We start from the raw sequence: 72,089 nt of genomic DNA on the forward strand, positions 1-72,089 counted from the left end.
GCGGATCCTCAGCCGATGTCTAGAATTGATGAAATTATTGACCAGATAGGGAAACCTAAATATATATCTCGTCTTGATCTACGTTCGGGGTTTTGGCAGGTGGGAATGGCTCCTGAGGATGTTGAGAAGACGGCCTTTGTGACTAGAGAAGGGAAGTTTGAATTTTTAGCAATGCCTTTTGGTCTCACGGGGGCTCCGGGGACGTTTTAGAGGTTAATGAATAAGGTACTGAGGTATGCCCGTAGGTATGGGGTTGCAGTATATTTGGACGATATCGTCATAGCTTCACAGACTTGGGAGGAGCATATGCGGGCACTGCGTTATGTTTTCTCGCAACTTCGTCTTGCGGGTTTGACTTTGCGGTTGGACAAATGTAGTTCCGCCCAGTCTGAAACTGTCTTACTTGGGTATAAAGTTAATTCTGAGGGGGTACGGTTGGATCCTGCGAAGATTGAGGCTATTAAGGAGTTTCCCCGGCCTAAAAAGTTGAGCCAGGTTCAGCGGTTTCTCGGTATGTGTGGGTGGCATTATCGTTTTATCCCTCAGTTTGCGGCGCTGACGGGTCCTTTGAATGGGTTAAAGGGAAAGAAACGGCGTTGGAAGTGGGAGAAGGAGCATGAGGAAGCTTTCCTTGGGTTAAAAACGCAGCTTGCGGAAGCTGCCATGTTGCGAACCCCCGATCCTGAGGGTAAAATTTTTGTGACGAGGGACGCTAGCGGCCAGGGCATTGGGGGAATCTTGTCGCAGATTCAAAATGGGGTAGAGGTGCCTTTGGGTTATGTCAGTCGGTTATTACGGGGGGCTGAGTTAAATTATAGTACGCCCGAACAGGAGAGTTTGGCTGTGGTCTATACGGTGGAAAAGTTTCGGCATTATCTGGAGGGGCGGGAATTAACGGTGATCTCTGATCATCAGGGACTGTGTTGGCTCCTTCGGTTGAAAGACAAGAAGAGTCGGTTGATGCGATGGGCCCTTCGGCTACAGGAATTTTTACCGTTCGACATATGCCATCGAAAGGGGAAGGAGAATGTGGTGGCGGATGCTTTGTCTCGTTGTCCTCTGGGTTCCGGTGAGGGGGTCAATATTGTCGATGGTGTGGATCAGCACGGGGATCCTGAGGTGGGCTGTATTAATTCCATGATTTGTAATGAAGTCAACACTGGGGGGATTGTGAGTCAGGTTTCCTTGGATGAGATAAGGGAGGCTCAGAAGCGGGATCCTTTTTGGGTGGAAGTTCGCGATCGGCTGGAACGTGGGCTGGAACCTGATGAAAGGGCCTACGAGGTGAGGGGAGATTCTTTATGGAAGAATGTTTGCCGACTCCTGAGGATTAAGCCTAAGTTGACTGCGCCGTATCATCCTCAGTCAAATCTTACGGAGCGGGTCAACAGGGGTTTGGGGGAGATGATTAGTATTTATGTGGGGGATTGCCATACTAAATGGGATGAGAATCTGCCTTTGAATCAGTTGGCCATCAATAGTGCTGTCCATCACTCGACGGGGTGTTCTCCATTTTATCTACACCACGGTCACGAACCGACTTTGCCTTGGGACAATCGGGGGGGGGGGGATCTTCCTGAGGTGACGGAGGAGGACATTGTTGCTTATGAGCGGGGGCCTTTACGGGACTTGCAGTGCGCTCTGGATCGGGCCATCGATATTAATTTGGTGGCTAGTGAGAAACAGAAGTCGTATTATGATAAAGGATATAAGGATGGGTCTCTGGAGGTGGGGATGCTGGTTTGGAGGGTAAATCACCGGATCTCGAGGGCTGCGGATCGGATATGTCGGAAGTTTTCTCCTCGTTGGTTGGGGCCGTTCCGAGTGGACAAGCGGTTGACTCACCTCTCTTATGTTTTGACGGACGTGCTCACTGGCGAATCGGCAGGTACTTGGCATATTAATCAATTGAAATTGTATTTATCGGGCTGGGACTTGGATGCGGTGGCTGATGTGGAGGAGGTGGTTGATTTGAGTGGGACATCGGTGGGGTCGGATGGTATACTATCACCGGACCGCTCGCAAACGGAATTGGTTTCAGAGGGGGTGGCTGCCGAGGGAGGTCCTTCGGAGGGTTTTGGTGGCGTATTGTTGGACTGTTCTCCGGTGTTAACGACTCCGGGTGTTGTCTCGGTTGGTTCGGGGGTGGTATCCCTAGTTCCGGGATCTTTGGTTCAAGTTGATGGGGATGAGTGTGAACGGGGTTCTGGGGATGTGTTGACTTTGCCGGGTCGTTATGGGTGGAATCGGTTGTTGGTTGCTCGGAAGGAGAGTCCTCGGCAGGATATTTATTATATTACCCCAGGACCGGTTCGGGAAAAGTTGCGATCGAGTCCTCAGGTTGCGACGTATCTGCGGGATCATCCTAGGCAGGGTCGGGTGTTGAGTTTGGATAACTTCACTTTTTCGTCTCGGCCGGTTGGAGGTCCTCCGTTTGAGACTGTTTGGGAGGCCTTGTGGTGATTCGGTTGGTTTGTTTTCTTGGTCTGGGTGGGGTTTTTTGCCTCTGGTGTGTTTTTCTCCCCTTTTTGGGGCGGGGGAAGATGTAACGGGGAGCTATTACGGGAAGCCTCGGTGGGTTTTGTTTACGTTTACAGTACGTCCTGGAGTGGAGAGGTGGCGCCACCGGTCTGGTGGCGGGCGGCTTATTTGGGGTTCAACGGTCAGCGGCGGTGGGCTCTTTTGGATATATAAAGAACGTGCTGGAGAGACCGAGGTCATTATGAAACTAGAGACCGATCAACGATCATTTTCATCTATTTAATTTCCTGAGTTTACTCTGTACGCGTATTAATCGGCTGGCTAAATAAAGAGTTTTTAAAATATAATCCTTTGGTGAATGAAGTGTTTAATTCGGTTGAACTAACAGAACTCATCGGTCAAACCTTGACCCCACGTACCCCTACACCCCATCAATAAGTCCTTGGTGAAGCGTAGCTCTGTATGGATGGTACCAATATATGCGTTAAATTTTACAAAGACGGTTTTTTCTGCAACGTAAATCGGTACTTGTGGTCGCGCAACTTCTTCGAGGGTATGCGGCAAAATATTCAAGAACCTATAAAAATAGGTTGACCCAATCCATGAAACCTAGGTTCTACATTACCAAATTGTTGAAAGTCACTGACAGCGTGTTTAACTGTATTTAGGGATGTCGCACACTCTTCTTGGATTTCGACCACCTACTCGCAACTAAAATAATGATTGAAATTTTAGATGAGTAAGCTATGATTTCGTAATAAAGTGCGCGACTATCGATTTCCAGGATCAAACAAGTTTATTTTGACTTGCCCAACTTTTCAATATTTCAAGTCACGTTTTTCAGTGAAAAATAAGTGTTTTTCCATCGAACCTCAAGTGTTCGTAGGTTTCAGATGATGCTTTACAAATTCTCAATTTACAAAGTTGATCTAGCACCTGGTGGTGAACAAATTATTTTTCTAAAAGTGTGAAAATATTTTCAGAAAACGAGGAAATTTCACCAATCATAAAATTTCCAATTTTAAGTAAAAAATCACTTGTCCGAACAAAAATAAACACCCTCTATACACGTATAACATTATTTTATAAAATATTATACAATAATGTAATAAAATGAATAATAACGTATTTAAAATTTCTAGAGCCACGTGTAACCGATCAAATTGAAGCGCTATTGATATGCAAAACCTAAGCATTCACGAAGAATTTTTAGAAATGTCCATTCATCAAAAGATGATGTAAGTGTGGAATACTGGACTGTGAATATTGAGAGAAGGCTTATGAAATGGTGAAGCAGCGGCGCGAGACCGATGACGTTATTGCAGACAGACCACCACATTCAGGGACCGGATTATAAATTTCCTTTCACGTTTCAGCGATATAATGTAATTACGCGATAGATATGCGTGAGTGAGAATAGCATTCGGGCATTTTCGTATAATTCAAGTGGCATTTCGCGTGGTCATAATGTAGGCAACGCCTCCAAGTAAGTGAAAACGGAACTTCCCTATCGCATATTTCAAATTCCATTTTGATTAACAATTCTTCAACGTACTAGCGTTGTATTTTTTGAGTATCATTCACGCGTATCAGCTTTATCTGACACACATTCGTACACACAGGGTGAGTGGGACCATTAAGTCCCTGCTAGAGACTTCCAAAGCCCACGCTATCGAGGCGATACTAAGGGATAGGGACCACTCAGTCCCTGATAGACACGTCTAAAGCCCACGCTATCGGGGCGATGCTAAGAAATAGGGACCACTCAGTCCCTGCTAGAGATGTCTAAAGTCCACGCCATCGGGGCGATACTAAGAGATAGGGACCATTCAGTCCATGCTAGAGATGTCTAAAGTCCACGCCATCGGGGTGATACTAAGAGATAGGGACCATTCAGTCCCTGCTAGACACGTCTAAAGCCCACGCTCGGGGCGATGCTAAGAAATACACTCTTTAAAAATCGGGTGCTTTATAACACCTTTTTCTTCGCCACAAATATGACACCTTCCAGATAATTAATGTACACCCTTTCGGGATACCAAGTTCCCCTTTTTGAAACGAAAATACTCCTGTTTGCAACAGAAACTACGTCTTGAAATGTATGCCATTGCACCCTTTGGCGGTAGAAACTACACCTTTAAAATTATACAATTACAATGTATACCTTTTGGCGGCAGAAAATACACCTATAAAGGGTCATTTTGTACCTTTAAGCATTAAATCATGCCTTTAAAGGTGGCAATACGCGTATTAAAGAGTAAAATCAAACCCGTGAAGGAGTTCAAAAACCCCTTTAAAGAGTTAGGGAAAACCTTTATATAATAAATTTACACTTTTAAAGGTGTAAATTGGACCTGGTAAGAGTTACATATCGCCTTTAGAGGTTTAAATACGCCATGTTAAAGTGTACAATAACACTTTAAAAAGTGTAGAAGCGCATTTTCAAAGATAAAAATTGCACCTGATCTAAAGAAGTGTAATTAGGTTCTTTTAAAAAGTAAAATTACACTTTTAAAGGTGTAAATGCTCACTTTAAATCAGTGAAATTGCACTTGGTAAGAGATAAATAACACCTACAGAGGTGTAAATACACCTATTTAAAGAGTAAAATCACACTTTCAATGGTGTAAATGCACACTTTAAAACAGTTTAGTTGCACCTGGTAAGACTTTAATCACACCTTTAGATGTATAAATATACCCATTTAAGGATTAAAATCACAGTTTTAAAGGTGCAAATATGCCCCTTACAGAGTAAAAGCACACCTTTAATAAACTAATTAACCTATAAATCGGTTTATATGACCTTTTAAAAGGTACATTGCACCTAATAGCTCACTAACAATTGTAATGGTTTTATTATGCCATATTAAAATGTTCAATAACACGTCCTTTGTTGGTTTAAACAAGTTGGCAAGCCAAAATATACCTCTCCTCGGAAGAATTGTCCCTAGTCGTATTAATTTCTCGAGATGACCCTTAAAGATATATCTCCGCAATTCAGAGTTATTTGCTAAAAATGTTATCCCAGTTCTATTACGCCCGCTATAAAATTTTAATTATAATTAAATTAATTGAGACGAAACGACCAATTTTAATTTATTCAGAATATCAGAAGTTAAGTAGTTACAACAGTGAGTCAGACGTACTATAACAATGCACAATTGAATTGAACCCTTTTTACAGTACAAGTTTATCAGTTGAATATAATACGAAGCAAATTTTAATGAAAGAAATATCTACAGAGGGTATTTGTATTTTTCTCGCTTACGAAATACTATAGCCACACCTTTAACGCTCATTTTATTTCAACACTTGCCCTTGATGAAGATACCGTAGAATAGCCATTTTCGACATCTGGTAGTGGACGACTCTTAGACTTTCAGTTGACGTTGTGACACATACCGCACGAAAAAGACCAATGCCATCCAATTTCCAATATCATATATTGACTCGCAAACCCAGGAAACCAATGACTGTATTAGGAATCGTAGATATCCAAATATTCACACCAAATGAATGAACAAGAAGCAAAAACCTTACCATCAACAAAGCACAAAGAGCCACTTGACTAAACGCAACCTCGATTATCAATAAAAGTTAAATGAACGCCTTCGCTGTATTGCAACTATATTTAAAACGATTATAAAACCCGTAAATAAATAACAAAAAACTAACAAAGTGGATCACCCTTTAACCCTCTTATCTCTGCTGACTGCGCTAAAACAAGATAAAAAATTTAGACTTTAACAATATTAAGTCTTCATAATTTAATTCTATTCGTAAAAAAACCACATTCGGCCTTCATAATTTCATTCGTAAAAAAACTAGATTAGGCCTTCATAATTTCATTCGTAAAAAAAACCAGATTAGGCCTTCATAATTTTATTCGTAAAAAAATTCAAGACTTTATTAACTATTATGCTTAAGATGAGTCTCTTATTTGCAATATAGCTAAGGAGTGTTCGTTGGTTCTGTGGTAGAGCGCTCAACTGCCTAACCGAACGGCCTGGGTTCAAAACCTGGGTGGCGCATTTGTTTTTAATCAATAGAGAAATCGCTAAATTAGAATTTTTTCGATGCCATAATTTAAATCTTACACGAAATCTTGTTCTATATCAATTAAATCAGGAGCTGGAAAAAACACACCCATGACAACCGGCGCGACGGTAGGCGTTAACGAAAAAAAAACCAACCAACCTAACTCAACGCAATCGCAAATTTTTCCGTTTACGCTTACCGTCACACGGTGGTTTTGCCAACCTTTAAACTGCTAAAACAGTTATTCGACTGCGTACGCAGTGAACCAAGAAACTGCGTACGCAGTGATTACCCTTTGCCCCGAAAATGCGAACGCGTTCGCAGGCCTGACAAACAGACCCACAGACATGGTGGTTGTATAACCCCTCCTAGGGTACAAAGTCCCCTCGGAGAGGTAAAAACACCCTTGAAAGATTGATAAAGGAATTGTGATTCTAATAAATACTATGTTACCAATAGAAACAGTGAAAATACAAAAAGGTAGTGTAGTTGAATACAAATTGATATTTATTTTTAAATTAATATATATTTTTTCATTTCACATGGTATCAATTAAACTAATTCGAAGAAGTTGTTTTTCAATGAAGAAATTGTTAAAGTTTACAGCACGGCAAAGTGATCGCGACAGTTTTAAAACAATGTTCAGCATGACTAAAGCAATACAACACCGAACCGGCTACACCTAAGAAGTAAATAAAACTGCGACAAAGAACAATAATGCCAGGGTGTTTTATACCGAAAACGAAACGTGTAAAAAAGTATTCTTATCTGTAAAAAACAGAATGACGGAGAGATAAAATATGTATAAAAAACTTATTGATAGATTAAGCACGAAAAAATATCTTTATCGTATTTTATTTAACTAATCACCCTCGATGAAGATCTTACTAGAGGCGTAATGGCTGATCATCTCGGACCAGCTCTGTTCTATAGAATTCACGCATGTTGATACGCTTTTCGTAATGGGGGAATTTGGGGTTGTGGATCATTTCATTGGCCCAGGCGTTGTAGATATTCAAACAAGAACTCAAAAATTGACACTAAAGCCCAGGTTGGACTGAAACTTTCGACGTGACGTCTAGATAGTTTTATGTGCAGTTATTCAATTTTTGATTGTCATTTAATCCATTTTGGACAGAAACGTTAGCTTTCTAGGAAAACCCTTCTTGGGATTAACTACACATATCCATGTAAAATAGTAACCAATTAGTCAATTACACAATGTTTTAGTTAATAAAGAAATATTAAAAATCCCTAGTTAACGATGTGTTTAAATGTGTAGTATTGCTCTACAAATGGGCGTTTTAACACGTTTAAAGGTGTGATTTAACTCTTAAAAAGGCGTATTAACACTTTTAAGGGTGTTTTTTAACTCTAACAAAAGGGCCTATTAACACCTTTAAAGGTGCTGTTTAACTCTTAAAAAAGGCGTATTAACACTTTTAAACTTGTGATTTTACTGTAACAAAAGGGCTTATTTACACTCTTAAAGGTGTGATTTAACTCTTTAAAAGGCGTATTAACACTTTGGCAAATCGGTGTTAATTTGGAAATGGAGAGGTGTAAATTAAGATCTTAAAAGGTGTTAATTAGAACATAAACGGTGTAACGTAATCTTTTATGGGTGTCACTTCGATCCTCGAAAGGGTGTTTATAACAGTATAAAAAGAGTAACTTCACCTTCCTAAAAGGTGCTTTTAATACCATTTATGTTTCAATATTCGTAGTATAGGGTGTAGAGGTAATCCTTTACAAGGGGGGCTTTTAAAGGTGTCCCTAAACACCTTTTTTGTAAGATAAAACATCTTTATTATATTCTCTTTTAACACCTTACTTTTGCCCTAAAGGGTGTAGTGTACTACAGCGGCTAGCAGCCATTTTTGACTGGCTTTTCAACTGCAAATTTAACAGAATTATTTTCACAAAATACCTTAACACTTATCTTCACTTATAGTCACAGTTTTATATTCTAAATTTGGAACTATAGCCCCGCCACATGTTTCCCACTTTTTAGTTCCACCATACCAACGTACTTATTAAGGGGAACTTAATGGTGCAAAAATTATTAGCCACAAATAATTAATTTGAAAGATATACTAATTTTAAAGATGTACGAACCGAACGGTTCGAGGCGTAGAATTCACTCCGCGGCGAAGAGAGCTCGCCGTCGCGCCGTTTTTGCCCTTTCGGAAATCGGCCTTTCTTTATTTGTTAGGAGTGGTAATGGCACCAGTTGAACCACAATATTAGCGAAATATGCTGCTGCAGTAGACGTGGGGTCTAAGGATTAAAATGACGGTGCCCGAAACAAAAAAGAAACATTTCACAAAACGGATTCTATTTCCGCTAACCATGCCCGATTCCGGGTCTTCGGAAGATTCTACGGCTATTTTTAACAAAGAATAGGTACGTTTGGTTTTTGTTTATTTTTTAAGGTGTATTATTTGTCAAGGATTACAGTAATACAAAATGTTTTGGCTATTTTTAACAATAGGTAATTTTGTATTTTTTTTTAATTATTTTTGGTTTATGATTTGTCAAGGATTACAATAATGCAAAAAGTTTTAACCGCAATTTATTATTTAGAAAGATATGATAAATATAAAATTGTTACTTGCCAGAAATTTTGGGTAAAGTGTAGAATAGCTGCCCCCCGCCCGATTTTTTTATACATATTTTTTTGGTTAGAGGGCAAGATTATTTTAATGTTAAATAATGTTTTGCCGGAAATGAATATTTACAAAGATATGAATTTTTAAACATTGGCCTTTTGCAGTGAATTTTCCCTAGGACGATTCTTTAAATTCCTAGATTTTAATGGGTTTTGGATAACGTGACGAAAAATAAAAATGTGGAAATGCAAAACATTACTAACATACTTTTTTATTTTAGGTATTTTCGCCGTATTTCAACGCATTTTAGGGGTTTTGGCGGGGAAAGTAGGTTAGGTTATTTATATTATTAGGTTTGTTGGATTAATATCGGGTTGACGTTCGTTGATGCGTCAGGCTTGGTGCTGTCCTCTAGGTTGCGTTATAGATGGCCCATAGCTTTTTTTAGTATGGGGGTGGGGAGGTGCTGCGCGCCCCCAGCGCTCGAGTGAAGTGAGTGCGTGGCGCCGTCAGTCGCCAATACTTAGAATACATTCGACGTTGTATAGGTCAACATCACACAGAAGACATATAATATGACATAGTATGGTTAAAAAAGCCTAAAATGCGTTGAAATACGGGAAGAATTCCCAACCCTTAAAAGTTAGTACTGTTTTGCTTTTCAGCCTTTTTCTTTTTCGTCATCAGTCCTACGTTATCCAAAAAGTATTAAATCTAGGAATTTAAAGAATCGTCCACGTCATCAGTCCTACCTCATCCAATACGAGTGCGCGGCGCCGTCAGCCGCCAAGTTATAGTCTTTGGGCATTTTTTAATTAACTTTTTAAATAATGCTTTGCGGGGAATAATTTTCGCATCATTGGAATATCCTTAAAAAGTACTTTCAGGGGGGTCGAGAAACGGGAACAAAGGGGGTGGCGGGGCTATTGTTCCAATTTACTACTCTTTTTAATTCAATACATAGTTTTCACTGAAGGGGGTAACGTCCTTTCCCCCTCGAATTCATCCCCTGTGCTTCTCCCCGTACAGTACTGCCAGTAATTTGTGAGCGTGCTTTAGCAGTCGACGGTCTGACTCGCCATTGAAATTTCAATACAAGTCCTAGGCTTAGCTTCATAGATAGTTTAAAAATGAGTTCTATTAAATCAAAAGAATTTTATAAGGGCTATTTTGAGTGTTTAGGGAAAGAAGATAGAATATTATATAAAAAAAAGTATTTAAAATTTGTTGGATTTGATCCATATGAAGAAAATGTAGACAATTATACATCTGATGCTTCACAATGGCCTAAGGTGCAATTTCCTGATATCTCAATGTGGTAAAGGAGTGTTGAAATGCAAGAATCTTGAGAATGTCGACTCTGTGAATGAACTGGTAAGTTGCACGTTTAAAATATTTATTATTGTATTGCCAAAAACTTTACTATAATTTTATGACATATTGGGTCATATTGAAACTATGGGCAGTGGTTAAGTATATATTGTATTTTCTAAAGTTATAAGACTATTAGTTACTTATTTCTTATAAATATAAAATTTCGTCGTGACATTGGATCTGTTTTTTGTACATCAGTGGCGTAGATCATTGTTTGATTTTTAGGACGTAGAATTTAAATATATTTTCAACATTTGTTAAGAAATTGCCTATTAATGGAGAAGAAGGAACTTCACCTAAAAAGGTTATCAAATCTGGAGGGAAAAAAAGAGCACCAAGTGGAAAAGAGAAGAAAAAGACCACAAAGAAAACTAAATTTTCTACTAATGATTCCGATCTGACCAATTCAAATTCCACGATCCAAAATAAAATTGAAAATTATAAAGATCATTTAAAGGTATAAATAATTTTTCTCATAAATAATAATTTTTTTTGGGTCTAGGCCATTTAAGTGCGGTCACTTTCGGTGCCGGATTGTTCGGTGCGGTCATTTCGGTGCATAGGCTGTTTCGGTGTGTAGGTTGTTTTGGTGCCGGCTATTTCGGTGTGTAGGTTATTTGTGTTTAGGTCGTTTCGGTGCAAATTTTAAGTATATAAAATATAATATTTAATGATTTAACACTAAGAAATACAATATGTGAAATATATAATAATAAAATAACAAAGCTAAAAATGAAAATTATGCGCCACACCTTCTAAATATTTCATTGCATCGTTCTTGCCGTAGTTTTTGGTAAGATTGTGAAGTACATCCATCTTTAACAACCTACACACCGAAAGAACCCCTCCGAAATGACCGCACCGAAACAGCCGGCACTGAAATTGCCGGATCTCATTTTTTATAAAGAATTTTTATTTTTGAAGGCACTGACTGAAACAATGGATCGGAAAGAATTATAAGAATGGTGCTTTCGTTTAGCCGAAAGAATTCCGGAAGCAGAGACATTGCTCAATAATCTAAGAGTACAAACTGGTCCACCCGCTTCGTCTTTAGGGGCACCGAGCTCGACTGGAGGGTGATCATGCCCGTCCGGAGGTCAAACAAGCTCTTCCACAGACGCACCGAGATCGTCCAGGGGAAAAACAAGCGCGCCTGGTTCTCCTAATGATACGCCTCCAACAACAACGAAATTTGTGTGTATTTGCGGTAATTGCAGACCTATGCCAACTCAGGACGAAAATGTTTGCTGCATGCATTTTGATTGCATTACATTAGGGCCTCTATTTGCGTTGGAATGCTTATTACCCGCACTCTTGGTTTTGACCATGAGACTACGCCACGAAGGGGGAATAGTTCGTGGGCTCCATAACTTAGTAAATAAAAATTATCGTCACGCTGCCTACCGAAATATTACACTGTGGCAATATGGGTTTTTAGGGGAAGGTCGAAGGCTAGCTATACCGTCATGTTGCGTATTAAAAATTAGGAACGAATTTCCCGAAGCTAATGGAGATTACGTTGGATTTGTACCTGGTAGATTACCTTTCTAAATTTTATTGTGTTTTTATGGAAAATCTTTAATGTAGGTTTTATATGAGAGTGGATAAATAAAGCGATTTGTTTTGGTTGACTCAGGTATTTTATTAAAAATTAGAAGCGCTATCTATTAACAAGTTTTATCTTTTAAAACAAAACGAGAATTGTGCTTTTGGATCATTTCTTCCAAGGGTGGGGGGTTATTCATTCCCCTAGACCTATGTATTCTTCTAGGGTCATCTCTTTGTTTTGGAATCTTCTGTAAATGGTTTCCCTAGTTATTAAAAAAAAATTGTAAATTCATTTGCAAAGCCGTACCCTCCTATTTATAATTGAAACCTTGAATTCTATTCTTTTCTTAAGAATGAGAGACTTCAATTCGTGTACGTAAGGATAATTTTTGTTTTCATAAACTTTCGATACCCGCGTGTCTCTGCTTTTTCGATTGTACGAACATCTATATCTGCAATTAATAATTGAATTAAAAACAAGTTGGCAAGTCAAAATATACCTCTCCTCGGAAGAGTTTTTAATTTTCAGTGAAGCGTAACTGTATCCGTGGTTCTGCGGTAGAACGCTCACCTGTCGTGTAAGAGGGCTCGGGTTCGAATCCCGGCCGATTAAAAAATTATACTACACCCAATGACCAAAAGAGGGCGATTTGGAAAAACCTTTTCCCTGATTCTAAGAAACTGGGGACGCAGTGATTACCCTTTGCCCCGAAAATGCGAACGCGTTCGCAGGCCAGACAGACAGACACGGTGGTTGTATAACCCCTCCTAGGGTACAAAGTCCCCTCGGAGAGATAAAAATTGATATCCATAAAACTTTTTTGTTTTTACTGTAGCTTTTTAGATTTTGTGACTGCCTGCTTCAGTCCAACGTGAGAGTTATGGTCGATAGCGGCAATCAAAGTTCGTAGTTTCTGTCCTACCCACCTAAAATTAAATCAGACAAAATTATGTAGCTTGCCCGGAAGTTTATTTTATTTATGATACTTACGTGAAAGCAAATCGTTTCGGTAGATAACTTAAAAGTAAGCTGTTGAAAACTTCTATGAATCCAGTGTGCCTGAATTTCAAATAATATTTAAGCCGTTTGAAAAGATACGGACTTTTCACGACGCTCTCGAGGGCTTTGTAAGCTTGCGAGCCCTCTTCCAACCAGGGTTTATTCCGTTCCTCCTCGGGTAAGGGCATTTCGTGTGGACAGCAAAGTCCAATATCAAATAGATCAGTTGACCATTCGTGTTCATTGACTATGTGTCTTAGACACGACATCCAAGTCCACTAAAATTTATTCAAAAACATTTTTAGAATAGGGGAACGTGGAGTTGATCGTTTGAATACTTACTGCCATTTTATTAATATCTCCTTCACACATCAGAGAAGAATACCAAAAGTGGTTTTTAATTGACGGGGCCCACAAGGCGAGAGACTCGCAACCCTTCTTACTCGATTCCTATTAACACAAATATCAAGGTTGAAAACAATAACGAAGTAAAAATATGCACGCATTTACTGAACCTGGATCAATTTACTATGTATATTTTTCCCACCGTGCCAGGTATCCAATGAGAGTTCCGCGTTTGGAAATACCCTTTCTTTCTTGTCTAAAAAATAATAATTTCAATGCATTGGAATTTCGTCGCGAATTTTGGTTAAAAATACACGTACTCATCTCGGCAACTATTTGACAATGAGCGTCAGTGACAACTTCAATAATCGTGATATTATTCCGTGCGGCCAGTTTATTTATTTCCTCGGCAGCCTTCTTGAATCCAACAAATTCCATAGCGGAGGTTTTCCCATTCGTTTCCCTTACGTCAACAGTGACTATTGACAATATCTTCTTCGTATTTATTTCGCAAAAAAGGTACGTTTCCGTCATAGCCGTATGACCCGGTGAGTCACATCTACCATCGCCAGCTATTACTATTTCTTGGTCACGAAGCTCTTCGAACGTTTTTCTTTGCATTTCGTACCAATAATCGCTTACGGCTGGATAAATATACCTTACTTGGTAACGGTAAAATGTGTGGCTTGAAAATAGTTCAATTTTAGCGTGTCGAAATAAGTTTTGTATTTTGGTGAAGAGACCACCTGACAAAATAATTGAACTCGCAATCACGAGATTTCCGGCGTAAAGATGATTTACGCGTGGTTGGCTTTCCCATATTCCCTGTTAACAATTTGAAACGTGACTATATGATAACAAAGATAGATTGGAAACTTTGTCTTTGCCCTTGTGTGGCATCAGAAGTTTATAAGATATTTCTACGAGATAAGCGTTGGTCTCTCAATAGCGCTAATGGTTATCCCTGGATACACGTGCTTTCGCACAAGGGCGTGCCAAAGTTTTATATATATAAAACTTCGGTGTAGGTTCATTTTGAATATTACAGGTTGACGAAACACGCGACAACGTAAGAGTCCGTCCCTGGAAAATACATTACCCCCGTGGTAGGCACGCCCCTGCGTTCGCTGCCTCTTGCTGGTTTTCCAAATTACATTCCGTACGAAAACATTGAAATAATACTTACTATTCAAACTAATAAAATTCGTTTTTATGTACAAAATAAATATTTCCTACGTAGAGATATATTATATACTTCTGGTCGTTTGTATATCTTCAAAGCAAACCTTAGTATGATTTTTATTCTTGGATGAACAACTCCAAGAAAAAATTATAGCAGTTCCTTCGAGTCGGGAAGAATAATCTAATAAAAGACCACAATGGCAGTTAGATCCATAAGCCTTCTCTACCAAATGTGTCAGGTGTGACCGATAAACTAAAAGAATTTGATCATTTAAGATCTCGTCCGATGATTTTTCTTTTTTGTGCTTTAAATATATAATATATATATAAAATAAAAACTATATAAAAAGTGATCACTTTATAATTTACTTTTGGGGTAGCCTGCTCAGTGATAAGAGAAGGGCAAGGAGATGGTATACCACCAGCTGGGCTGAAAAAATCTGGCGGCACTGCCTATATGTGAATAGCAAATTTAATAAATTTTCAGGGGTATAAAATAAAATAAAATAATTGATTGCACCTTTAGTGTGTTCTTGGGAGTATAAGGGTGTTCTACGTCTTGAGTAAGGGAAAGTATGGTTTCGGGTGTTTCTTCCCTTAAATTAAATCCGTAAAATAGTATGAAGAAAATTAAAAGGCATGTAGAAAGGTATCAAGCAATATCTTACCCATTACAGGCGTCCAAAATAACACGGGGTTTATATGACCTACGTTTTTGAAGAAAGCATATATATCTTTATAAGTTATCACTTTGAAACTATATACATTTTACCTAATTAAATTAGAATCGAATGGCGTGGAATGAGTCGGGCCATAATTATTGGTTCGACGAGTTTTTATTGGCGTTGTATCATTATCTTTTTCAACAAATTTCCTTACTCTTTTCCGAATAGACGTAAGAGGGCTTTTAAATGGGCTTACTAAAATGAAATTTGAATAAGAATTGCAATTTTTATCATTCAACTGCTAATATTTGGCAGAACTTGGATATAAAAGTAATTAGTCAGTTAAAGTTTCCATAAAAATGCTTTTAACCTGAAGAATAGAAAAATTACAAACATTTTAAAAGTGCATCGGAATATATGAAACCAGAAGTTGATAATATGTCTTCGAGAGAAGTGTTATCTCCGCATATTGTTTTTCGCTCAATAATTGTACCTGAGGAGGCTTTCGCCAGTTTAAAAAAAATTCGTTTAAAATAATATGCGATATGGCGCGTGACGCATTACGTCATAATTAATTAATGTCATTATTTATTAATTAATTTAATTAATGGACAGACAAAATGTGTTAAATATCGGTAAACATCGATATAAATAGTATTTTTTTTGTTTTACATTGTCAGGTGGAGTAATAAAGGCGTACATTTTGAGCCACGGTGCAGTGCACACGTCCGCGGTTTTGGTGGGAAATTCAGATCATATTAAAACTATCTAAAGAGTCGAGCTTGCGAAATTTCATGCATCATTTTTATGTGCTAGATTAATGCTTATCTCGTAGATATATTATAAACTAAAACCATTTTTATATTTCAATGATGATAGATTCCTTAAATATTACATTCGTTATGACTTATTATTAAAACCAATACTAACATGCAGAACTGCACGGCGATCCATCTATTTCTGTTTGCGTTTCTATGCCTAAATAAATAATAAATTGTTAGAAAACGATGTTTTATCGAATTATTAAATTATTTAATACTTTTTTTAATCTTAAAACGTGTATTTCCCGAATAACTTCGGGATCCCATTAATTTAATTTTGGTTTCCTCTAATTCGTCCCTATAATAATTTTCACTCATATTAACAAAATTTCCGAATTAAAAAAAAACACAAAAGGAGAATAAATTAAACTAAATATTACCATTTTGTGAACAAAAAAATTGCAAAATCGTCATTTTTTAACCCTAATTTGTTTCCTTCTTCTGTCCATCGTTTGAAGGTTAAATCATTTAGATAAACTGTGTGCCTCTTAGACATTACTGTATATTAAACCTCGAAGTACTCGAACTTCCACAACCGAACCCTGGCTGGTTAATTACGCCGGTTTCCGCGAAAATATGCTTGTAGACAAATTCTCAGGTGTTCTCTTCCCCTTCCCGGACCGCCAACCGAGTTTTTCAACGCTGAGAAATCCCCGTTACCCCTTATCTTGAAAATCACCTGTTATTGTACGTGACCTATAGCTTCCTCGATCTTACAAAGAATGAAAGCCTCTTTAGCTTTGAATGTAGTACCAGGTAATATTCGACTGTCAAAATCACCTTTGTGTATAAACTGAGTTTCCTAAATAGTAGTAAAACCAGTGAAAACCTCCCGTCAAAAAGGATGACTTTCCCCTTTATACCAAGAATAAGGTAGACAAAAAGGTGTATGTCCTGATAGTCGGTGTTATTATTCCGAGTCGCATTACTATACGTATGGCGACATCTAGTGTTGGCGAAAGAACTACAACCTTCATATATGGTTGCGATACATTCTTTAAGGCGAAATCGCGGTCCGCCATTTTATTTTGGAATTTTGTAACAGGGCTGCTAGCTCAGGAACTTCCCAGCCAATGAAAGCAGACTTATGTCAGAAATGAGTCTATAAAGGAAAGCAATTGGTATACTCTTATTTACTGTTGACAATAAGAATAATGCCGCTAGCCTCCCTAATGCTGAATCTTGGGCATGAAAAACCTTGAAAATAATTGTCTTTTTTTCAAAAAGTGAACAAAAAATAGGAAAGCATGTTCGGCCCATAAATAACTCTGGCCAGAGCTAATACGTGTTTCTAGCGAATAACATTAGCGAGATAAGGAAATGAATACTTCTATTGTAAGATATACATTTTACACTTCTGCTTGAACGCTATCATCTACTTTTCTAAAATTTTCAGTTCCGTCATAACGGTTGAAACTATTGAACCGAATCATCATTGGTTCAAATGATTACGAGACATCGTGTTTCGGACACCGGATATGAACGGTTTGTTAACTCGTGTCATAAACTGACCGAAGATGGCAGTAGCCATGCCAATTTAAATTTACTCCTTTCGAGAAGCGAGGGGAGCCACTCAACAACCCCCCTTTCTTCTCGAAGAAAAAACCAGTTCTAGAATTCACACGGGAGAGAGCGAACATCCCTCTCTATCCAAAGTTTGTATTTTCTTAATTCGTAAAATAAAGTTCTCGTTAGTTTTACCTTGCAAAGTTAATCGATTTCGCGCACACAATAAAATTTCAGTCTAAATAATTGCTCTCCCAAAACGAGTTAAAACCGTGGTGCCCAAAACCCGGGATATAGAGGACAATCCTAATAAAGTGCGGTTATCAACGAGATAAAGACAATGACGAATGACGAAAGACAGTCATCGAGTGGATTAGGCAAAAGGGGTGGCAAGAATCCACCGACAAAAGAAGATATTTTGAAACCAAATAGAGGAAAACCTCAACGAGACTGTTTTGGACAAGGCCAAATTGGAGGACAACCTCTGGGAACTAAACAGTAAGGAGGACCAATTAGAAAAAAATTGATAGTGAGTTTGAAACAGAAGCCGAAGACTTCGAAGTACTAGATGCCTGGATTACGAATTCGGATGATTATTCAAATAACATTAGAAGAGCTAAAGATAAGCCAACAAAGGCCATAAAGACGTTAGAAAGTGTTCAAGCTAAAGCGGGAGGAATTGGAGCCGTACCACAAAATGGCGGCGTAGCGGTTCAAGCTAGCAGTTCTAGAACGAGCGGGTACCTAACAGCAGTATCGACGACAACGCACGCCGGTGTTACAACGAACACAGTCACCGCGGCGACAAGCGCCATTTTCTCAACGGGACCGATAACAATGATGCCAGCAACCCCCCCTACTCTTAGCGGGACCGGTTTTCAAGGAGCGCCACAAAGCTCTACAATAACGATCGCGTCGCTTCTTCAATGGCTTCAAACTTTCTTGACCCAACAGGGGGCCCAAAGCGTCCCCCCCCCCATCATACTACGCAGAGCAGCGGAACTCCCGCGAACGTATACGGGAACAGCGCGCCTCCACTAGGGGACAAGTGTCAAGCTCTCTCCTCCCACAATACCCAATCAGCAGTGGTATCGGTGCGCAAAGCCACAACGCCGGATATTTAAATTCACAGCTGCAATTACCAAGTTTTCCGAGCATTAAATTACCGGAATATAAAATCCAGAAATTTTTGAGCGACAATATCCAGTGGACAGATTTCTGGTCTATATTTGAAGTAGCGGTGGACAAGCAGCCTATGGAAAATAAACTTGAATTACTTTATTTGAGATCCTATTTAGAAGGTCCGCCGTCAAACGCTATAGCTAGTCTTGAACTTACCGACGCTAATTACGCGGTAGCCATTCACATTCACATTCTGAAGCAAAGGTTCGGGAGAAACGAAGATTTAATCGGCCTTCACGTAAAGAATTTGAAGCTCTTAAATAATTGCTCTCCCAAAACGAGTTAAAACAACTCGACGAGGATACGTGGATTTGTCACAATACAGATAATATTGGGGAAGCGATTTCATTATTTATATATTTTTAATATAAAAATAATATACAGTAGATAACTAATAATAAGTATTGTAATATTTCAATATTACTTAATTATTATTATTTTAATAATTAATATCAAGAACTAATTTACGCCTCTAAGAACTTTGAGCCGTAGCTTTGGCGTGTGCTAGCATCCTCGACGACTTTATACATGAACCGTCGTCTGCTTCCTTATTGGTTCCGCCCCCAAAACGAGTATAGCGCGCCATCTCGTTAATAAAATTAAAATTAAATTATTCGGAAAGAAATGGCGCGTGAAATGGAAGATTCGACTTGTCAGGAACTTGACTTAACTCCCAGTTTAGTGGAATTAATCATTAAAAATGAAATTCAGCGTTGTGGTTTTGAAGATTTAGGTGCTTATTTGTTTTTAAATGATAGTACGACAGATAGTTTTTCTCTCGTAATTGTTAGAAATGGCCAGTGCTATTTTCCTCGGGTTCCAGAACCAAGGCATAACGCGTCTGGGATTAGAAATCAAGGTAATAAATCTTCACATTAATTTCGTTACCAGAGTAAACCAGGCAAAATACATATCATCTCACTTTACTTTCTTTTAGATTCATTTGCAAGACAGCTAGTTTTAAGGGAGCACAACTACTGTGATCTTTCATTTGGAGAACCAGACCGAAGTGTAGAGCGGGGTGAACAAAATATAATTTTGAACCCCTTTCGAATTGTGATTTGCGGCTCTAGCCTACGGGCAAGTTTTCAAGTATTTGGTGTAGAAAAGGCTTTCATCCCATGTACAATTGAGTGGAACAATGTTGCGTTTCAAGTTTCAGAAGAACTTCTTTCACTTTTAAATTATGTCTCTGCTAAAGGAAACTATCGGTTGTGTGAAGGCATTTCACCTGATGAAATGTACTTTAATTCTGAACAAAATATTAACAGCACAACCCTAGTTACTAAAACATCTCCTTATTTGAGATATGAATCCCAAAGTTGTTCGTTTGTAGAGTCCAATCAACTAAAAACCACCACAAAATGCAAAGAGTGCCAGAATTGGATTAATAATCGACGAAGCTACTTGAAACGGAAGGCAGTGATTGACTCTGCACCATGTAAGAAACCAAAAGTGGACGTTTCGTCCAAAATAACACTTGCTAACCTCACACCCCGAAGTTACAAAAAAAGGTTGTCAAATGTGAGAAATCAAAGAAATTGGCTGAAAATGAGAAATAAACAGCTCGAAGCGAAGTTGAATGACCAAAAAGTCCCACTTAATACAGCGCAAAATGCTGAACTGACTGAAATTATTCAAACCATTGATAAGAACTTTAGCAATGAACTAAATGAAGCTATTGATGTGTGTAATAACCCAACAGTTTCTAAGCGATTAAGAAGTGTTTGGGCTGAAGATCGAAATAAAATACACAGGGATCAAGCTAGCCAATTTTTTAAAGATCAGCAAAAAAATGGTGAGTGAAATATTTTCAAAACAAATAGTAGATAGGTAAAATATCCTTCATTTCATTATAATTTTATATAGAAACTGGAAAAAGTGGCAACGTGTGGTCAATGATAACATATCGTCTCGCTCTAGCAGTGTACCTCAGAAGCCCTTCCGCTTATCGAGCATTAAAAGGTTTCCATATTTTGCAACTTCCCTGCGAAGATTCCCTTAAAGACTTAACAAGGGCTAGACTCCAAAGACCTGGAATAAGATACGACTACTTAGAAGACCAAAAACACCGCTATGAAGAAATTCAAGTTGAACAAGTCAAGAAAGGCCTCCTAAAACCACTAGGCGAAGGTATTCTCATTTTTGATGAAGTACATTGCATATCAAAAGTGGTTTGGAATTCTAAGAGTAATGAATTAACTGGATTGGCCTTACGTCCTGAAGAATGTAGATCTCTTGTTGACATGTATAACATGGTAGAAAATGAAAACCCGGCTCCTTCTGATTATATATTGCAGTTTCTTTGGCGGGATATTTCCTACAAATTTGATGTTATAGGGCCTTATTACCCATCAAATGGACCAATAAAATACACAACTCTGTACCCGATCGTCCTTGATATTTTGGATTCATTCCATAGCTATGGTTTTAAGACCAGAGCTTTGGTTTGTGATGGAGCCAGCTCTAATTTGACTTTGATCAAGTTCACACTAAAATTGCAAGGATCCTTCGGATACACTCAAAATGAAGATGGACGCAGGAACCATAGTATAACGGCCTCTTTCAAACATCCTTGCTGGCCCTTGCATAAATTGGCTTGGGTCATATGTCCTTCACACGAACTTAAAAGCATGGTAGCTGCACTCTATTCGTCTCGACCTCTTGGAGCAAAGGCTTTTACATTATGTGGAGTAGAATTTGGTTGGAATGCTATCAAGCAAGTATACGATGAAGATTTAAAAAGGTCTAGCAATGGGGACGCGAAGAGAGTGCGTAACCTGTACAAAAGTTACGTTGAAAGGGATAGCTGGACCCGGCTTAATGTTTTACCCTCAAAAATCATGCAACAAGAAGAAATGCTAGTCGCCATCTATGAAGTAGCAAACCCAGCAACTGGAGAAATTCTTCCGCATCGAGAGGAACTGTTGCTGTCTAGAGAATATTTGCTCAATTGCTCTAAAATATTTGAAGAGGGGATTCTACAACGTGTGAGGCTGGATTCCCCAAACCACCCTGTTTTAACTAATATGGAAGAGGGATTTGCTTTTTTCAACACTTGGCTAGATGATGTTTTGGATTCGTTTCCGGACATTAAAACGACTTCACCCCATCAAAAGGCTTTTCTCTCGTGGCAAACTTGGGACCTGCTTCGGGTAATGGTATTTGGTTTCAAGGAATTTGTCGTAGATTATTTAAAAGAGTGTCCAGGCTACTGTATTATTCCGGGGAGGATAAATGGAAGTGCCATAGAAAGCCTATTTGGACAGTTCAGAGATTCAACCTCCGGAAAGCTATCAGGTACCAACTACAGCTACGCTGCAAGAAATGCTATAATGAAAATTGATGTTCATGGACAAAAGTTCACTCACGACGATTATCGGGGGTGCCATATTGCCATCGCAGATTCCCAGCTTAAGAGAGTTAAAAAAAAACCTATAACCCTTTAAAAAAGGAAATTTAAAAAAAAATTGGTTCCTAAATTTTTTTATGAAACAGTTTCTATATTTTTAAAATGATTGGAACACAATTTTATTTAAAAATTGTTAAAACGTTTTGATTTTAATTGAATTAAACTAAGTTTAAAACTTAAATTGAGTTTCACTTTTTACCACAAAATTTGACTACACCTGGATAATACAAAATATTGCATTGAAAACATTGCATTTCCTGGATACATATATCACAATAAAATTCAATTATCACAGTTACAATTTAGTCAAGAAAAGTTAACTTTTTAGGAAACATTAAACTTAACCCTTTAGAAGTTGAAGGTGGTAAAATGTGGTTTCTACTTCGTACTTTTTTGGCTGTCAAATTTGGAGTTTTGGAGCAGCTTTTTACCTCTATATTACACTTTGGGCCTTTTACTATTTTTTTCTTGGCTTGTAATATTGGGCTTAAATTTATAACATTTGAGCTAGGATTAACTTTTTGAGATTCATTATTTCTGGTAGTTTTCGAATTTTTAATATTTGAACAAGATTTCACTACTTTGGTTTTAGGTTTGGACTTAACGTTATTATGACTAGTTTTAGGATTTAAAATAGCTTTTGTGGTAATGTTTAGGTTTTGAGGTTTCAACTTCTTGATAGGAGCAGCTCTTAGTTTTGTTTTAGCAATCAGTCCCAGTTTGTCTCGCAGCAGAAATCCTCCCTTTGGAACTTTTTCAGAATATGATGCAAATAGGAAATCGTTGAATCTTGCATTCACCATTTTTGATATGAGCATTTGGTAGAATGATAAGCAGTAAGGATTTCCATGACTTAAATCTTTAGCTATGTTAATAAATATCTTTTCCAGTTCCTTGTCTTTCTTTATTCTTGGACATAAAATCTATAAATTTGATTTAACAATTAATATTAAATTACATCAGTGGGGTTTAGGCCCATAAACTTACAGCAGCTATTTTTGGTCCTAGTTCTCTTAGGGTCTCCTTTCGCATTTCTTCTTTAATTCTTTTATCGACCATTATCAAAAATGGATCAAAATTCTTCTTCAGAAAAAACAGAAATCCCTTGTCTTTTAACTGTAGACTGCGGGGAAGGAATTCTTTCTTTTCCGATTGACTCATAGATAGGCAACGAACTAGTAACAAATGGTTTCTGGCCTCATTAAGGCGATTAGACTTCTTTAGCCTTAACACATTTTTCACTACAGAATGTATTCTTTTTAAAGAAGCGCCTCCCAACTGTAACATGCGAGAATCCACAATATTGTCAGTAGCATTAGAAAACTCAGGATGACTAGGTGCAATTTTAGGCTGGGTTTTTTTTACGTTATCTGTCCAAAGCCTCGATATAAGAGCAGAAAGAACTCCCTTGGCAATTGTGATGATTAACGTGGAGAATATATCCAGTTTGTTCTATAAATTATAAATAAAACCAGTTAATTAGGTTTGTATTTAAGTAGGATAAAAATATATATATTTACCATAGATAATCCCTTATTTTCTATTTCCAATGAATGTAGCCACATATCACTCATCAATGACTGCCTTTCAAATATTTCTGAGCCTATGTTAACTATAACTTCACCCTCATTCTCGTGTAAATAAATGCTTTTTTCAATATCTTCTATTATCAGTTCCCTCCATGAAGCCCTAAGATTTAAGTTATTAACTTCAGAACCCTTTTTTTCGTTGTAACTCTGTCCAAATAGTTAAATGCATTCTCGCCATAAAGAAAAAGCAATAGAATTGAAAAACGTTTCAGGTACAATATCAATATCACAGCTAAGCCTTGTCGTTTCACGCCAACTTATCAAAATATCTTTATAACCATTTAAATCTAGAAACTTTTCTTCAACTAAAAACTCATTTAACTGACTTAGTATATCTTGTTCTTTAATTTCTCGAAGCTGTCTCACGGTATTTTCAATAATATCTTTAGATTTATTCTTTTTCTTCACGCACCGACCATTTCCATCAGAGAGACCCTCCATTTTTAAAATCACCAATAATTAAATCGAATGAATGACCGTTAGATGGCGAGCGCTAGTGTGTTTAAAGTTAGCCACGCCTTTCAAAAGCTAGGAAGTCGTCGAAGACGTTGGGAGAATTCACCTCCCTCAAAGTTCTTAGAGGCGTAAATTAGTTCTTGTTAATATGAATAAGATATGATTGTAAGCGACATTGCAACAGGTCTGAGGCCCTTCTAACAGCGATACAGGGAAATTTAAACCGCGTGGGAGGATTATGTCTAGCCTGGCCACAGATAACTACTTGCGTCCCTATACTAACTATTGCCTTAAAACCTCTGCGAGTATTTATATAAAGAGGAAAACCCCTTTAACCAGTGGGGAGATAAATTGCGAACTCAACGCGGGAGTTTTTCCGAGTTTTCACCTAGCCCCACAAGCTGGGATCGAACCCGGGCTCCTCTTGCTGCGAGTCGAAAGTGCTAACCACTTAATAATGAATGAAAAATATTATTTAATAATTATTATTTAAAATTGTGGTTATCAAATTGATTTTTGTAAATATCTATAAATAATTTTCATATACAATACCGACCTTGAAAATATTGATTAAATGAAGTTAAAATTTAAGAATAAAGGTAACGATTAGATGTCAGCTTTGAAAACTTCGCGATGCTGTTATAAATTACGATGCACCTACACCCGATTGTTTTAAATTTCTTGATCGTTGTACCTTCTTTAGAAATTAAAAAATCGGTTTCAAAATTTGCCAAAACGCTTCACAGGTTTTATTTTCCGGCGTTCAAACATTTATTGTGGTTCCTCCGAAACGAATCCTAGCAAAATAAATTTTTTAATTTTACAGAACTGAGAAAACGCTAAAATTATATGATTAGATTAGATCTAACGTATGTATACGTAGAAGCCTACGAAAACCACGTAAAAAATCGTACCTTTTAGAACAGCGGTGGCTCCTTTTCGTGTGAAGAACGTTTTAATCGGTTTTAATATTTCAGTTTCAAAATTAAAATTCTATAAAATTAGCTAAGTTAAAAATTACAATGTCTTTGAAATTTCGTAAAACAATTTTAAAAATTTAATTCGCAAATAAAAAATTCATCAATAATTTGATTTAATGATATATTTGGTGGGAAGTACAGTGTATGTGTGTGGTTCCAAAACTGAATCTCATTTAATAAAATGATTTGCATTTATAACAGGCTGTACAATATTTCGTTATCAACAACAAATATGCTTTGTGTCATTTTATTTCAAGGACACCGGCATTTCCTGACTATCTGTATGCATTTTTGGTAATTCCATTCGTAGAAAAATAGCTCGGGAATTTGTTACAGCTGAAAATTTCAGTTGGAATTACTCGACCCGAAAGCTTGAGTAATTTACCAAAACGTGAGTTGAAAGTTTCCATAATGTTTCTTAAATTCGTTCTGCGAGTGCGTGCTATATAGAAAATATTTAAAAGGGCTCAGAATAATTTAAGGTTAGAGCTACTTAATCACGTGACGGGGCGGAGGAGCTAGTGGCATTTCGGGCCGAATTTCTAAAGCGATTCTGTGAATCTTTAATTTTTAGTACTTTAAAAAGCGTTAATATTTGAATTTCCGTAGGGGGCCAATGCACTAGAATATATCGAGTTCAATTTAAATTGGGATATAAAATTAAACAACGTTAATCAACACCATTATGTTTAAGTAAATAAGTAAATAAGCAATTGAAATACGAAAATAAATATTGGAGTAATACGTTAAATATTTATTTTAAATAAGTTTCGTTGTTGAAAATATTTAAAACCTTAAACATGGTTCAGTTTCTGTGGTATTTCGGTGTTAATTAAAATTCTGAACGTTGTGGCACTTAAATAAAAATGGCGTACATGAGCATCATACATTTTGTCAACTTTTTAACAACATTTAAAATTGTATCGGTATTGACGACCGAATAGGCTCGATATGGCAAAAATTTCTTCTCGTTGCGTAAAGCCATAACGCTTCGATAGCTAATAGCCTTTCAATGTTTCCGACATCTACCGAAAGAGGGCGTAGCAATAGATTTTGGTCGCTAATACCTTTTCTGAATGTTTTCCAGTATAGGCTTAAAATTCAACGTCATCGTAAATATCACCTTAAATGCTTCTACAAAACACCCAATAATTAAAAATATATGATACCAGGGTCGCTTTTGGGTCATCTCCCCCCCCCCCTACCCCCCCCCCCTAGTCCTCTGGGCCATAGGATTTCAATTGATCGCTAATAATTCCAACACCCCGTTCTTCAATAAACTCATATTTAAAAAAATCGGTTAAGTTTTATTTATCTCAAGCTCTCCCAAATTACAATTATCCTAATCGCACTTCACCGAAAATCTTTCCTCCAACCGCATTTCATGAAAATGATACTTCTCCCCAAATATTTCATATATTTGAAAAGTGTTTATCGATGGATTTTAAGCTAATAAGAAGCCCCATTTGGTTTCTAAAAACTCCACAGGTGTTTATTTTAGACACCCAATTCCACTCGAAGTTATTTTTGTTCAGCCTCCAGATTACGTAATTTTTTGGTGTGGTCTCATTATAATCTGATAAAATGAAAATATTACCTACAAAATAAATACCAAAGGTTTGGTTTCATTAGATCAAATAAACGCGACAAATTATCATTAGAGAAATGACCTTCGGAGAATCGGAACCTCAATATGTTTTAGTTTTAGGAGTGAACAAAGATAATATAGAACTCCGTACCCTAGATTCGAATTCTGAGAGCTTTCTGATTGACGGTTTTGTTAGGAAGCGATTACCTACTTCCGGCACTTGACATCCGAAAAATCGGCCTCTATCGGTCGCTGTATTGTCCTATCACGGCCAACTTTGATGACGCGCTGTTCACGCAACAGCGCGTCATCAAAGTTCGCCATGGTCTTATCTTTAGTTGGATACCATGGTAATTATCGAGCGCTATAGACTACGCTGTTATTTCGAATCTAGGGTACGAGGTTTATATTATCTTTGGTGTTAATTAGGAAAAATGGGATTGGGCTAAATGAGAGAATACGGTGAAATCGCCTTTATTTCACCTCGAAATCCATTTTCAGCAAATTTCAGCGGAAGTAAGATTCAATCCGTCCTCAGAGCATAAAATACTACCTGTAAAATATTACGCGTAATATCTAAAATAAATTTGAAATACCCTATGCTAAAATTAAACTAGTAAATAAAATATTATATTTCGAACAATAAAACAGCTATCTATAAAATGTATTTTTAAAACAAAACAGTAAAAAAAAACAAATGTAACGCGCTAAAAATGTATTTTATAAACGCGAGTAAAAGGCGCGTGTTAAAATGTTTAAAAACAAACAAAACGGTTAATATTCTTCAAGTTCCTAACGAGTAGAAGGAAAGTGAGGTCGACACTCCGAACCCGGGTTCGGGTTTGGGTTCGGGATCGAAATCCGGGATTTAAGGGATGAAATGGGGGTAAAATCATCGAAAAGTCAATGTATTTAGGGTATTTCTCGCGACGATTTGTTTTCCCGTATATCAACATATTGTGTCCAGGCCAACTTGTTCATTTATCTACGCTTATCTCGAAAGATACTTGAACGTATATCTTATCATGTTTTATCGTACGGAATAAGTTGAAATGATGTAAAAATTGATAACCTAGGCGACGCGTGCGCAGATTACCCCGGGGGACGCGGTTAATTTGAATTGAAGTGTTTTGACGTCATGGAATATTCGTTGTTAAAGTAGAATGGAAATATTTTTAAACTTCATTTTAATATCATTGTAGTATGCTTGACACTTGAACCAATCTCACGAGTATTTCTTAAAACGAATATCTCGATCGCGTTTTATCGTACGAAATAAGTAGAAATTATGTAAGTTGTATGATTGATAACCTAGGCAGGAAGATAGCGCGCGCGTGCGCGGATTACCTGGGAGGCGTGGATTACCTGGGAGGCGCGGATTGCCCGGGCGCGCGGTTAATTTGAATTTAAAACATGGATTCCCTCTCCGAAATAATTCATGTACCCAAAATTGGACCGCAAGTTTTTTTTCTTTTAGGGGAATCTCTATGGGAGTTTAACATTACAATAAAGCTAATAGGTCCAGTTTGGGGTACTTTTGGTCCGAAATAGGGTACATAGGGCCGAAAATGGTGACTTTGGTCGTTTTAAGGGTACTTTTGTTCTATTTTGGTCCATTTTTGGGTACATCAGAAAAGCAGTTGGAAAAACGAAGAGCCTTATTTTTTTTTTTCCCACCCATCTCCAAACTCCAAAAATGTATTGCTTTAATTTATTTATCGCTTCCCACTGGTTTAAGGGGTTTTCCCCCGAGTTCTTCGGTTTCCCCTTCCATAAAAACTTGTCTAGGTTAACGGTAATAGTTAGTGTAGGGAGCTGTTGGCTCGATCTCGTGGCATGCAGGGCTTGCCACCACCCTCCTACGCATTGTAACCCGGCCACCTGAATTAAGGGCTTCAAAAGTCGCATGATGACTTAGGCCTAAGGTGGTGCCTTGGGTATTAGCCTAGCTGATTATTATTATTATTATAGGTATAAAATAAGATAAAAACCACTTACCTATATTTTAATTACGGTAAATTAAAAATACTTAATTAGTGTACTAAGTTACGTTTAAAAGAACCTTTTGTAACAATTCCAATATGTAAATATAGGTATAAGGATTGAAAAAATACTTAAAGTGGTTTTACTGATAAACTCTAAAGGAATTTAACTTTAAAGGGTATCTTAGATTATTGTTTTTAATTTTATTCAAGTTGAAAACGTATTAAGAGTCCTTCAAAGTACTATAAAAGGATTTTATTTACGAACTTAATTCATATTTTCTTCAAACTTTCAATTCGCTTTTATTACTATTTAAATACGGTAAAATATAATTCTTATACACAAATATAGTCAGAAAGATACTATAAAACACTAAAATTAAAATTAAATTAAATTTGTGTGGATAAGATTTGTAAATATCATTTTGAAACTAATAACTTTCACGCTTTATTTAAGTCAAGCCAATAAAAACAATTACCTATATTTTAAATACGGTAAAATATAAATACATTTCCGATATGTAAATAGGTAGAATAACACTATGAAAAGTTCCTTTTTCTTCTTTTAATACGACAACACACAACTCTGATACGCAAATATATAAAGAAAATATAAAAAAAATTTACTCTACGTTCGATACGTTAAAATACATTTCCGATACACAAATATAGATAAAGAAATACTATAAAATGTAAAAAGGTAGAAAAATACTACACATTAACCATTATGAATTTAAGCTTACAACATCCTTCACGTATAGAGCATAACATATATGTTCAGAGTTAACTTGTTTCCTCGTTATCTTTATCGCATGTGTTTTAAATAGCGTATGGAATAAGTTAAGAATGTACTGAAATGGTGTATGTTTAAACCTCGTAGAATAAAGAGTAAAACATATGTTCAGAGTCGGCTTGATTACTAAAGCGAATAACACAGAGACGTTTCCGGTGTAGTCACGTAGGAAGAAAAATACTACAACACTCTCTATACTCTACATTCAACACGTTAAAATATACTTCCGAAATGCCAATATAGGTAGTAAAATACTACAAAATCTCTATACTTTACCTTCAATACGTTAAATTACATTCCAATATGTAAATATAGGAGGAAAAATACTACAAAAGCCTCTTTTCTTGGCGTTCAATATGTTAAAATAGATTTCTGAAATGCAAATGTAGGTAGTAAATACTACAAAATCTCTATACTCTACCTTCAATACGTTAAATTACATTCCAATATGTAAATATAGGTAGTAAATACTACAAAAGCCTCTTTTCTTGGCGTTCAATATGTTAAAATAGATTTCTGAAATGCAAATATAGGTAGTAAATACTACAAAAGCCTCTTTTCTTGGCGTTCAATATGTTAAAATAGATTTCTGAAATGCAAATATAGGTAGTAATTACTACAATTTAAAAAACGTTGGTAAAAAGAATATCATTTTAACTTATTTAATTGTGTTTTTTACCCAACGAAGCATTTATTTGAATAAAAGTGGTATTTATTTAAATAACCAATAGTTAAATAAAAATTGTTAAATGTTTAAATAATCGAAAGTGAACAAGCCTATTTTTTAAATAAAACAAACAGACTTTAGAGTTGATAAGATTTGTAAATATCATTTGAAACTAATAATTTTCACGCTTTATTTAAGTCAAGCAATTACATTTTTAAAAATGAAAGAAGTTAAACAATATAAAAATTTGTAAATATTGTAAATATTTTTAGGTAATAAAGAAATTAAGAAATGTTTTAATTAAAATATCTTTCATTTTCTACTACATTTTTAAAAATGAAAGAAGTTTAACAATATAATTATTCTAATATAATTTCAAAATCAGGTATTATTTAAAGTACAAATGCATAATTTAGTGAAGCAATTCTTATTTAAATACTTTTATTTAATTAATTTGTGTATCTGAAATGTATTTATTGAAAAATAAGTGGGTTTTACTATTTATCACGGTTTTTTATATATATATATATATATATATATATATATATATATATATATATTGGAATTGTTACAAAAGGTTCTTTTAAACGTAACTTAGTACATTAATTTATTTTGGAAGTTCAAAACGTATTAAGAGCCCTTCAGAGTACTATAAAAGGATTTCATTTACAAACTAAATTAATATTTTCTTCAAACTTTCAATTCGTTATAATTCGAATTTAAATGAAAACATCATGGATTATAGGTGCGTAATCTACTATTAGACCGAACGGATTAAAAAATACTTAAAGTAAGTGGTTTTACTGATAAACTAAAGGAATTTAACTTTAAAGGGTATCTTAGATTATTGTTTTTAATATTATTCAAATTCAAAACGTATAAAGAGTCCTTCAAAGTAATTTAAAAGAATTTTATTTACGAACTAAATCCATATTTTAGAAGTTAGTTTGTATGAAATACTTACTAATACCTGAAAAATTGACTTTAGAGGTGATAAGATTTGTAAATATCATTTGAAACTAATAATTTTCACGCTTTATTTAAGTCAAGCAATTACATTTTTAAAAATGAAAGAAGTTAAACAATATAAAAATTTGTAAATATTGTAAATATTTTTAGGTAATAAAGAAATTAAGAAATGTTTTAATTAAAATATCTTTCATTTTCTACTACATTTTTAAAAATGAAAGAAGTTTAACAATATAATTATTCTAATATAATTTCAAAATCAGGTATTATTTAAAGTACAAATGCATAATTTAGTGAAGCAATTCTTATTTAAATACTTTTATTTAATTAATTTGTGTATCTGAAATGTATTAATTGAAAAATAAGTGGGTTTTACTATTTATCACGGTTTTTTATATATATACATATATATTGGAATTGTTACAAAAGGTTCTTTTAAACGTAACTTAGTACATTAATTTATTTTGGAAGTTCAAAACGTATTAAGAGCCCTTCAGAGTACTATAAAAGGATTTCATTTACAAACTAAATTAATATTTTCTTCAAACTTTCAATTCGTTATAATTTGAATTTAAATGAAAACATCATGGATTATAGGTGCGTAATCTACTATTAGACCGAACTAATTAAAAAAAAAATACTTAAAGTAAGTGGTTTTACTGATAAACTCTAAAGGAATTTTGGAATTTTCTAGAATAGCAAAGTAAAACTAAAACGTAAACCAAGTTTAAAACGAAACTAATAACTGGGAGAAAGGTTGAAGTAAGTAATTTTTTTGATTTTTCGTTTTTTAATTTTTGAGTTCCCTATATTATTATAAACTAAATTAAATATAATTTATGAAAATTTGTGATAAAAGATCTGCTCCTTCGTGTTTTACATATATTTAAAAACTCGAGATTTTAATGAATTGTTTTCAAAGCATGAAAAATATAGCAGATCCTTTGATTTTAATTGTAGTTAGTAGTTACTTAAAAAAAAAGTCGCTAGCTGACTTGGAGCTGGTGTAGTTAAATTTTAAAAATGTGTATTTTAAATTTGTTTGTAAAAGTTTTTTTTGAAAAAGTTTAGTATTATAGTTTAAATTTATTAAATAAAATAAAATATAAATTATACATTTGGTTTAGTCTGAAATGTGAAATGGGGCACCGACGGGGCTGGCGCGGACGCTGGGGCACGGGCGCCACCCGCGTCTCAATGTCTGACTATCATCTCGCAGTTCCATACTGGGCTATTTGACCATCAAAATGACCAAATACACGTATATTTGAACATTTCCTTGACTACATGACAGAAAAATTGTTTAAAGCTCCATCTACTTGGTTACAAAATTTGTTAAATACTTGGCTTTAAGGCCATCTAAATTAAAGTTAGAAGAAGCTAGACAAAGAGAAATTGTTCTGAAAAATAAAATTAAAGATATAAAAACTAACCAATAGTATTTCGAATACCAAATAATTCGACGTATTTGTTTTTGAAATAACTAAATAGTTTGCATATTTGTCAAAAAAAAAACTAAAAAAGTAATTGAAATTACTATTAATTTTACTTGCAATAGTAAAATACTAAACCAAATGTATAATTTATATTTTATTTTATTTAATAAATTTAAACTATAATACTAAACTTTTTCAAAAAAAACTTTTACAAACAAATTTAAAATACACATTTTTAAAATTTAACTACACCAGCTCCAAGTCAGCTAGCGACTTTTTTTTTAAGTAACTACTAACTACAATTAAAATCAAAGGATCTGCTATATTTTTCATGCTTTGAAAACAATTCATTAAAATCTCGAGTTTTTAAATATATGTAAAACACGAAGGAGCAGATCTTTTATCACAAATTTTCATAAATTATATTTAATTTAGTTTATAATAATATAGGGAACTCAAAAATTAAAAAACGAAAAATCAAAAAAATTACTTACTTCAACCTTTCTCCCAGTTATTAGTTTCGTTTTAAACTTGGTTTACGTTTTAGTTTTACTTTGCTATTCTAGAAAATTCCAAAATTCCTTTAGAGTTTATCAGTAAAACCACTTACTTTAAGTATTTTTTTTTTAATTAGTTCGGTCTAATAGTAGATTACGCACCTATAATCCATGATGTTTTCATTTAAATTCAAATTATAACGAATTGAAAGTTTGAAGAAAATATTAATTTAGTTTGTAAATGAAATCCTTTTATAGTACTCTGACGGGCTCTTAATACGTTTTGAACTTCCAAAATAAATTAATGTACTAAGTTACGTTTAAAAGAACCTTTTGTAACAATTCCAATATATATGTATATATATAAAAAACCGTGATAAATAGTAAAACCCACTTATTTTTCAATTAATACATTTCAGATACACAAATTAATTAAATAAAAGTATTTAAATAAGAATTGCTTCACTAAATTATGCATTTGTACTTTAAATAATACCTGATTTTGAAATTATATTAGAATAATTATATTGTTAAACTTCTTTCATTTTTAAAAATGTAGTAGAAAATGAAAGATATTTTAATTAAAACATTTCTTAATTTCTTTATTACCTAAAAATATTTACAATATTTACAAATTTTTATATTGTTTAACTTCTTTCATTTTTAAAAATGTAATTGCTTGACTTAAATAAAGCGTGAAAATTATTAGTTTCAAATGATATTTACAAATCTTATCACCTCTAAAGTCCATTTTTCAGGTATTAGTAAGTATTTCATACAAACTAACTTCTAAAATATGGATTTAGTTCGTAAATAAAATTCTTTTAAATTACTTTGAAGGACTCTTTATACGTTTTGAATTTGAATAATATTAAAAACAATAATCTAAGATACAATTTAAAGTTAAATTCCTTTAGTTTATCAGTAAAACCACTTACTTTAAGTATTTTTTAATCCGTTCGGTCTAATAGTAGATTACGCACCTATAATCCATGATGTTTTCATTTAAATTCGAATTATAACGAATTGAAAGTTTGAAGAAAATATTAATTTAGTTTGTAAATGAAATCCTTTTATAGTACTCTGAAGGGCTCTTAATACGTTTTGAACTTCCAAAATAAATTAATGTACTAAGTTACGTTTAAAAGAACCTTTTGTAACAATTCCAATATATATATATATATATATATATATATATATATATTACTTTAAATAATACCTGATTTTGAAATTATATTAGAATAATTATATTGTTAAACTTCTTTCATTTTTAAAAATGTAGTAGAAAATGAAAGATATTTTAATTAAAACATTTCTTAATTTCTTTATTACCTAAAAATATTTACAATATTTACAAATTTTTATATTGTTTAACTTCTTTCATTTTTAAAAATGTAATTGCTTGACTTAAATAAAGCGTGAAAATTATTAGTTTCAAATGATATTTACAAATCTTATCAACTCTAAAGTCTGTTTGTTTTATTTAAAAAATAGGCTTGTTCACTTTCGATTATTTAAACATTTAACAATTTTTATTTAACTATTGGTTATTTAAATAAATACCACTTTTATTCAAATAAATGCTTCGTTGGGTAAAAAACACAATTAAATAAGTTAAAATGATATTCTTTTTACCAACGTTTTTTAAATTGTAGTAATTACTACCTATATTTGCATTTCAGAAATCTATTTTAACATATTGAACGCCAAGAAAAGAGGCTTTTGTAGTATTTACTACCTATATTTACATATTGGAATGTAATTTAACGTATTGAAGGTAGAGTATAGAGATTTTGTAGTATTTACTACCTACATTTGCATTTCAGAAATCTATTTTAACATATTGAACGCCAAGAAAAGAGGCTTTTGTAGTATTTTTCCTCCTATATTTACATATTGGAATGTAATTTAACGTATTGAAGGTAAAGTATAGAGATTTTGTAGTATTTTACTACCTATATTGGCATTTCGGAAGTATATTTTAACGTGTTGAATGTAGAGTATAGAGAGTGTTGTAGTATTTTTCTTCCTACGTGACTACACCGGAAACGTCTCTGTGTTATTCGCTTTAGTAATCAAGCCGACTCTGAACATATGTTTTACTCTTTATTCTACGAGGTTTAAACATACACCATTTCAGTACATTCTTAACTTATTCCATACGCTATTTAAAACACATGCGATAAAGATAACGAGGAAACAAGTTAACTCTGAACATATATGTTATGCTCTATACGTGAAGGATGTTGTAAGCTTAAATTCATAATGGTTAATGTGTAGTATTTTTCTACCTTTTTACATTTTATAGTATTTCTTTATCTATATTTGTGTATCGGAAATGTATTTTAACGTATCGAACGTAGAGTAAATTTTTTTTATATTTTCTTTATATATTTGCGTATCAGAGTTGTGTGTTGTCGTATTAAAAGAAGAAAAAGGAACTTTTCATAGTGTTATTCTACCTATTTACATATCGGAAATGTATTTATATTTTACCGTATTTAAAATATAGGTAATTGTTTTTATTGGCTTGACTTAAATAAAGCGTGAAAGTTATTAGTTTCAAAATGATATTTACAAATCTTATCCACACAAATTTAATTTAATTTTAATTTTAGTGTTTTATAGTATCTTTCTGACTATATTTGTGTATAAGAATTATATTTTACCGTATTTAAATAGTAATAAAAGCGAATTGAAAGTTTGAAGAAAATATGAATTAAGTTCGTAAATAAAATCCTTTTATAGTACTTTGAAGGACTCTTAATACGTTTTCAACTTGAATAAAATTAAAAACAATAATCTAAGATACCCTTTAAAGTTAAATTCCTTTAGAGTTTATCAGTAAAACCACTTTAAGTATTTTTTCAATCCTTATACCTATATTTACATATTGGAATTGTTACAAAAGGTTCTTTTAAACGTAACTTAGTACACTAATTAAGTATTTTTAATTTACCGTAATTAAAATATAGGTAAGTGGTTTTTATCTTATTTTATACCTATAATAATAATAATAATCAGCTAGGCTAATACCCAAGGCACCACCTTAGGCCTAAGTCATCATGCGACTTTTGAAGCCCTTAATTCAGGTGGCCGGGTTACAATGCGTAGGAGGGTGGTGGCAAGCCCTGCATGCCACGAGATCGAGCCAACAACTCCCTACACTAACTATTACCGTTAACCTAGACAAGTTTTTATGGAAGGGGAAACCGAAGAACTCGGGGGAAAACCCCTTAAACCAGTGGGAAGCGATAAATAAATTAAAGCAATACATTTTTGGAGTTTGGAGATGGGTGGGAAAAAAAAAAAATAAGGCTCTTCGTTTTTCCAACTGCTTTTCTGATGTACCCAAAAATGGACCAAAATAGAACAAAAGTACCCTTAAAACGACCAAAGTCACCATTTTCGGCCCTATGTACCCTATTTCGGACCAAAAGTACCCCAAACTGGACCTATTAGCTTTATTGTAATGTTAAACTCCCATAGAGATTCCCCTAAAAGAAAAAAAACTTGCGGTCCAATTTTGGGTACATGAATTATTTCGGAGAGGGAATCCATGTTTTAAATTCAAATTAACCGCGCGCCCGGGCAATCCGCGCCTCCCAGGTAATCCACGCCTCCCAGGTAATCCGCGCACGCGCGCGCTATCTTCCTGCCTAGGTTATCAATCATACAACTTACATAATTTCTACTTATTTCGTATGATAAAACGCGATCGAGATATTCGTTTTAAGAAATACTCGTGAGATTGGTTCAAGTGTCAAGCATACTACAATGATATTAAAATGAAGTTTAAAAATATTTCCATTCTACTTTAACAACGAATATTCCATGACGTCAAAACACTTCAATTCAAATTAACCGCGTCCCCCGGGGTAATCTGCGCACGCGTCGCCTAGGTTATCAATTTTTACATCATTTCAACTTATTCCGTACGATAAAACATGATAAGATATACGTTCAAGTATCTTTCGAGATAAGCGTAGATAAATGAACAAGTTGGCCTGGACACAATATGTTGATATACGGGAAAACAAATCGTCGCGAGAAATACCCTAAATACATTGACTTTTCGATGATTTTACCCCCATTTCATCCCTTAAATCCCGGATTTCGATCCCGAACCCAAACCCGAACCCGGGTTCGGAGTGTCGACCTCACTTTCCTTCTACTCTAACGGAAAAGATGAAATAAAAAATGCTCCTTATTTTTCGATTTCTAATGAATCTTTCTTTCAATCAGTAGTCATTTAATTAATCGATAACTAAAAACTCGAACTAGGATAGCCTTTTTCAGTCGGGGTGACTCTTATTAAAAATAAAATTAGAACCTTAGCTCTCCCTACAATAAATACAAACTTTAAACCAGAGCCATTTCGCTACACTGCCACCATTACTTTATACAAAGAACTATTTTTCCAAATTTACCAAATAATTTCCAAATTCCCGCTTATTTGTTAGCGACATTACGGAAATACTTATGACTTAAGCTATTACCGTTTATAACATGCTTTCCAAAACTTACCTGAGCATCAATTAAACGATAAATTCCAATCTGACACGCTTTCCGGTTGCCATGTTTCTAGCCATTGTCGTAAGCACCATTTCCCACAGAGTTACGACAAAAATATGAGCTTTTCAATAAGACCAAGAATGTAGCCTCTGATTTCATGAACCCCATAAGCGTGCGAGCGTAACTGAGGGCATCCCCCTCCTTTACAGGAGAAAGGGGGAAAGATTTCACTATGAAAGACGAAGGAATCACAGATTATGAAATTGTAAAAAAATGTCCTAAATTTAGGTAAGGTTCTTCAATTGGGGAAGCTCCAATTCATGTGAAAATACTTATTTAGCTACATGATTATCTTGGTCCTTTATTTTGAATTTTTATGATGAGAAATCGAACGTAATGAAAAATTTACTTATCCCTCTTTATTAAACTGTGAATGATTTCGATATAAGCATACTTTCCCTAAAAATTAATAGTAAATTATTATAATAAGTTAAGATATAACGTTGTTATAAATACATTGTATGGAAAATCTTTCTGTTAATATTTTAACTTAATAGAGCCCACACTAGAAATTAACTTAACGCTACCTTCAGCAGTGTTGTTATGCATCAGCGCAATAGTAATGAACCCTTTACTTATCAGCCAAATAATATATTTCACAAAATTATTAAAATCGCCCATTTTGACCTTTTTTACGTATTCTGTGTTCACCCAAATAAATTCCTGAGAAGACGATTTCCCTTCCATAATGAATGTTGATCGCGTGGTTTAGTTGTAAGCCGAAGATGTCAATACAATTATTATAGCAGACCGTACACGTTTAATGATTTTTGGGAAAGCCGTCTAATAATGGGAATCAACAATTCGTAGTGAAACGAAGGATGATCCTCTGCCGGATACGCGCTTCGCTGCTCCAATACAAATGCAAATCGACAGATATTGTTGTAACCCAGAATATCAGACGATATTAAAAATAAAGCTTGTCTGTCGAATATTTACATTCTGTATCAATCGTGGTGCCCGTTTGAAAGCACTTTCAAAAATGCGCTCCACTCGTCATTACAAAGTTTGGATTTATTTACTGACAACATTTATACATCAGGTAGGATTGAAGTCTATCACTAAATATATATATTACATAAGTTTACATTAGTACAACAAGTAAAATTAATGCCATCAAATTCATCGTATGTAAAACGGTCGGTTTTATAAACTATTCTTTGGCCGTTTTTATAACAAGAATAAATTTGAAAACAACATTTTCACGGATATTTCTAAATTATAACGCTGTCCGAATAAATCAGCGAGTTCAATCAAATCATTTGTTTCAAAAAAGCATCGATTTAAATATCCTGCTATACATCAATATACTTTTGACGTAGTATAATGTGCAAAATACATTGTAGTTTCGGAAGTAATGTAAAACCAGAACAAACTAAATTGCAGGCAGTATTTAATTTTAATTAAGATTTCGTTACCCGTGCAGCAAATAATTAACCATTTTTCATGAAAATGAAAAAAAAAAACAATGAATTGATATCCAAAATATTAAATTAGGGTATATAATATTTCTTCAACTTTTACAATTAATCAAATCGCGAAATGTGTGAAAGATTTCAGGGATAGCCAAATGAATTTACATTTTCTTAAAAAACACTTAGTTTAACTTGGAATATTGCAATTAATTATGATTTTAAAATATTGGTCGTAAATAGTTGAAAAATATTTTTTTTTCTGGAATCAATAACATCAATTGAAAACCATGACAAAGCTTTAAATATAATATATGCCAACAAAAATTCGTAATTAAAGTATTTGTACTCAACAAAAATGGTCGGTCACGTGACTCTCGACTGAATTTAGTTATGGAAGGCAATTTGTTTATTACCGTTATCTACCACATTTACACCTTTTATCATTTTATACCTTAACGTTATCTACCATTATTAACCACACAATTTACCATTTGTAAAAGGAGAAGCGCCAAGCTTTTCGTTTTAGATGTTTATTGAGCCTATAATTAAGATGAAAAAGTTGAATTTACAGGTATTTTGAAATTTTCCTAGGTTGCCTACTTTGCCGAGTTGCTATGGTTACATGACGCTATTTAATGATCATCAAGGTTCCAAATAACAACCACTGAATTTTTTTTAACGCGGCTTTCGGCATATAATTTGTGTTTTCGTTGAAACTTGGTGACATTGATAACTACAGCGAAAAACTTAAAATTATTAACGTTAATATTTAAGTTGAAATAGTGTTTTACAAATATTTTATCGCAAAATTGTTTTTTTTAAGGTTTTTTGCGAAGATCAATCAAAATGGATAGGAACAGAAAGCACAGGTATGTTGCTAAATTTACGCTGATTTAATAATAGTAATAATAATAATCAGCTAGGCTAATACCGAAGTCATCAAGCGACTTTTGAAGCCATTAATTCATGCGGCCGGGTTACAATGCGTAGGAGGGTGGTGGCAAGCCCTGCATGCCACGCGATCGAGCCAACAGCTCCCTACACTAACTATTACCGTTAACCTCAACAAGTTTTTTATTGAAGGGGAAACCGAAGAGCTCGGCGGAAAACCCCTTAAACCAGTGGGGAGAGAAATTGCAAACTCAACGTAGTATTCAATAGGGATGCCCCCAAATTGCCTATGGGACTCTGTACAGTCCTACCGCGCGAGGTCTCGTCTATTTTTTTCTCTTGTCGGCTTCAAATATTTCTTTATGTTTCAACAGGCGCGCCCAAAACTGTATAAATACAACCACAATAACCGTCGCATAAATATCCAAACAACGTACATTATGAAAGTAACATACTGAACTGAAGTTTGAAAAGAATCGAAACACGTGTCTTATAGCAGATCGTTAAACCTTGTAAATTAAAAACTAAGTTGTGTATTTGAATTTAAAGTTGTTAAGGTAAGGCTAATTCGTTTGCATAATATAATCGCTGGCCTGGATAGTTTTTGCCTAGAAAATCTAAAATTTCAACTTATGCATTTGCTTACATTTCACAAATGACAATGCTTACTGAACGAAATAATATGGACTCCATTTAGAACGAGGCAGAGGCGTAGTAACCAGGGGCAATGCCCCTCCCTAGAATTTTGCTTTGAGGGGCAACTAATGTTATTGCCCCTTCAAATTTTTGGTCAGTTGAAATCTTCAAAAGCTCAAATTCTCAACTGTGTCTTTTCCCGCCAATTTACATATTAGTCAAACAGTAACACATGCATTCGGTGAAGCTACACTCCTTTAAAAATTCAAAACCATTATCATTTCATTATTGTGGATTTGTGTTTCTTAAATTCATAAACGACTCTAAAGACTAAAATACACTTCGTATGATAACTTTTGTTACTGTTAATTCCTTAATGACATTCGCGACTGATTACTCTACATCGGTTGCTAAGCTCCTAGACTCCCGTTTCATTTGTCTTTGCCCCCTCCATTTTCTAAAACGTCCCTACGCCCCTGTAATGAGAAGCGGAAGGGAAGGCCATGTCTCCCCAAAACTTGAAAGTACATCGTCCCCCCCCTCCCTCCATCCTGAAACGATGAAACTAGAGGTCGGCGGAACAAATAAATTAACCGCAAAAATTTCAATTAATCATTAAAATTAGCATTATTTGTTTTATACGAATAAATTATACGATTAAACAACGATTTAACATGCAAAATTAATAATTTTTTTCGAATATTTCTGAATAATTTTCGGTTATGGATAAATATAAACAATCGTTTAATTTCTTATTCAAACGCCGACCTCTAGATGAAACCGTGGGAATTTTTAAACAAAGATTTAATTTTTACCCTACTTTATTGAATAAACTTATAGCGCGCTTACATGAGTTAATTATTTTACATGAAGTCGGACTTGGTAGTCTGAACTCCAGACTTCCAAGTTCTACCAGAACCTTTGTTTTTAATGGTCCAGACGCTAATTTTAATTGTAGAAGGCGATACATGCTAGCCCTTATTCTAGAAGGCGATAATCGCGACTCGGCCTTAATGATTATAAGGGACCCCAACAGTTTCGCGGGAGGACCCCGAACCCATAGCCAAGTCACTAAGAAAGCTACTATTTTTAAAATATAATTGATCAAAAACAAATTTTATATTCTAAATAAATAAATGTGGTGGATTTTATTTATCTTTAACTGCATTTGAATTGCTTGTGTATTTAACTTTAATTAATACTAAACACACTGGAACCGTATAGGAACCGTTTAGGAACCGGAACCGATCGGTTCTAAATTTTGAGAACCGGAACCGAAACCGGAACCGATAAATTAAAATTTTAAGAACCGGAACCGTAACCGTAACCGATAAAGCAAAAATTTAGGAACCGGAACCGGATCCGGAACCGAGATAGTCCAAAAAAGTGGAACCGTTGCATCCCTATTGAATACTAGGGATGCAACGGTTCCACTTTTTTTGGACTATCTCAAAATTTAGAACCCATCGGTTCCGGTTCCTAGAATTTACTCGGTTCTTCTCGGTTCCGGTTATCCGTTGCATCCCTAGTATTCAATATTCCCATTAACTTTGTTTCTAGTTCATCTGTATGTAAACATTGTTTTGGTCCGTGTTATTATCAGCGTTTATTTATTTATTTACAACTTTTAGGGAAATATTGGGAAAATCGGTCGCGAGCCAACAGCTTCCTACACTAACAATTCCCGTAACCATAACATGGAAGGGGAAACCCCTTTAACCAGTGGGGGAGATAAATTAAATTAAACGCAGTTGTTTCGAGTTTTCGCCCAGTGCCACAAGCTGGGATCGAACCCGGCTCCTCTTGCTGGGAGGCAAAAGTGCTAACCACTACGCCCCCCCACCTAATGAGTCCCTGAAGCCCTGTTTTAAAAGGAATAAAACCTCTAGTATTTCTACCGCCCGTGGATTCACCTCCTATGGCTTTTGACATATCTGAATTTGCAGAAATTGATGGGGTTTATCTAAAGAACGTGCTGGATATTATATTCTAGAGATGTAAGTCGGAAAATTTCAATATTTTGGCATTTTCGCCTGATTTGTCGAATCCAAAAGTAAAGCTATACATCTAGACTAGTCTAGAATAAAAACCATGAAAAGAAATATGCTTTTCATTTTTTTTTCATTTTTCCGGAAAATTAACAACTCTATTATATTCCCTTCAAGGGCTTTCATTGGTTTTTTTCCCTTTCCTTAAAAAATGTCTCTTTTAAAAAAGGGCTTTTTCGATGGTAGCAGAAAGGAAACATAGACATTTATATGTACACAAAACCGTTTTAACTGAAGGACGCGTGCAATATTTCAAATTTGTTATTGAAAATGCGTCTAATGTAATTTCCTCTTTTATTTTTGTTGCGTGTGACCGCTTCAGAGGCATCCGACACCATGGTTGCCAAATAAAACATTTGTTTTGAACTTGATTTGCACGAAAACTTTCAATTTTTGCATCATCCGAATACGAACGCGGACTTCCACAGATTGTATTGCCACTAATGTGATATCTACAAGAAATGCGTTTTCCCCTTTTCTTTTCAAAAATGTGCCTACGCTCCTATTGGCTTAATGAGCTACTTTAAAGGGAGTATAAAGTATAACGTTCAATGGCGGATCAACGAAATTCATGTTTTGCTGTTAGGAGCGCTGCTCATTGACTTTGAAGGGGATAATCTGTAGAAAAATCTACGCTAATCAACTTCAAAGGGCAAGGATTTCAGTAAAAATTGTACCCCCTCCGAACCATAGATAAAATATTAACATAAAAGGTATTGCTCTAAGCAATTCCCATTTCATGTTGTTGTTTAGTCGTCGTCGTCAACTTACCTGCTTAGATTTATCGTAAAACTAGTGTTCCGTAATAACTAGGGCAAGTTTATTAGTTCCTTTTTTGCTTTAACAGTATATATAAAGAAAAAAAGTAGACTTTTAGAAATTATTATTTTCTATTTTGGTTTTAAAATTTTTAAAATTTGGGGTTTTGATGATTTGAAGTAGAAGACGTTTAATTGGAAGGTGTTTTTACTATACAACTTACTAGCTGTCTAACTTTGAAAAAGATATATAGGAATATACCAGAGTTCACATTTAGCCGAGTGTAAAATGGTGATTTCCTATTAACTACTACCCCCCAATCTTCAAAATACTTTAAACTCCTTTCAAAGACACATCTGATGCAATCTATGAAAGTTAATTTCTTCTGCTTCTAACGTTAAAGGGAGTAAGTTCTAAATCTAAAAACGTCTGCTATCAAGCACTATCAATTGCTTTTTACGCAACCAGGGCCATTTACCCAAACTTCATATTAGAGCTAGTGGCAGAAATGGAAAATTAGGTGATCCACCATTAATATGGAACTTTGTTATCTCTTTAAATGGTATTAAATTTGGTTTGAAATTAACAACGCGACACCGGATATATTCCCTAGGCGTTGTCATCCGCGTAATAGGCGCTTAAATAAAACATCCCTCAAGGAAATGGCCAAGAAATAATATTTCCGGGAGTTTATATAGAGCTTGTTGAAATAATGGAAACATTTCACCTGTAAACAGAACGTCGTGTTTTTTCTAAGCCTTAATATGTCAAAAAAATCTAAGAGGGAACACTTTTTGCATACAGTACGGGTGAAAAGTTTCCATTAATTAACAAGAAAAAGTTATATAAACAGTGACTTTCGAATCCTGGCTCTCGGAAATATTACTTCTGGGCGATTTCCTTGAAGATGTTTTATTGAAGCGTCTATTTGCTTATTTGCGTAATAAATTCTAATTGTTTGCAGATTTCGAAGTGGTCTATCCCCGCATTTCTCGTCCACATCGAAGCAAACGTTTCGCCAGGATAGACGAGTTTGTGGAGAATAGAACGACGACCATCGAAGAGCCTGAACCCGTGGTGGTGGTTATCCGGGGCGACAACAAAACTTTCTTCTTGGAGCTGAGGCTCATGGACGACATCGTGTCGCCCAATTTAACCTTTTCCGAGCAGGACGAATCGGCCCTGGACGAAGACACGAATCAATGTTTGTACCGGGGACACGTTATTTCGCATTTACCAGGCATCGCTTCCTTTTGGATGTGTAGTGGCGATGACGTCATGGTAATGTTATACGATTGGTTGATTATATTTTACTAGGTTGTCTCTAGTGACCTGGACGAATGTCATTCGCGTCATTTAAGAAACATATTTTTCGCTTGATGGCATTGATATTATATATATTAACTAGGCTCCCATAGACTGCCATGTCATAAATGTTCACATCACAGATGAAAATTTTGAGTTTAGAACCAACGAAATCGTTTTGTTATCCCAATTCAACAAGGAATGAACAACTATTTGAAATTCAAATAGTGAAATTCGGTTATTTCGTGATTTCACTGACGGGCGAACTTTGAATCCTTCGAACCATCGTTTTCTTAGCATTCAATACTGCCATTATTGAACACGATTAATCCCATTGGAGGAATCCAAACGTTGGCCCTCGCGTGGACAATGGAAACCAACAAAATTTAATGTAAACGTATTTTTTTGATGAAAAGGTGCGATCAGCATAAGGTGACCAATAAGTTAGGAAAATGAACAACTAATTGGCGCTAATAAAATTATGTAACCTGAACATAATTTTGGACGAAAATACGTCTATAAGACTCCATATGAACTAAGCGTTTCATTTCAGTACGGCAGTTGGATTATAGACGATGGTCGGTACGTCTTGAGACCGGACATGTCGTTGAGTGGGGATGAGCCCACCAAGCACAAGCTCTACAAATTGAAGACGCCTTCGGGATTTACGACATCTTTCTGCGCAGATCCACTCACACGTAATATTTAATTTAATTATGATTATCCTAAATAAATCCGAATCAAATAATATATCTGTTAAAATCAGGGTGCTCAAATTTCTAAATTAAAATATCACAATTTTGAAAATCAAGTTGAAGTTCGAAATTGCCCTGTTTGTTGTACTTATTTTGATAAACAATTTTAAGGTCGAGATGGACATTTGTTAAAGATCACCCATATTATATAGGCACCCCTTTTTAAATGTTTTTCCCGGTAAGAAATTTGCCTAAAGTAGCGTCATTTGAAATATCCTCGCAATAGATCCAAACGTTGACGAAAGTGAGAATGAGGTGGCTGATGGGCGCCACCGTCGTCGGAGAGCAGCCTTCGCGTCGAAAGTGATCGAAACAGCCGTATTCGCCGACAGCGCCCTGATGAACAAGTTCCAAAGAAAGTACAAAACGAATGGCTTCGCCAAATTAACCAACTACGTCATGGCCGTCGTCAACGAAGTAAGATTTCACGTAAAAACTAAATAAAAAATTGGTGAATACTTCAAGTTTTATTTATTTTTTATATATTCAATTACCATGGTTAAAAACTTCAACGTATATGATTAAGTTTTCACATACTTTACTAATATATTTCCCTTTCAACGGCGATGACAAAAATTGGTCATAGTCAAAATTTCACTCGAATTAATTGTTGGTTATCCCAAACACTGTTAATGGTGACAATCCTTTTATTTTCAACTCATGAACTTGACCACGCGAATGCTCGGTTACTATGTTGTTTAAAATAATTTTCGAAAAGATCGAATCTTCGCACTTTATTTCCAGAGAATCGTTTGGATGGTTCTGGTCGAATTTCAGAAAGATCTCCCCCTTCAATCACGTGACTCCGGCATACCTTTCAGTCTTCGAAATCTCGTGATTTTGTAGCCCCACCTCCCAAAATTCAAACGACTCTATAGCCCTTTAATTAACGATCTTCGTTAAAGGATTACCTCAACGCGAAAATTGTGGCCTCTCTGTGCCGAACGCCCCCCAGCGGAATAAGTGCTTTACTGGATACTACCAGACCATCAGTTTGGTTATGAAAAGAGATTTGAAATGGAGATGGAAGTGTGAAATGTAGAAGAGAATCCAAAAAAGCGAATTCAGTGTTTGAGGGACATCCCTTACCTAATTTAGTTACTGAATTCGTAAGTGAATTTACCTCGACTTACCAAATTTAAACCTATTCTTTTCAAATCCGGTTTTAGACAGACCCGAAAAGTGATTTATTGCGCACTAACTAATACAGACTGTTTGATTAATTTATTGGATCAGGTTCAACTGATATACGATTTCGATAGCATGGAGACGAAATTCAAGCTTGTTTTAATTAGGCTTGAAGTTCTAAAGCCACCAACGGTAGGAGATATTTACTTTATTTAAGAACTATACATCTCATTTGTTGTCATTTTTCACACATTTTTTTGCCTGATTGCATTCTATTTGGCTGCGGCGAAACATTCAGTAGCCATTAGACATTTAGTTCTTATGCTTTTTCTGCGACAAATATTCTGACACTTTTTAACTTTTCTATAATTTTTTTTAAATAATTAGACATTTTCATAGCTAAAACGAAATTTTTTATGTAACTTTATGCCACTAGGTTTAACAGAAGCTTAGGGTAATCGCCAGTGGCGTAGCGACTGATATTTAACCCCTCTCAAGATTTTCATTATTGATTCGGAACCTTTACAGATAAAGTTTTCTGATAATCATTTTTACATAGAATCTGAAAGCTATATAATTAGAGTAGACTAAAAATTAATAGACAGTCTGAGATGGTTTTCTTGTTTTTTTTTCAAAAATTCCAAAATTGGAAAACAAATGAGAACCGAAATAAAAATCCCTCGCCCAATATTTCAAAGGGCGCCGACGCGATCGCGGGCTGTGTCATCGCTACGCCACAAGAAAACGGCGATACTTACGTTAAAAACAGTCACTTTTTCGATTTAAAATGAAGTCCCTTTAATTCACAAATTTTAGATTTATAATGTACATGTAGTCCGTTTTATTCGAAATTTTTCAATTTAGAATTTAGTTCCCTTAATTTTAAATTTTTCGATTTATTATTTATTCCCTTTAATGGCCATTTTTCCGATTTACTATTTATTCCCGTTAATTCCCAATTTTGTGATTTATTATATATTCCCTTAATTCCCAATTTTTCGATTTATTATTTATTCCCGTTAATTCCCAATTTTTCGATTTATAATATTTGAATTCACAAATTTTCGATTTATAATATATTCCCTTTAATTCACAAATTTTCGATTTATAACATATTCCCTTTAATTCCCAATTTTTCGATTTATTATCTATTCCCGTTAATTCCCAATTTTTCGATTTATTATATATTCCCTTTAATTCCCAATTTTTCGATTTATTATCTATTCCTGTTAATTCCCAATTTTTCGATTTATTATATATTCCCTTAATTCAAAATTTTTCGATTTACTATTTATTCCCGGTAATTCCCAATTTTTCGATTTAGAATATTTGAATTCACAAATTTTCGATTTATAATATATTCCCTTTAATTCACAAATTTTCGATTTATTATATATTCCCTTTAATTCGCCATTTTTCGATTTATTATATATTCCCTTTAATTCGCCATTTTTCGATATATTATTTATTCCCGTTAATTACCAATTTTTCGATTTATTATTTATTCCCGTTAATCAAAATTTTTTAATTTATTATGTATTCAATTAATTCCCAATTTTTCGATTTATTATTTATTCCCGTTAATCAAAATTTTTTAATTTATTATGTATTCAATTAATTCCCAATTTTTCGATTTATTATTTATTCCCGTTAATTTTCAATTTTTCAATTTATAATATTTGAATTCACAAATTTTCGATTTATAATATATTCCCTTTAATTCACAAATTTTCGATTTATGATATATTCCCTTTAATTCCCAATTTTTCGATTAATTATTTATTCCCGTTAATTCCCAATTTTTCGATTTATCATATATTCCCTTAATTCCCAATTTTTCGAATTATTATTTATTCCCGTTAACTCCCAATTTTTCGATTTAGAATTTTTAAATTAACAAATTTTCGATTTATAATATATTCCCTTTAATTCACATGATGTTTTTTTTATAAATCTACACGGTAATTAAGACAGAATGAAATTCATAAAATTGAAATTAGCACGATTTACATTCTCAGAGATCATATTGGCAATTGACTTCGAATTTTTATATCGAGCTCCTAAAGTAACATTTGTATGTGACGTAAACTTTAGGTTTGTTTATTCTAAATGGTATTGATGTTCCCCCTATATGAGAGGGTGAAGCCTCCATCCTTACTCCTATGATGCGTGACAGTCTAGATTGTAGTAGAAAATTCCATTTACCCATCCTGCTGTATAGAAATATCAAAGGGAAATATATGGTGGTATCAGTATTTTTTACTTCATCCTGAACCGTCGTGTCTAGAGTGAGTAATGTTGGAAGCTTGACCTTCACTTTAAGGGGTTGAAATCCAAATGTAGGTAACCGAATTTCACGAAACGTCATTCTTCTTCTACGTGTCTAACCTTTCTCCATAAACTGAAACAAAACGTGTAGCACAGTAGCACTAGCATTTCAAATGTCAAACAATGACGAATAGTTTTCGCTGTAGGTATTTCGGCGATATGTTTGGCGCCGATAGCTCGTTTTCGCGCATCACTAGCCGAAGGTGTAGCAATGCTCTCCACTTAATTCAACGATTATAGTGATTTAGCAAAATATCGGCAGCGTAGGTCAAGACCAGCATGTTCTGATTCTCAATTTTCAGTATCTTTTTCTCTATTTCTTTTGTCGCAACCTCGATCGCTCAACCTTCATTTTCGCTCTAGAAATCCTGACTCTCGTTTCCCTGAAATATACCAATGTGAAAGCTTAAGTGTTGTTTTAACCACCCCATATAGGCAGCGCGTTATAGCGGAAAAGCCACAGTCAGGAAAGGTCAAAAGGGCAAAGCCACTCAAACTAAAGGAACGAAAGGAACAGTTCAGGTAGTTAATCAATGTCCACAAGTGTGACCAGTAGAATGATGTTTTTAGAGACTTCGGAATTTGAAATGCAATAAACCAAAATTTGAAACTTCAAAATTTAAAAATTCAAATCTGTATTGCAAAATTGGTTTGAGTCTATTTGATCGATTCCCAAATGATCGAACGGGTCCCATTTGATCGAATTTCCATTTGATCAAATTGCATTTGATCGAATGGCATTTGATCGACAGCTACTGTAGGGTAAAACTACTAGTTTTTGGGAGTAAATCGAAAAGGCAACATCTGGTCAGAATGAGATACAGTAGACTCTATGAATAATAATTATGTCTTTAAACTGTACTAAAGAAAAATAACCCTAGTACTTCTCCATAATAAGAAACTAAAACAAACAACACAGATTCAAACTATTCTCCGCTATATTTATAATACAACTAAAAACAACAAAAATTCAAAAAATAATATACAGAAAAAAACCTGAGCGCAGTGACGTGGAAAACAAAATATTCTCTCGGACATAATTAATAGAAAGACCTATTAAAAAAACGAACTCTGTACCTAATTTTTAGCAATAGATGGGCCGTGAACGTGGTCAAACACCCCGTATACAACGGGGCATACGCGCCTACGGCGCTCGTACATCAACCTAACCTAACCTAACCTAACCTGACCCTATTTATATATATATCAAAAACAACGGGCCGTTATCGTCGATGTCATAAAAAAATTCCATCATATAGTGTATAAAGTAAAAATCTCTTCATCTTCGTGGCTTAATACAGTTAAAGCAATGAATTATTCCATCATTATTCCTTCTGCACTTCATATTGACATTCGGTAAAATAAAAACATACCAACTGGTACTATAAATACTTTTGAATTCGATCAAATAGTATTCGATCATTTGAAGGTTCGATCTTATGAAACAAATGACAAATGGGATTCGATCAAATGGAATTTCGATCAATTTCAACGTATAATGATCGACTGTCGATCACATATTTTTCGATCAAATGGACCAACACCGCAAAATTAATGCTGGAGTTATTTCGGCAGCTTTCCCGATTTTCTGAAAGATCACATAGCCGTTGTCGAGATACAGAATTGGCGATTTTACGAAGTTTGAACTAGACTCCTATCTTTACTTCATTGTATACTTTATCAAGATGAATTGGTGTAGATATACTTAAGGGTCTTACGATTTGCAGGTATATAGGTGGGCAACCTGAAATGTGTCCCATTTGAAACCCCAGTTTTAAGGGTTTAAGGGTGTAAAACCATAATTTGTTATCTGTGAAAATATCGTGTTAAAAATTTTTTAGAATATAAATTTCAGTCATGTCACTATTATTCAAATTTTTAATTTGAATATTCGTTTGAAGAACGCCCCGAACACTGGCGGCGGTGACATCGATAAGTATTTGGACAATTTCTGCAATTGGCAAGCGAAGAAAGACCCGCCCGAAGGCAAGAATGGTCATTGGGATCACGCCATCATGCTCACTGGGTAAGTCACCGTCACTCAATTCGAAACACTGTATTCACTAGTAGTTCACGCAGGAGTTCATCTAGGTAGGAATAATAGGGATGTGCGAGTAGTGGTTTTTGGTGATCGAGTCGGGTATCGAGTACTCGACAAGCTTTCGTCGAGTAGTCGAGTCGGGTATTATTTTGGTCGAGTCGGGTACTCGAGTACTCGATTAAGCTAAAATTTTTCCTTATTCGAGTATCGAGTATTTAAGAAAAATCGTTCGGGTACTCGAGTAGTTTGAAAAATCGCCCGAGGTTGTCGATTAAAGAAAAACCAATAGCTAATTAAAAATGTTAATTAATTTTAATAACTTTAAAATCTAAATTAACTTAATTATATTATTCTTCTACTTAGCTTTAACATAGTTCTGTACGGTTTTTAATTGTTAAAAGAATACGTTAAACCTAACACCCGAAAAACGCCGCCGTCAGAGTCGTGAAAAACCACCTAAGTGAAGCTCGATTCGAAACCGAAACTTTAGAGAAAGTTCTAGAAGTACAGGAAGTCCGCCTTACTTGTTACTACTACCAATTCAAAGCTAGACGTCGCACCGTATGCCTAAGAGTACCAGCAGGTAACGGTGGCATTTATTTATATCATAGCTGTGTACTGCGCAGCCGCGCGTTGAAGATAAAATAAAACGCTTCATCGGTGGAGAAAAGGGCTGGACGAAGAGAAAGAGACTCTTTTAGAGGGGGAGTGTGGCGTTTTTGAGACGATTACACGACGGGCTGAATATTATCGACGGGGAAATAACTCGACGAGTTTAGCAAGTAGTCGAGTACTCGAATAAGGCAAATTTTTACTACTCGATAATCGACGAGTATTTAAATTTTCTTATTCGAGTTCGAGTTTCGAGTACTCGACCTCAAAAAACGTCGGGTACTCGATGATGATCGAGTACTCGCACACCCCTAGGAATATTCATTCTACTTTCGTTCGTCGTATTTGAACTGATGTAGGCGCGCTGTTGCAATTCCTGTGAACCTAAAATTTACTTAAACATCCACCATCTACTATGGAGCTACCTGTCGGGCAGAGGGAAAATGAAATGGGCATGGAAAAACGTATACGATTGTTAAAATATAAAAAATAAGTTCTAATCATTTAAATTAATTTAAAAAACCAATACAGATGAAGTGGGGTGGTGGAGTGGTTAGCAATTTGGCCTCGCCGGGTTCGAAGCTAGCTTGTGGCACTGGGTGAAAACTTGAAACCACTCCTTCCGCGTTGGGTTTGCCAGTTCTCTCCCCACTGGTTAAAAGGGTTTTCCCCGAGTTCTTCGGTTTCCCTTTCTCATTAAAACTTGTAGAGGTTAACGGTAATAGTAAGTGTAGGGAGCTGTTGGCTTGCGTGGCATGAAGCGCTTGCCACCACCCTCCTACGCATTGTAACCCGGCCACCTGTTTAAAGGCATTAAAAGTCGCTCGATGACTTGGGCCTAGGGTGGTGCCTTAGGTATTAGCCTAGCTGATTATTAATCACAAAACCGAGCCAAAAATATTCCAAAATTCTTTCTATAAAAAGAACCTCAGTTAAGCAATCCAACTTATTGTCAGGCTAGTCTATTGAAATGGGAAACAAACCATCCATTTAACTGTTAATGAAATCTGAGACTGTTAATTTAATTTGAATTGATATTTTATGTTTTAAGTTTAAATCTATACAAGACCGTGGGAAGACGAAAAAATGACAAAGTATTAGGTAAGCGTAACACTCTTTTTTTGGATTGCACGTTTAATAAGTCAGTTTGTAAATTTAATCAAATTGCATTAAACTCTTTTGTGTATTGCAGGTCAAGCGTGGCTCGACGGTATGTGTATCCCCAAGTACAGCTGCACAATTAACGAAGGAGACGATTTCGAGGCCGCTTACGTCATAGCGCACGAAATGGGACACAAGTGAGTCACATTACCAACACTAGTACTACGACCAATGAACGACCTCTCCCAAAATGCGTAGCTGATGTAAAAATTCATGAGCTCGTGCAGAGAGCCGTGACTTGTCTTGTTTTCCGATAGATACGATCATCTTTTCGCTATGACGTCAGTTCTACGTCACTCCAAACACCACTACAGTGGGTGGAATTATAAGCCCTCAGAGTACGCAACTGTGACCGGCCGTAACAGATTTTTTACGTCGAAATTGGTTTTATTTGCCAAGATATGCAGTGGCGCAAAGTCTTAAGCAGTGAGGAGTCTCTTTCCAACCAAGCTTCACCACTGTTATCTTACTATTTCGAATAACTGACCCACTTAAGGAACTTAATCAATGACTACCGAACTCCGAATTAACATGCCTAACTGATAAGAGCCTTTTATGGAACACAATAAAATGTCTTTATTCAGTACATGACATTAATGTAGTGTACAGCCTTTATTGGATAACTATTAACGGTCGATAGATGGCGGGACGAATCAATTGGATATTTCCTATCTGTGTACTTCTCCGATGTGCAACGAACGGGTTGCACTTCGTTTTGTAGTAGAGATGGGCAAGCACTCTGACCTATCCATAAAACGTTCCTGTTTTTAGTACAAAAATGTGGTTTCTGGTGTTACTCTAGTTTGGGAATGCCTCACGACGGAGATGGAAACAATTGCGACGGCAACAAGTTCATCATGTCACCCGTGACCGGAGCTGGCAAGATGACGTGGTCCACGTGCAGCAACAAAGCTCTCGTCAAGTTTCTCAAGTAAGTGCGTGTCACATTTTCGAAAGGTTATTCACTGTTTAGGGTGTCTATTGGAAATCGAGGGTTCGGTCATAAACCATATTGCGCACGGGATTTTGAATCTCAAGGCGTTTCGAAAATCCGAAAATTAATTTGAGATTTAGCCCTTTAAATCTACAAACATGATAATTTATAGGGTTGTAGACGTCTCTTTATTGTTTTCGAGGCACGGCTTATGTTAAAAAATGTCGTGTATTAAGCAACTTATTATTATTATTGGCGTATTACTATTATTGATTAGGAAATATAACGCGATCGAAAATATGGTCTAATAAATAAATCATAATATGGTATTTATAATACACGTATATTTTATATTGAATATTATTTCTATGGTAACTATGAGAAGCACTGTAATATGTTTGAAAGTAAAGATCCGTTACGTTAAATTTACTGTTTGAAAACGCGTGCTCATTCGAGCGTTATTAATAACACAACGAATTTATTTAGTTTGAAATTGGACTCGAATTTGTAAGCTCCCGAAAAGTGGAGCTCCATTTTGTAATAATTTATATTTAAGTTAAACAAGTTAGATTAAAAATAAGAAATTCGAATGATTTGTCATTTGAATTAAAGTCAGAACAGCTTATGCGTTTGTCCGGCAGTGTCTTATACGATTCCGAGGCCTACTATTCCACTTGAAGACTCACTGGTAACTGAAAAGAGTAATCCTGTGAATTCAGAATGTCAGAAAGTTGAGCATTTAATTCGACTATAATGAAAAAAGCGGTTATAGTGTAGTCCGTCCTAGTGTATTATTCGCAATGGGGCATGCGTCGTTGGTTTAAAGTCCTTCTCTATTGTCTAGTTTAACGGGCCCTTAACGGTCAGAGTGTGCAATAACTGGTGGCCTTACCGGGGAGTCGGGGTCCGGCTCTTGTAAACCACAAGGGCGGTGGCGCACTGGGAGGTGTTAGCTCTGGTCAAAGACTCCACCTCCGACTTCGGTCAGGTAGGGGCTGGATACTGGGCTTCGGCTCAGGCTAACGGAGAGGGTCCATGCAAACTGGCCGCCTCGGCGGATTGGGTAGCCTGCTGTGGGGCGGTGGGCCTCCATGCTGCACCTTCTGCTGGGTTGAGTGACTTGCGTCTACGGTGCGACCATCAGTAGTAGGGTACTACTACCGTTGCTGTATTTGCACCTGTCCGGGCTAGGTGGACTCTGGCGTAGGGCACTATGATGATAGACCTCCGGTGGTATGGTTTCTGCTCCTAGGTACACCGGGCTATAAATTCTAACCGTCCTATCATATACAGATATTATTTGGTAAATCATAATCAACATATTTTTGATTGACCGAAATGAAGGGAAAATATGCAAATTTACACGCCGTTGTTATGTTTATCAAATTAGTTTAACTGAATTACAAAAATCGCGGGAGCTTCTTGTCAGGTGGTAATAGTAAAAAACGTCGCTGCGCTGCAATGACAGAAGGCGACACTTTTACAGGGTATCTTTATTGTAACACGAAAAATATGGCATGGTTTTCTTTTAAGCCACCTCTTGCTTTAATTGTAGAAACTCTTGGGCCAAAACCTTAAATCTTAATCCGCTACTTGGTTTTTGCCAATTTTTAAGAATATTTTTTTATGATAATGCTTTAAGAGCAACAATTTAAACTGACAGGGGGCTATTTTCAAAGGTACAACGAACTACGCTGAAGATGGCGCTACACGAAACTATGGCGCTTTCCCGCTCCATATAATAAGGATGCGCGCTCGGTCGCACTTTTTAAGTCGAATGACGTGCCACTGAGCGTGCATCATGCGCCGTTATTTAAAAAAAAAGAGAAAGCCCACTATTGTCGTTTCAAAATCTTCTTCTTTGCATAAATCAAGCTGTAGCGTTCATAGTGGAGTAATTGACCTTTTTGTTTCTGTGTGCAGGAAAGAACAAGTCCGAACCTGCCTGAGCGACGACGCCCGTCAACCTCCCAAACTTGACTTCGTGAAAAACGGGAAATTGCCTGGCCAAGAGTATCCTCCGGACCAACAATGCAAACTCTCGATGGGGAAGAACTACGTCGCCTACATTCCCAATAAGAAACCTTACAGCGTAAGTAAAGTCACCGATATTCCCCTCCCTCTTCTGTAGTTATTGAACGCTAGTGCCATCTATTTGTGAAAAATGGGGTAATTAAGAAAATTAACTTTAATAAAAAGAAAATTTTTAAATTTGCAGAATATCTGCAGGGAACTGTGGTGCATTTCTGGGATGACCGCCACAACGACGCATCCCGCCCTGGATGGAAGCGCCTGCGAAAACGGAAGAGTAACGTATCTTATGTTCTGTAATCCATTTAGTAATAATATGGGTTGCGTTCAGATAGTATCTGGTTTTTAAGAAAAAAAATACGATTAGCATAGTCCAAATTGTTAAGGAATTTGGTTTCTTAGCTTTGTGGGACATAAACCAAGGAAAATGACGTTTATTTTATCTAATTAATGATATTGATAATTAAGATTTTGTGTAATTAAACAATATTAATAATTATGTTAAAAATTAAACTACGGTTATCGCAATAAGAGCTATATTTTGGAAAATAATGCAAAGCCTAAGTCAGTCGTTAAAAAACATCGTTATAATAGTTCGGCATGAGCAACCGATGAGCAGCAGAACTAGTGTTAACGGTTTATAATCGTCGGGAGTTTTTTAGGTTTTTGGGTGGATCAAAAACACTCATTAAGCTTTTTAAGTTAGAACAGTCACCTAGTGGATAAAGATATAAGTCAATTAGTTTCTGAATTTTAGATAACCAGTCCCTTTTTTTTGGTAGGCTTCGAGTTTAGTACCGAATCTTAGCAAATTTAATTGAGTCTCGAGGACATAAAATTAGACCCGTTCGAAAAATGCTCAGATTCAATTCCTATTTGACTCCCAAATTTCTAGTCGATTCTGATTAGAGTTAAAAATGTATCTGAGATAACTAAGTTGTTTAAATTAAAGAAAATCAAATTAATTTATTCAATAATTTCTAAATTATAAATTTAACAAAAAGTAAAAATTATTTTTAACTATTAATTTATTCGCCAACTTTTAAAATTGAAACTCGAAATAGCTACCACAGCTCCGTTTCTTAATTCTTGGGAAGCGACAAATCAAAGGTTACATAAAACTCCGAAGGATAACCAAATGGCGCTAAGGTAGTATTTTTTGAGCGTCTTTATCAGGATATTTTTTGTCACACCTTATTTTTAATCAACGTTACCCGGAAAAAATGAAATTTATAGCATTGGCCAATAGGCTGAGTAGGCTTAAGCCTAGGGTCCCAGAACTTGACCAAATTTAGGGGGCCCATGTGGCAGTTCGTCAGTGATTAAACGATACTTCAGCAAGTAGGACTGTAATCCGTGGTCCTGTACGGCGTGTACCTTTCTGTAGCCAAAAATTATCGAAGGCCATCTTGAAAAATAATAGTTGTTTAATAACGCTTGTGGAAACTACTTATTATTAACGAAAATGAAAATCGTTTTCTATAGCTAGTTTAAAACGCAGTATTTAAGAGTTTAAGCCACTCGTATGGTCCTTGTGTTAACTGTAATTTAAAAGTTTCATTAATTAATTAATAAATACATGTCAATTGGGGTAAATATACATAAATTGGGTTAATTGTGGTAAACACACATTAAATGTATAAATTAACGTAAATTGGGAAAAAAATTTAAATATGGGCGTTGAGAAAATCATGTTTTAAATTGTCAAAATCCTTTTCGGTTGCCATGGCAAAACGAAAGCCCATTCTTGTCCACCCTTTAGAGATTTTCAAGTTCAACGAAGGTCTACTTACCACCCGAGTTTGAACGAAATCGGAGATAAACACCTCGGTATTTCACTTTGTTAGTCTAATTGTTTCAATAAAAACTTATTCTTTAGTACACTGAATAGTGTCATGCTTCTAACTTCATTTAGAAATGGCTCTGCAAAACCTATTTTAGGTAGTAAGAACTTGGTTTTGTTCATGACGTAAAATATAAATGAACAATTTCCTTTTTCGATGGAACAAATTTTATTTGTGGGTTCGAGAGTACGCTCTACAACTTTCTAATGGAAACGGTTTGTCTGACGCCTAACAGTAAAAAAAAAGTTTAGAAAACTACGAAATATTTTTCGATTTTTCTGAAATTTACAAATTAAAACGTTCCCTAACCAATAAATATACCCTGAATTGTAGATTAAATAGTTTTTGAGAAAAATGTCCTTGCCAATGACCTTGCCGATTCCCCCTTCGAGCCTTGAAAGGGTAGGCTGCAAAATTTCGCCAGACTGGCGTAACATTCTTTAATCTTCCTTGGAGAGAATGACTAAGTCGAGACAATCCGGGGCCATCATGGCCTAAATTAACGCCTCCTCGGCACGAGAGGGGGCAGCAAAAATGCCACGTGCCTGCGATTTAGTCGCGTTGGAAGACCTAAGCTGTAGAAAACCCATTAGATACCTTGCTGATCTGATTTTTATTTATGGAAAGGAGTTTAGTGCTAGAGCACGAGGAGGACCGGGAGCAGCACTAAAATAGTCTCCAAATAGTCATTCTCCCGAAGTATAAATAATTTCATTCGTTTAACACTGTTATTACAAATAAATATGATAAATTATAATACAATAAGAATACGTAATATTATATATAATAATTATAGTTTAGTGAAACTAAGGGGTATTCGTTCATTCTAGTGGCAAGGGTCCTCGTATTAAAAATGATCAGTTCACCGAGGGGTTCACCACTGACGTCATTGGTGTGTGATAAAATGATTAGCTAATAGCTGAATAATTACTCGGTAATCATTTTGTAATCTGAAATTAATAACGAAATATTTGTACAGAAAAATTTGAGGTAGACAGATTGACGACGTAGTGCATTAATTTATTTTGTCAAAAGTTCAAATCTCAAAACTGTTATTTAAACTCTTCTTATTTTCCAGATGTGCCGACAAGGAAAGTGTTCGTAATAGAGTTGACTTGAAAATGATCTTCGAGCGCTTAAACGGCGACCATCCACTCGTTAGAATCGCTTTCATTCCGCCATCGGTCTTCTCAAGACCAAACAGACGCGGAGTTATCTGTAGCCATCTTTAAAATAGTACAATTTACGGTAGAGATAACTACGGTAAAATAGTATATCAAACATTGTAATGTAATCGATTAAATATTTTGTACTAGTTTATTTCATTGAGAAATTGTTAATATGTTACAAGCGACACCAGAGAACGCCATTATAGATGTCGCCAGCTTCGGCACTTTAATTAACGGCGAGCGTTTTAAACATAAGAAATTATAACTATGATGACCATTGGAAGATAATACCGGTTTTACTTGCAGAAAAGTACTAAATTGAATGAAAACCAGTACCAAAAAATGATCGAATCGCTACACTGGTCAGTACAAGCTATTCAACATTAGGAGTTTCAATGTTTTTAGATCTTATTATTGAAAGAAGCCTTAACAGTGAGACTGAATGTTTGCACGTCCCTCTAACTCTAGCAGTACACTCTCAGTATACATCTAAATTTTAGGGCTGGATATGGCGAATGCTGCGACAACCAAATGCCCCTTTTAAATTTTTCTAAAGCTATGAAAGCAAACTGCGTAGGTTAGGACGGTACCAGATGAAGTGTGGTCGTGACGTGATGATCTCGCTGACGATTCGGTTGTGGATTCTCTTCACTTCACTTTCTCTCTCTCGGACAGTCTTACACGTAAAATTCCTTATTTTGGGGTTCCACTAAATCGAAATACGTCCCGAGGTGCCAAATTTCGTCTTCAAGGGATTGTTATTTGTGCTTTGCATCTTTTATTCAACTTCGAGGAAAATCTCGGAACGGAGTCTGATTTTAATATTTCCGGGGAAGTGGCCCCATTCTTGGGGCCGTCTCGTACTTTTTAGTTTCTCCGCATTTTCCAGTCCGGATCAGACTTCAGACTCGGAACCGAGAAGATTGTTTAAGAATTATCCCGGCATGCAGGCAGAGTTGTCTATTTTCTCTCCGTCTTTCGGATTTTTTATCCTTCCATTTTTGGAGGGTTGACACTTAAGGTGCCGGAAGTATAGGCGGGGGGGGGGGTAATGGTTATTGGTGGTTTCGATTTGGAATGACGTTAAACGATAAACAAGTTTCTGATTCGCTGTTGTTGATAGCGTATCGTTTGGATCGGCAAAGAATCTTTAATAAGCCTCATAGTCTTTCTTGTCTTGTCCGGATCAGGCTTCAGACTCGGAACCGAGAAGATTGTTTAAGAATTATCCCGGCATGCAGGCAGAGTTGTCTATTTTCTCTCCGTCTTTCGGATTTGTTATCCTTCCATTTTTGGAGGGTTGACACTTAAGGTGCCGGAAGTATAGGCGGGGGGGGGGGTAATGGTTATTGGTGGTTTCGATTTGGAATGACGTTAAACGATAAACAAGTTTCTGATTCGCTGTTGATGATATCGTATCGTTTGGATCGGCAAAGAATCTTTAATAAGCCTCATAGTCTCTCTTGTCTTTGGACGGCGAGCGGAAACGTTTCCTCAGGCCCCGTCAATCTGGGCTACTATAAAGCTACGTTCACACATAAGCGGTATAAAACGGTTTGAATCGGTTTAAAACGATTTAACCTGGTTCACACAACGCATTCGGAACGTTTTGAATCGATTTAAATAAATATCAAGGCCAAGTGTGAACGCGGCCTAACTGCAGAAACGGTTAAAGTTTCCACCAAGGCGGGGCCGGGTGATGTTTGGGACTTCTTCCTTTCGTGACCAGGTTTCTAGGCACGCTGGGATGCACTTTTGTGGTGCAATCGACCTTCAAGTGGTTTTAATGGATTTGGTTTTCTTTCTTTCGGTCGAAGTAACTATATTTTTACATTTTTTGTATGAACTAGAGGTGAGCGGGCGCAAAACTTTCAGCTGGCTCAAACGCCCGCGAGCAGAGTCCCTATGGGCAAAATCCCTGTTAATGATGTTTGAAAAACGTGAAACGGGTCATATTTGGCTACGGGCTTGCTCCCGAAAGGAAAGTTTTTTATCAAATGCAGGACCCCAATGGCCCCCGTAAGAATACATTTTGCAGGCAGATTGGCGTTATTGTATTTGAAATGTTTTTTAAGTGAAACAACGGGCTAATTATGGGGAATTTTATTTAGTGCAGGAGGCTGTACGGTCATAGATGTATAATTTTGAATATCAAATCCAATTTAAAAATTGAGGGCTGACGCTTGTGTTTCGTAAAGCAGCATGGTTTGTATCCGCGATAATAAAATACATATTACTGAGGCCCGCGATAGAAAAATACGCATTACCAAATACCGTGATACTAAAATACTATTACAGAACCGCCAAAGTTAATTACTTACACTGAAGATCTTTATAGTGAAATCGAAGTGCTGAAGCCCCAGATAATTGAGTCCTGTTACAGAAGCGCGCAATAAACAACTATAATTTGCAAAGCCCGTGATCTTAAAAGATAATGGTGAGGCAAGTATAAAATTTGAACAGCTAATATAGCAAAGAAATCGAGGTGCAGATTTCAGTTAAATGAAATAAATATGTAATTTTTAGTTTGATCTAACCATTATTTAATTTTATCGAAAAATGTATTGCGCGTCATAACGACATCTGGTCTGTCGTCTTCCGTCCTCCCTCTCCTGACGAAGGGAAAGTGAGTCTCCACTGACTTTCTAAATCGACGTATTCTAACTTTTATTCTCAAATGAAGATAACAATAGGTGTTAAAGTGTAGCAATTTGCTTAACTTTTAATTTTTATAATTTTAAAGTGAGTATAACCCAAGCAAGGAAGGTCCGCTACGACGACTGCGGCGCTGATTTAATACTTAATCTTCTACGCTCAGCCGGGAGTAGTGGCTCACTCCTGTAATCCCAGGCGTCCGGGAGGCAGATTTTGTGGATGGCCGTGTGAGGACGACCACCAATCCCCCAACGGGTAGTCGGAACACTTCCGCCACGGGTGTCCCCACCCCTGTCCCCACGTATCCCCCCGTTGGCGTGGCCGTTATACATCTCTCGCCCTGATTAATCAGATGGTGTCTTCGCCGGGCTCGCGGTCTTCTCAGACTCAATCAGCACTTTCTCCTTTGAATAAAAAAAATCTTCTACGCTCGTGTCTCTCACTCGCGGGGAGAGATATAGTTTTACCCCCCAATTCCAAAAAAGGCTATACTCTCTTAAAGTGTGTAAATAAGTTATTTTAGTATCATGCTAAGCTACATCTTTCAAGTAGGAAGATTGCCATTAAAGGAATATAAAAACTTATCTCTAAAGAAGTGTAGTTTATCTTTCACATCGACAAATCAAAATACTACTTATTACATTACAGGTTAATTCTGGTATCTAGTCGCGTGACGCTGGAATAGGAACTCAATTAGAAATACCTCATACAAAAATGTCTATAATGACAATTCCAGGAGGGGGGGGGATATTATATCTTAGTAAAATCGAGAAAAAACCGTGAAACTACATAACGGGGAGAGTGGTGGAGAACAGTACGGTACTGATTTAATTTCTTCAAATTTTTAACGCGTTTTGAAATTTTTAATGTTTAGGCTTAGTTTCTCCTTTAGATTTGACAGTCGCCAGCCAGATTTCCCGCACGGTACTGATGAGTTCCAAATAGAACGAAACCGGTCTACCGTTGGAATTTCTGGCTATTTTTATCACTCGAAGATCTATTTGATCCGAGTTTCGCGTTTTTTGCTTGAAGATCTATTTGATCCGAGTTATTAGTAAGTTTTTTTAATTTCTTCAAATTTGTTTAGGATTTAGCTGTTTTATCCCTTTTAATTATGGACATATCTACCTTTTCACGTATTTTATCACGTCGAGCATGTCGAGTTGCGACCCCCGCGAGTTTGCTCGGCTCGTTGACACCTCTAGGTACGATATTTGATTATGTAATTTATTAAATCTCGTACCGCCAAGAAGGGATATTTGACAAAGTAAAGAGATTTTCTAATTTTCAATACGGTGTTTTTCACCTTTTTTCGTTATTTCACATTTAGTAACACTTGATCAAACCCCCTCCACCTTTTAGCTTTACGTAATTTGTGAACAGCCCTATATCACAATCCATTTTAATGCTAATGACCGTCAATTTTATTGCGTTTGGCTATTTTGACTTTAAAATTCCATACATTTCTGAAGTTCCATTGGATTTGAATGTTAGTTAACTCTAGACAAATACTCCCTTGGTTTACAGTCCCGTAGAAGAATTTTTTAATGTGAGTTTTTAGCCATTTCGCATCAAGCGCTTTCAAAATATGTCCAAAACTAACTATTAAGTGTGACAGTTTCAACTTATGGCTCAAATTACCAAATAAGTGTGACACTTCCCGTCGCTTTCAACGTATGGCCTTAAGAAACTAATAAGTATGACACTTTGAACTAGTGATGTAAAATACCTGGGTATTTATATCTTGGGTACTTACCTGGGTAAATACCGAGGGGCTGATCACTCCTCGCAATTGGTGTACAAGTCTATAGCTTTGACAGCACTAAAATGATTCATGACTCATTTTCATATTTATGTAATCAGTGTAAATATTTTCAGAAAGTGGTTAGCCTCTCGGTAAATACCCAAATCCTATAAATACCTTTATAACCCGGGTTAATATTGTTCCGTAATCGTTTATATATTCATTGGCGACACCGACTATTATTAAAAAGATTTTGGTGTTCTGCATTTATTCCTAATATTTGGTTGGGACAATAGAAACTAACATTCAAATGTAAAACCGTTTGCGCGACGTCACTATATAGCGCGTTCACCCGCTTTGAATCGGTTTCAGGCAAGTGTGAACGCATTGATAACATCTAAGCACGCGTTTTAAAGCGCTTTGAAGCTATTTCGAGGTGGAAGTGTGACCAAGGTTCTAAAAAGGATGGTTATATAGCCTTTCCAGTAAAGTTTATTCCACGAAAGTAAAAAATTACTATGTAAATGGCATGTTTACCACGATATACAAAAGAAGTTACCAATAATACCTAAAAAAGAAGTTTCTTCACAAGTGTTTAAGGGAATAACAGTGTTGATGGATGAAAGAATTACTGAAAAGTTTGAATTAATGTTGGAAACCTTCCTCTTGGAAATGCAAGAAAATGAAAGCACTGTAGAATTTGGAAATTATTTTGTAAAAGAGTGGGCCACTTGTAAGAAGCAATGGGCTGCATGCTACAGAGGAGATAGTGAAATAAATACAAATATGCACTTGGAAGCATTTCACAAAGTTTTCAAACATCAGTATCTTGAGGGAAAACAAAATAAAAGAGTTGATAAATGTTTGGCAACCCTGTTTAATTACGATCATACCCAGACACACCATCGAGTTATTAAACTTTTAAAGGGAAAAATAACTTGGAAATCATCAAAAAACTTCAAACGACACACATGCCATTGAAATTTCTGAAGTTTCATGGCAAGTATGTAGTGAAGAATCTTTGAAAGACGCAGACACTGATGCGTATGATAACATTAAGTATATTGTCACCAAGAAGACTAATATTTGTAACAATTGTCACGCATCATGTGCAATATGTAAAGTATGCATACATAAATTTTCATGCACATGCCAAGACCGCTTTATTAATTCCAACTTATGTAAACACATTCATCTAGTCAATATCGTTGAAAGTGAAAAAATTTCAGAGAAGCGAATTGAATCAAATAATAACCCAACTAACATGGCACAAATAACCAGTTCTATGGAATGCCAAGAAACTCATGAAACAGCTACAAATGTGACCAACCAAACTGATGTTGCTCCAAACACATTGCACCAGCTTGAATAATATTGTGGGGCTTTGTCTGACATTATTAGTTTCGCTTTTATATCCCCAACTACGTTCTTGATTTCTTGAAAAAATATCCTCAACACTTCTCCGTCTTCTCTATTTGAGATCAACCAACCAACTGGTATTCCTTCTTCAAATTCATCAATTACCAAAACAGTTATCAATTTGAAACTGTAGACATTTGTACCATGAGTAGCGTCAAAACAAATAATTTTTTCTCCAAATTGTTTTAGCATGTTTCGTTGAAATGGGGACATTATTCCCAATGCAAAATCTTGTGGTTTAAAATCTACATAATGTGTATTTTCAGGAATTTGATTTCTGTCCTCATGTTGCTTTTTGTAAAGTAGTATGGTTTTATTATTACTGGCAACTTTCTCGCAAACATACGCATAAACGCTTAGATGGTCTTCCGCGTGGCGTTCTGTGGTATTCAAACCAAATGATTTTCCAATATTATTTAAATCTTTGGTAACTGTAAGATGCTCCCTTTGCAAATGGTCTACATTACTCTCATATAAGTCATCCAGTACTCTTTTCTTTCTCACACCTTGAGTCAGTTTAGCTGCAATCATTTGCCTAACTGATTTCGGTATTCGAATATGACATAGTTCCACATTATGAGAGTAGAGAATAACTTTTCCATTTCCAAGTTGAATATACACTTTTAGCGTAGCAGTACATTGCCCATTGATTTTAGAAGTTCCCATAGCTTTTGATTTTAGCTGCCCTAGTGTAGTTTTCCTGAAATGTCCAGCTCTGTTACAATACCAATACTCAACTTTTTCAGTCTTCCTGTTGCAAGTTTTGTTTTTCAAATACTGTATATTATATTTCTTCTCGAAGTCATCTTTAAATGACAGAAATGCTGAAATAATTTTTTGTTGGTTTTAAGTGTTTGTTAAATTAAATTGTAAAAAAGTATTTCAAGTTCCCTGCGTAATCAATAAAACAGTGCTCCTTATCTTCAAAAATTATTTTATGAACATTAGTTAAATGTTTTTTAATTCATTTATGATTTTAAAGGAATCAGTACAATTAGACTCCCTACATTTTATACTAAATTCCTTATTTTCTTCCATATTTAATTAAAAAGGTAAAAAACATTTATATTGTAGCATTATATATAATTACATTAAGGTCTAAATTGTTTTTTTAAAGAATTAACTATTAATAGTTCTTTTCCTCCATATTTATTTAAAAAAGTATGAAACATTTATATTCTAGCGTTAGAAATTATTATTTACTAATTTTATTAAATTAATTATATACAGTGGTAAGTTCTTAGTTCCTTCATATTAAATATAAGTAATAAAACAGACAGACATACTTCACAAAAGTCGCGCCAAAAAAATGTTAAAAACACTTGGGTTTGTTTTTCAGTAAGTTTATATACTTTTACCATGAGTTGAAAAACTTTCTCTTAACTTACCAATAAAAAGACAACATAACTTGAAACCTTTGGAGAGCTAGCGTGGTTTGACCAATAATAGAGCTAGAATTACCACCTCCCATTTTTTGCCCTTTTTAACCCCCAAAAAGAGTCCGGCATTTAGTCGCAAGTCGCTCTCCCGATCCGTTGCTTTTGAAATAAGATTAATTAGTACGTCTATCTATTTATGAACTGATTTGTTTCGGACGATTAACTGTAAAGGTTAGTAGTATAATCTATTTCGTTCTTTAGGTAATTAAATATGGAGTGAAGTAAAATATATACACGAAATTATAGTTACATAATACAAAGGCTTAACAATGGCAGTAGCATGAAGGCATAATATGGCTGCTTGCGGTTCCAAACTTGTAGATTTTCTCTACATTTAAGCTGTAGAGTATTTAGACAATTATTTTAAAATGTTAGTAAGTGCTTAACTCTATCAAATGATTCAGTAAAATCAAGGTATTTCCGTGCTTATATTGGTATACAAAACAATTTTAATTAGTTTGGACGAAGCGAAACACATTAAGTATGCATTTAATTGTACTAAGAACATTAATCTTTTTGGGGTAGTTCAGTGTTTACAAGCGGGTTTAAATTACATACATTTATTCTATAAGCAGTGTATAAACCCTGAGTTAAATAAGTTCCTCAATGAAAAAGAACTTGCCAAGTCTATAGAGTCTTGTCGTCTGAAACCCTGCGACGTCACCATTGTAATTTGCCTATTGATAAAAACGGTAACTGTCATGGCGGCCACTATTTACGCTACAGCTGTGACGTTACAAGTTTTCAAAATCGTATCAGACGACAACACTATTGTAGTGTAGGAATCAGTAGGATGACATTTTTAAGTAGAGTCAGTTGTATATAGTAATACAAGTTCTTGATAATTATATCCTCAATGAAAAATAACTTTCCATTTCTAGTTAATTATGGCTGAATAATGTACAGAGTTGGGGGATTAGCTAACAAATTGAGATTTGTATTAAGCTTTAAACTTTACAAGTCTATTTTAGCCCAGTTACGCAACGTAAGTTATTATAACACTAAACACTGGTAAAAGAAGGTTATTAATGATAAAAAATATTTAAGCAAAATAATAAAAACACTGAAATAAAAAAATTTAAGTCAACGTGCAAATTAATTATTTACTTATTTTTTCTAAAAAATAAATGTTATATATATTACATAAAAACGGATGTAAAAATTTATAATTTAAGGCCAAAATATTTTCTGAAGGTAGTGATACTCATAGTTATAAACATATTTAAGATTACGTATTATCACATTTAAAATGTATTTTTATTAAAAGGTCAACCTTTACGTTTTGTTTTCAACATCAGATAAAATGACGAGTAATTTGGTTTTGATTGGGCATTTTACAAATCTATTTTAATGTAATATTTATATATGTTAGGCGTATTATATTATTATCCAAAATGGATAAGAAAGAAGAAAATGAAACATTGAGCCGTAGGCAGTTCTTAAGAAGAAAAAGGGCTTATTTGGAGAACATAATGGGTTCATGCGATAGTGCAAGTACTTCTAATCAAGAAATTACTAGTGATGCACATCATCCAGAAAAAACTCAAAAAAATTGGGAAGGAGAAATTTCAGAGAAAGTATTGATTGATTTAGAGAAAAAATTAGAATTAGATACTGCAGCAAACCATGACTTGAATAAACCAGAAATGATTGAGTGTAGTAATAGTTATGAAAGTGGCATGGTAGAGCCAGATACAAATGAAGCTTTTATAAATTCTGATGATGATTCTAGCTCACAGAGTGATTTAGAAGACTTAAATATTCATAAAGACCTCCGGGAATGGGCATTATCCCATAACATTACATTTTCAAGTTTAAACGAATTATTGACCATATTAATTAAACATGGTTTAAAAGTACCAAAGGACTCGCGGACGCTTCTCAAAACACAAAGAAAGGTTAAAGTTAAGAATATAACTGGAGGGGAATATTTTCACTTTGTATTTGAAAATGGACTTTCTCAGATTATAGAAACATGTGCACCAAATGATGAATCGATTTCTTTCGCTATCAATATAGATGGATTGCCCCTTCACAAAAGCTCTAACAAGCAATTTAGGCCCATATTGTGCTGTGGTTATAGTTTTAAAAAAGGATTGATTGGACATCCTTTCCCAATTGGAATTTTTTATGGTGAATCGAAACCCGCTTCAATAGGGGAATTTTTAAAGCCCCTTGTTGTTGATTTAAACCATCTAAAAGAAAACGGATTTAATTACGGTGGAAAAACATATAATTGTGACTTGTCAGGTCCGTTTATCATCGACACTCCTGCCAAAGCTTTTGTTAAAAACACGAAGGGCCACACTGGATTTTCCTCGTGTGACAAATGTGTGGTTCATGGTGAAAGAATTGATAACCGTACAGTTTTTTTAGATATAAAAGCCCCTCTACGAACGCATAAGTCATTTTGTGACCAGAATGATGAAGAATATCATTTTCAAGGTGAGGTTTGTCCTCTATTATCGCTTGAAATGGATATTGTAAAGCAGTTTCCACTGGATTACATGCATTTGGTTTGTCTAGGGGTTTTGAAGAGACTTTTAAATTGCTGGTTGAAGAATGGTCCTTATAATGTTAGGATGAGTAGGTAAGAAATTAACACTGTATCAGAAAACCTTAAATCTTACGGACAACATATTCCCAGAGAATTTGCTAGGAAACCCAGGTCATTGAAATAGTTAGATCGTTGGAAAGCAACAGAATTGAGACAGTTTTTATTGTATACAGGACCAGTTGCTCTCATTAACAATCAAAAAGAAGATGTTATAAAACACTTTTTATTACTTCATTGTTCGATATATATTTTGGCAAGCCCAGAGTTTTGCAGAGAGTATTCAGATTTTTCTAAAAAACTAATTCATCAATTCATTACTCTGGCATCAGAAATATATGATAAAAAATTTGTTAAAACATTTGGACCCCTGGATTAATTTAGTTCCTTTCCATTTGAAAATCAATTACATTTTTTAAAGAAAAAAATAAGGGCAACAAATAAGCCGCTACAACAAGAAGATTAAGCGAAAATCGTCAAGTAGTTTTATATAAGAAAGAACAATTTCAACTGTCAAATAGTGCGCCAAAAGTAATTCTCAAAGAGGCCAAGATAAATGAAATTAATCATGTACCGCCAAATACAAAAGCATTTCGAAGTGTTCAAACCCCTTTTTTTAGGGCTCGGATTTTTCTGATCGTTTCAACCGGTAAATTCAGTTAACCATGATTAATCGGAAAACTTCCAGATAATTTAACGGTAAAATCTCGAGTTTCTTTATCAACTAATTATATAGTTTGAAAAAAAAAACATTATCTTGATCGCAATAAATTCACCGCCGCCTTACTTTCCCCGAATGTATTTTTTTATCATGAAGCCGATATGAACTTTTATTTAAATAAATTTGTACACACTTGTTTTTTTAAGAGAAATAAGATCAAATTATAACTCTTCGAAATATTTACGAATTAAATATTTACCGAAAAAAAGCAAATAGTTTTTTTCTGGAAATATAGACCATATTTCTTCGTTAATCAATCATATTTGTTGTTCAGGTTGCGATGTACCCCGGCTAAAATGTAATAAAACACTAATGAAAAACTCGTATTAGTCTACCCATGGATAATAGTGAACTACTTTAACTATTTTTTATAATAAAAACCATGGTTTAGCAAATAATATAACTATGTTTTCATCTGGTGCTGCTAGTATCTTACACTTAATTCCGAAAAGGATGGATAGATAAATCACGAAAGTGTCAATGCTGACTAATGAAACGGTGAAATACATTTTATTTTAACAAAATGGATAAAATTGGTCATAAAATTCCCTTTCTTATCTGGGCCGCGGAAGTCTACAGACATCTGGCCAGAGCTCAATATAACCTGTGTCGTTTGCGCAGTTTACTAAAATACGGGGAGACGTTTCAGTGAGACGGGCATTTTTGGTCCTCAATGCCCCCACAACCCGGGTACAAGTATCGCACTTTCAATAATCAGCCTTTTCAGTTTACATAGAGCCACGTAGTGGCAAATGCAAGAAGCTCATAAACTGCTGGATTTTCGTCTGCTAAGCAGACGCTTTATGGAAAAATCGTCTGCTTAGCAGACGAAAATCCAGCATTTCATGAGCTTCTCGCATTTGCCACTATGTGGCTCTATGTAAACTGAAAAGGCTAATTACGTTTCTTTCTCCACTTCTGAAATAATATCCTTTTAGTAAGCTTTGGAAATTTTACTTCCTTAATAGACAACATAAGTAAGGACTAGTAAACGTGTAGGGTGAATAAATATAGGAGTTATAGTCTTACAAGTTTACTCATTTTCTCCCAAGTTAATTTTTTCTACGCTTAACTTCCATAGTGTGCGTATAGATAATGTCAACAGTAGCAGACGTTGTCGTAGACAAATAAGTTACACGTAGAAAGGAGTTCTTCATAGTCCTTCAAAGAAAACAGGTGTCGGTTGCACACAGCAAAGCTATACGATATACACTCAGTGGCGTAAATAGCGCCCCCGCAGACCTCGCGGCGCGGGGGGGGGGGGGGCCGAGAACTAGGGGGCCCCCAAACGTTTATGATTGAAATTGATGCTTTTTAAAAGGGCCCCGAGTCGTTTTTCAAGGGGGGCCCCGGAGTTCCTAGTTACGCTACTGTATACACTCCTAAAAGTTGCCGCTGGTAATTATTGTTATATTATTTATTGGCTTATATATGGGGCGCCAAACCGGAAAAACTAAATAACATTTCTAGGAATATTTTAACAATTCTAGGAATATTTTCAAACTCTAGGAATATTTTCAAACTCTAGAAATATTTTCAAACTCTAGGAATATTTTAAAATTACCTATCAATTTTAAAAATCCTATATATTTTAAAGCGTTTCCTAGTTATTTTAAGAGAGACGTTTCCTACATATTTTACGGACATAATATATTTTTCGGCAAAACGCGGGAGAGAAAGCAGCGCTTGTAGTTTCCAATCGGAGAGTTGAGTGTGAACACTGTAAAGGCTAGCTATGATGGGATGGTACTTGTACCGTTGATGGAGTGGTACTTGTACCGTTGACCATAAATTTTCTTGAGGCGAGAACACGTAGAGCTCAAGCATCCGAGTTCAATTAGGAATTAGGAGACCAGGTTTTCCAGAGAATACCCGTAAATCAGATCGCTTATTGAAGGATGCAGATTCGGACACTAGATCTTTCAGTGGAGGCTTATCATCAACGGTACAAGTACCTCTCCATCAACGGTACAAGAACCATCCCTGCAATGGTACAAGTACCATCCCATCAATGGTACAAGTACCATCCCATTAACGGTACAAGAACCATCCCATCAATGGTACAAGTACCATCCCATCAACGGTACAAGTACCATCCCATCAACGGTACAAGACCCATCCCATCAATGGTAAAAATACCATCCCATCAACGGTACAAATACCATCCCATCAATGGTACAAGAACCATCCCATCAATTGTACAAGAACCATCCCATCAATTGTACAAGAACCATCCCATCAATGATACAAGTACCATCCCATCAATGGTACAAGTACCATCCCATTAACGGTACAAATACCATCCCATCAATGGTACAAGAACCATCCCATCAATTGTACAAGAACCATCCCATCAATTGTACAAGAACCATCCCATCAATGATACAAGTACCATCCCATCAATGGTACAAGTACCATCCCATTAACGGTACAAATACCATCCCATCAATGGTACAAATACCATCCCATCAATGGTACAAATACTATCCCATCAATGGTACAAATACCATCCCATCAATGGTACAAATACCATCCCATCAATGGTACAAGAACCATCCCATCAATAGTACAAGTACCATCCCATCAATGGTACAAGAACCACCCCATTAACGGTACAAGAACCATCCCATCAACGGTACAAGAACCATCCCATCAACGGTACAAGAACCACCCCATCAACGGTACAAGAACCATCCCATCAGTGGTACAAGAACCATCCCATCAATGGTACAAGTACCATCCCATCAATGGTACAAGAACCACCCCATTAACGGTACAAGAACCATCCCATCAATGGTAC

At 35.5% G+C, this 72,089-nt stretch overlaps 3 protein-coding genes across 3 annotated transcripts; 2 read left to right on the plus strand and 1 right to left on the minus strand.

The window, feature by feature from the left end:
• Positions 1-513: 513 nt before the first annotated feature.
• Positions 514-2,463, plus strand: LOC149933550 (uncharacterized). Its single transcript, XM_090157326.1, has one exon. It carries the CDS (start codon positions 514-516, stop codon positions 2,461-2,463), a length of 1,950 nt encoding a protein of 649 aa, XP_090013452.1.
• A 10,419-nt stretch (positions 2,464-12,882) lies between these two features.
• Positions 12,883-14,021, minus strand: LOC149933551 (uncharacterized). Its single transcript, XM_090157327.1, has 5 exons — positions 13,721-14,021; positions 13,571-13,656; positions 13,398-13,505; positions 13,047-13,333; positions 12,883-12,982 (listed from the first exon to the last, which is right to left on the minus strand). The coding sequence occupies exons 1-5, from the start codon at positions 14,019-14,021 to the stop codon at positions 12,883-12,885; spliced, it is 882 nt and encodes a 293-aa protein (XP_090013453.1).
• Positions 14,022-24,372: 10,351 nt separating this feature from the next.
• On the plus strand, positions 24,373-58,872 carry LOC149933552 (A disintegrin and metalloproteinase with thrombospondin motifs adt-1-like). Its single transcript, XM_090157328.1, has 13 exons — positions 24,373-24,397; positions 44,414-44,730; positions 45,308-45,452; positions 45,736-45,926; positions 46,746-46,829; positions 49,401-49,487; positions 50,867-50,991; positions 52,670-52,719; positions 52,811-52,916; positions 53,582-53,710; positions 55,637-55,805; positions 55,932-56,021; positions 58,667-58,872. The coding sequence occupies exons 1-13, from the start codon at positions 24,373-24,375 to the stop codon at positions 58,691-58,693; spliced, it is 1,545 nt and encodes a 514-aa protein (XP_090013454.1). The 3' UTR covers positions 58,694-58,872.
• Positions 58,873-72,089: the final 13,217 nt, after the last annotated feature.

This window comes from Leiobunum rupestre, chromosome 8 (assembly GCF_980474605.1).
Source record: "Leiobunum rupestre chromosome 8, qqLeiRupe1.1.hap1, whole genome shotgun sequence".
Classification (NCBI taxonomy): domain Eukaryota; kingdom Metazoa; phylum Arthropoda; class Arachnida; order Opiliones; family Sclerosomatidae; genus Leiobunum; species Leiobunum rupestre.

Coding starts and splice junctions, on each gene's coding strand:
- LOC149933550 (XM_090157326.1), top strand. CDS start 514: ATGTGTGGGTGGCATTATCGTTTTATCCCTCAGTTTGCGGCGCTGACG.
- LOC149933551 (XM_090157327.1), bottom strand. CDS start 14,021: ATGCAAAGAAAAACGTTCGAAGAGCTTCGTGACCAAGAAATAGTAATA. Junction 13,657..13,720: donor TCAAATAGTTGCCGAGATGA/GTACGTGTATTT, acceptor ATTATTTTTTAG/ACAAGAAAGAAAGGGTATTT. Junction 12,983..13,046: donor CCGAAACGATTTGCTTTCAC/GTAAGTATCATA, acceptor ATTTAATTTTAG/GTGGGTAGGACAGAAACTAC.
- LOC149933552 (XM_090157328.1), top strand. CDS start 24,373: ATGATTGTAAGCGACATTGCAACAG. Junction 45,927..46,745: donor TCATGGCCGTCGTCAACGAA/GTAAGATTTCAC, acceptor TTATTGGATCAG/GTTCAACTGATATACGATTT. Junction 53,711..55,636: donor GCTCTCGTCAAGTTTCTCAA/GTAAGTGCGTGT, acceptor TTCTGTGTGCAG/GAAAGAACAAGTCCGAACCT.